At 40.8% G+C, this 50,804-nt stretch overlaps 1 protein-coding gene and 2 pseudogenes across 1 annotated transcript; 1 reads left to right on the forward strand and 2 right to left on the reverse strand.

The window, feature by feature from the left end:
• Positions 1 to 25,206: 25,206 nt before the first annotated feature.
• On the reverse strand, positions 25,207 to 26,589 carry LOC136146904 (small ribosomal subunit protein eS25 pseudogene; annotated as a pseudogene).
• Positions 26,374 to 50,031, reverse strand: EAPP (E2F associated phosphoprotein). The gene is made up of 6 exons (XM_065905982.1): positions 49,882 to 50,031; positions 42,566 to 42,747; positions 41,384 to 41,476; positions 39,968 to 40,085; positions 36,743 to 36,856; positions 26,374 to 31,632 (listed from the first exon to the last, which is right to left on the reverse strand). Exons 1-6 carry the CDS (start codon positions 49,953 to 49,955, stop codon positions 31,356 to 31,358), a joined length of 858 nt encoding a protein of 285 aa, XP_065762054.1. The 5' UTR covers positions 49,956 to 50,031; the 3' UTR covers positions 26,374 to 31,355.
• Positions 37,715 to 37,797, forward strand: LOC136147720 (U4 spliceosomal RNA; annotated as a pseudogene).
• Positions 50,032 to 50,804: the final 773 nt, after the last annotated feature.

Consider the following 50,804-nt stretch of genomic DNA (forward strand, 5'->3'; position numbering starts at 1 on the left):
AGTGGGTATAGAAAGCCAGATAGACTGAAATCTGCCTTCATAAAGTACTCCATAACTACCAGGGAAGAGAAACACGTTAATTGATTACAGTGAGATGTGGTAAAGGGTATTTTTATGTTTTGTGTAGGATGCTATTATCATCCAGGAAAAATCACATTGGGATTGTAAAAGCCTTCGAGGAAATGGTGCTTGAGCTGAGTATTAAAGGAAAAGTAGAAATGGGAGGATGAATGGGGTGGAGTGGATATTACAAACACTGAACTATGGATCCCCTATATGAATGGCTGGTGTTTTTAAAGAGCTGGAAGAACTTCCCTGTGACTGAAAAGAAAAGAAAAATAGTGTAGATAGTAGCAAGAGGTAGATAGTTAACAGGGACTATAACCTAAAAGACCTTGTTTGAGGAGCTGAAGAATTTTTAACTTGCTGTCCAAAAGTTAAAAGAACCAATAGCTTGTTAAGATTTGCTTTTGGGACAAGACATGGGTATTAGCAGTAGACTGGAGGAAAAGAAGATCCAGTTGGAGACCTTAAGAGGTAGAAACTGTAAAAGCATACTATAAACCACACTCACTTGGGGCCTCCTTATCCTTGATAGATCTGAGTACTCTTGTCTCTCCCACTTCTGAATCTTCTGTGTTGGGCTTCTCTCTCTCTCTGATCCTGAGCTATCTCTTCAGACCTGTTTGGGCAGGCAAACTCTGTTCCTTTCTGAGAACTCCAAATATCTCAGCCCTTGGTGATGCTTGGTTAAGTTTACACAAAGTCTCTAAGTGCCATTCCTACCATGTGGTCCTCCCCACTCTATGTAGCTCCCCAGCCCCCTGCATCTCTTAGGAGAGCAGCCCCAGCAAGTTAATTTCCATCCCTCAGCTTCCCCAGGATTCCGGAGAACATAACCCCGACCTCCACCCCATCTCTGTACAGTTGATGACTGACTAGAAGTGGTGAAAAGAGGCTGGGATGTTGGACAATGACAATATTCACAAAGAGTCCAAGAGGAGAAGTCTGGCTGAGAAGATATGAATGCTGTCAGGAAGAGGCTGAATCTGAGGTACCTGAGTGACATTTAAATGGAGGTATACAGGGGGTAATTGGGCACATGGGTCTGGAACTCAGTAGAGAAGCCTGAACAGAAGCTAGAGGCACGTGGATTTTCAGTACCTGCTGGTAATTGAAGCCATGATTGCAGACGGGGCAGCCAGGGAAAGCAATCAGAGTGGGGAGAGCAGACTGCAGCAACTCTGCATTTAGGAGATGAAAGTCCAAAGGGAGCCAATAAAGGGAACTCAGAAGGAGCTAACAGATTTGACAGCAAAGAGGACTAGACAAATAGGCAAAGCCAAAGGAGGAAGGGACAGCCAGCAGGTCAAATACCTCAGGGAGGACAAGAAAAGGAGGAAGGGACTTGCCAATTTGTTTTGCCCACATGGGGCTCAACTGAGGACTCCTTCATTGTGGAGTGACAAGGGCAGAAACCAGACTTGAGAGGGAGTGAGAGGTGACAAAAGAGATCTGGTCAGACTCATCTTTGCAGGAAGGAGAGGGAGGATGCTGAGGGTTTTTTGTTTACTCTGATTTTCAGATGGGAAAGTGTGAGTAAGCTTATGAGCTTAGAGTAAAGATACAAGTGAAAATGGTGGAATGGTGGGGGCGGGGAGGGAGTGCAAGTCTAAAGTCTTAATAAACAGGAATTGATAGCTCTTTTCCTAGGGGGGGAAGAGGGAGCCAGATGGACATGAACATGGAAGAGTAAGTTAAGGAACTCTCTACTTGACAGCCTTAGTCTCAATCAGGCAGAAAGGACTTTAAAGTAAGGCTTCTGTAGAAAATGAGCAAGATGTTGAGGTAAGCAGTTGGAAAAGGAAAAGGGGTAATGGGAGAAATTTCCTAAACCTGCGGAGGGATCATTGGACAGAAAAAGCACATCAGTTTCAGCAGCAAGCCATGGGACCCATGGATGGAACCAGAGAGGATGAATTAGGAGTCCTGCTCCAGGGTGGAGTCTGGCTGACTGAGTACCCAGAAGGAAGAAGGTTGGTGGGAAGAGAATCATTGGCGTAAGGGCTGTTAGAATTGGATCACAGATGGAAGTAAATGCAGAATAGTAAAGATGTGATTCTCAAAAGCTGTGCAAGGTTGGGAACTGTAGGAGTATACAGTGGGAGAGTTTCTGTCCCAAAGGAGATATCCTGCCGAATATCCTGCCGAAGCTTGAAATCATAGAGACGGGCCAGATGAGGCAAGGACAGGCACGAGCTGTAACCGTGGGACGGGCAGCCAGAGTAGGGTGGAGGGGAAGGAAGGGACTGCCATTGCCAATGGTGTCAGCAGGACTGGGCACGTGAAAGCTGAAGTTGTCTAGCATGGTGGCAGGACTAACGGCAGAGAGGAAAAAACTGGAGACCAAACATCAAAGACTTCAGGGAGTGAAAGCTCCAGAGAGAAGTGGAAAGGAGGGGGCAAAGCCCAGTGGCATATGGTCTCTCTCAGGAAGCAGTAAGAAGGCCAACCCCCTCTGCCTCCAGCAGAGGGGAGATGGGCTCTTCGACAGAGGGCAGAGGAGAGGTGGAGTGCTCACGGTGAGGTCAACAGTAGAGACTTCGTTTATATGGGAAAGGAGAACCTGCCCAAGGGAGGGTTGGCAAGGAGGGCTTGGTGCAGGAATGAGTCTGAAAGAAAGAAATGTCAGAGCAGAATGGGAAGATGGGAATTGGCACCCTAGGGAGGTAGTGCTAACAGCAACATGGGCCAGGCTAACCTCCAGATCTGGCTTCCAGAAACATCAGTGTGGACACAGCAGGACTGAAGTGGTGTTGAGGTACTTTGATCTCCAGGCCAGAAACTATATACCAGTTTTAATACCCTTGTCTTCTCCCCACCCCACCCCCGACTTCTCTCCCTAAGAGTAATATGGAGTCATTCTACCAAGCATCTTTTTCTTTTTTTTTTTTTTTTTGGGGGGGGGGGAATGGAGCTGCACAGCATGGGGGATCTTAGTTCCCCAATCAAGTAGTGATTTCCTGCCCTCTGCAGTGGAAGCTTGGAGGACTCACCGCTGGACCACCAGCAAAGTCCCTGTCTCAGTCCCAAGTATCTTAGATTTGCCTCCTTTGGTAGGATCTGCACACAGTCTCACTCTTATAGTGATGATGACCTGGCCCTTGTCATCCAAACTTTCCTTATCAACTACTGTTGCCTACTTCTGCTTGAAAACTTTTCATTCTGAAAATACCTGCAGCCTATGAGAAGAGAATGGCAAGAGAAGAGAATTTTCAAGAAACTTGTTTGCATCCTGAAAGTTTTCACTTAAACCATCTTTTGAGTTAAAATGACTCAGTAGTTCACCAATCCATTCACTGACCGCCCATAATATGGCAGCTGTGCCAATGCTGGGTTACAGAAAGACCAATGCAATGTGACCTCTGCCCTCAAAGTTTATCATCTAGTGAGAAACATGTCCCTGTGTCCCAAGGAAAGAATGTTACAATTTTGTTTAAAACTGGGGTGGGTGCTTTCTTCCCCAGGGGCTGTAGGAGTGGTAAGGCAGGTCACCTAGAGCCACACATGGCAAGGAAATGTGGGGTTCATCCTGCCTGCTAGGTTTTCACAATATTTCTGGACCAGTAGCCACAGTAACCTCCATGTTCTGGACCCAAGCCCCTCCTGCAGGGGCTGAGCAGAGCCTCTGGTGACTGAGCTGAGTCAGGAGCAATGAGGTTATCATCTGTGCGTGAAGGAAAAAGAAAATGAGAGGATGAGAAGCAGAGGCTCTGGGGTCAGCAATGGTGAGAGCTGGTTCTGAGCGTAGAGAAAGTGCTGGTCTGGTGGCTTGGTGCGGAGAGGAAAGGGGTCGAGCAAGGCTAGTCATTGAGTATAAACTAAGGAAAACCCGCCAAACATGTTGCACAATGTCTCAAAACACAGTAAGGGCTTGGTACCATTCTTGTGCATTTTTACTACAGCAAATACAAAGCGGCACAAAGCAGAAAGTTCACATTCATAATAGGATGACTATCAACACTTCCTCCATACACAATTTGTTCAAATGGATTGTATCTATGGAATACGAACAGAGTTCAGCAAATGCATGTGCTTCCAAATGGGGTAGGATCCACTTTGGGGTTTCCCTCAGGACCTGGTGGCTCAGAGGTAAAGAATCTGCCTGCAGTTCAGTACACCTGGGTTCAATCCCTGGGTTGGAAAGATCCCCTGGAGAAGGGAACGGCTACCCACTCCAGCAGTCTGCCCAGGGAGAATTCCATGGACTGTACAGTCCATGGGGTTGCAAAGAGTCTGACACAACTGAGCAACTTTCACTTTCAGCAAAGTTATATGTAAAAGCAAATACGCTTTACCAATTGGTTTAAATATGGCAAGTAATTTGATTCAACAGAAAGAAGCTACAAGAAAGTTGATTTCACCATGACATTTTTTCATTCATGCATACATTTAGCAAATCCTTATGGAATTCTTACTATGCACTAGGCATCAAAGACTGATTTCTAATACTCCCATCTTTTTTGGCACTATGAATGCCAAAGAGAGGATGCAGTGGCCCTAGTAGATCAGGAACCCTGGCATCAGCCGACAGGAAGTCCAGATGCCAGCGCTCTCTGTTGTTTCCTAGGAAATGAGCAGCAGGAAGCGAGGGGTTTATTCCATAAACATAAAGGCTACACCATCAGCCCCATTCATCCCCACTGTGACCTCAAGTCCTCAAGGAAACAAAAACCTGCTCTCTTTCAAAGGGCACATCTCTTGATGCTGTTGCAGGAAAATGGGGTGCAAGAAGATGACCAGGTCCCAGGTGTTGGATGAGTCCTGGGATGGGCCATCAAGTGAGGGCCCTTGATGAATTTAAGAGGGAGCCAATGTAAAAGAAAAGCAAGTTGATTTAGACAGAAACACACTCCATAGGCAGAGTCTGGGCAATCTGAGAAGCCCCAAGGTGTGGAGATGGTTAGTTTTTACGGGCTGGTTAATTTCATACTCTAATGAGTGGGAGGATTATTCCAGCTTTCAACATTTTGGGGAAGGAGTGGGATTTCCAGGATTTGAGCCACTGTGCACTTTTTGGTCTTTTGTGGCTGGCCTAGGAACTGTCTTGGCACCGGTGTGTATGTATTTAGCTTATGCTAATGTATTACAATGAGTGTACAATGAAGCTCAAGGTTTACTGGAAGGTGAATCTTCCACCATCTCGGTCTTAACCAGTTCTAACCAGTTTATGTTGTATTCTGTTCTTAATGATTGTGTCATCCTTTTAATGGTTGTGCCCTGCTCCCTTCCTTCCTGTCCCAATGCTGTCCACAGGTTTGTGGGACTAGAAGGATTATACAATCTTACCTTCCTCCAGCCAGAGGTCAAAGAGTTCATCCAAATACCCAGACCAACCAACCAATTGTGTGTCAGTGGGTAGAGGGGGCCTGAGGGAAGGAGACCCAGACGGTGGAAGGAAATGACCTCAAAGGAGACTGCAGCTTGAGAAGTTTGAGGCTGAGGAAGCAAGGAGGCTGGGGAGGTGGAGAAAGCTGAGGAGACAGAGGTGCATAGGTTGCTGAAAAAAGAGAAAGGCGGGGAGCAGTGTCAAGCTGAAGGGAGGGGTCCTAAAGGTAGATCCGAAAACAAGAGCCAAAAGTACTCTCTCAGCTGCCCACTGTTGCAAACCTGCAAGTCTCTTGAGTAAATGAATGTAAACCAGAGGTTTAAGTCTCACATTAACAGCTTAAGTCTCACATTAACAGCCCCTCAGTTCAGTTCAGTCGCTTAGTCGTGTCCGACTCTGCAACCCCATGGACTGCAGCATGCCAGGCTTCCCTGTCCATCACCAACCTCAGAACTTGCTCAAACTCATGTCCATCAAGTCGGTGATGCCATCCAACCATCTCATTCTCTGTCGTCCCCTTCTCCTGCCCTCAATCTTCCCCAGCATCTGGGTCTTTTCCAATGAGTCAGTTCTTTGCATCAGGAGGCCAAATTATTGGAGTTTCAGCTTCAGCATCAGTCCTTCCAATGAATATTCAGCACTGATTTCCTTTAGGATTGACTGGTTTGATCTCCTTGCAGTCCAAGGGACTCTCAAGAGTCTTCTCCAATACCACAGTTCAAAAGCATCAATTCAGCACTCGACTTTCTTTATGGTCCAACTCTCACATCCATACATGACTACTGGAAAAAACATAGCTTTGACTAGATGGACCTTTGCGGGCAAAGTAATGTCTCTGCTTTTTAATATGCTGTCTAGATTGCTCATAGCTTTTCTTCCAAGGAACAAGTGTCTTTTAATTTTATGGCTGCAGTCACCATCTGCAGTGATTTTGAGCCCAAGAAAGTAAAGTCTTTCACTGTTTCCACTGTTTCCGCATCTATTTGCCATGAAGTGATGGGACCAGATGCTATGATCTTAGTTTTCTGAATGTTGAGTTTTAAGCCAGCTTTTTCCCTCTCCTCTTTCACTTTCATCAAGAGGCACTTTAGTTCCTCTTCACTTTCTGGTATCATCTGCATATCTGAGGTTATTGATATTTCTCCCAGCAATCTTGATTCCAGCTTGTGCTTCATCCAGTCCAGCATTTTTCATGATGTACTCTGCATATAAGCTAAATAAGCAGGGTGACAATATACAGCCTTGATGTTCTCCTTTCCCAATTTGGAACCAGTCTGTTGTTCCATGTCCAGTTCTAACTGTTGCTTCTTGACCTGCATACAGATTTCTCAGGAGGCAGGTCAAGTGGTCTGGTATTCCCATCTCTTTAAGAATTTTCCACACTTTGTTGAGATCTACACAGTCAAAGGCTTTGGCATAATCAATAAGCAGAAGTAAATGTTTTTCTGGAATTTTCCTGCTTTTCTGATGATCCAAAGGAGGTTGGCAATTTGATCTCTGGTTCCTCTGCCTTCTCTAAACCCAGCTTGGACATCTGGAAGTTCATGGTTCAAGTACTGTTGAAGCCTGGCTTGGAGAATTTTGAGCATTACTTTGCTAGCATGTGAGATGAGTGCAATTGTGCAGTAGTTTGAACATTCTTTGGCATTGCCCTTCTTTGGGATTGGGATGAAAACTGACATTTTCCAGTCCTGTGGCCACTACTGAGTTTTCCAAATCTGCTGGCATATTGAGTGCAGCACTTCCACAGCATCATCTTTTAGGATTTGAAATAGCTCAACTGGAATTCCATCACCTTCACTGGCTTTGTTCATAGTGACGCTTTCTAAGCTCCTACTTTCTCTAATTCAATCTACTTTCCAAGTATAAATAGAATAATGATTTCACACTTAGTTTCCTTATATTGCAAATAAATATCTGTCATTGTCAGTGGTGTCATTCTATGTAGTCTTTATAATAACTCCCTATATAAATATATAAATACAATTTTAAGACCCTGCTGTATATATATGCATGCATGCTAAGTGACTTCAGTTGTGTCTGACTCTTTGTGACCCTATGGACTGTAGCCCACCAGGCTCCTCTGTCTATGGGATTCTCCAGGCAAGAATATTGGAGTGGGTTGCCATGTCATCCTCCAGGGGATCTTCCTGACCCAGGGATCACACCCTTGTCTCTTACATCTCTTGCACTGGCAGGAGGGTTCTTTACCACTAGGGCCACCTGGGAAGCCTGAGAGAGAGAGAGAGAGAGAGAGAGAGAGAGAGAGAGAGTGTGTGTGTGTGTGTGTGTGTGTGTGTGTTCTTTCAAACTCCAATCCAAGGGGATCTGTCAAATCTCTTCCTGCTAGATGTGAGGTCACTTAATGATATCTTGGCCACATTCCAAGGTTTTCTTGTCATTTTTGTCTGTAGAAGAATCTAAAAGTGAGTTATTTTGACAGGTGATCATCAATTTTAGGGCCTGAAATTTTCAAGTCTAAAATTCACAGGCAGGGACTTCCCTGCTTGTCCAGTGATTAAGACTGCATGCTTCCAATGCAGGAGGTGCAGGTTTGATCCCTGGTCAGAAAACTAAGAGCCCATATGCCACATGGCATGGCCAGAAAATAAAACTTTAAAAAAAATTGAAATTCACAGGCAAGAGATTTGGCTACTTAGGGAGATATTTAAACTGACCAGCAGTTCACCTGTGAGGCAGAATTCTACAAAATAATCATTTTGTAAATCCCCTTTATATGACTCTGAAATTGTCAAATAAGTTTTGAAATGTGCTATTTATTCTATACATAAAAAAGTCAACTTAAGGTCCTGGAAAAACTTGTCCAAAGCTTAAGGTGGATGAGGTTTCCAACTTTTGCTTAAATTGCACATCTGCTCATTAAAACTAATTAGTATTTTCTGTCATTAATGCTAGAACACCAAGCTTCCTACTGCTGAATTTCAATCCCATCTGGAACATATATCACCCAGGCCAGGGATTCAAAAGCAGTTGCCCTGTATCATTATGTCACATTACCTGTTATCTCATGACAATTTTATAAATTATATGTATAATAAAAGCTGGATTGATGATCTGACATTGCCCTAACAAGTTCTAGGAATCGGTATCTCTGGTATTCTCCTAAAATAAATCTGCTAGCCAACTACTAATACTGAAGTTCAACCAATGTCAACATACTCTGAAGACCTGTCAGAGTTCTCTCAGTCTTCAGATAAGCAGAGTAAGACAAGAAGAAAAAAAATCTTTCTCCCAGTATTCAAAAATAAGAAAGGCTTCAGAGAGTCATAAGAAATTTATTTTTAAAAATAATAAAATTTAATTTAGGATATTGATTTAGGGCTGTTGTATTTTTATGCAAGGGATGTGTTCCTAAAGATTTTATATAATTTAAAACATTAATTTAAGACAGAGCCTGACAAAGTGTCAGGCTTTATTTCTGCTTATATGATAAAGAAGAAATGCCATGTAGCAATGCTTAAATTAAGTTTACAGTTTACTAACTCCACTGAAACAGAGGGGAAGGGGGCAGGCACAGCCTTTAAAGAATGACATAGCTCTTGAGGATACAGCATATACTGGTTAGAAACAACGAAGCCCAGGGTGGTGGAAGGTTCAGCTTCCAGCAGATCTTGAGCCTCATTATATGCTCATTGTAAAAATTAGCATATGCTAAATACACACCTACAGGTACCAAGACAGTTCTGAGGCCAACCATAAAAAGCCAAAAAGTGGGCAGTTGCTCAAATCCTACAGATCCAGCCTGTTCCCCAAAATAGTTGGAATAATCCTCCTACTTGTTAGCCTACAAAATTACCCAGCCCATAAAACTAAGCACTCCGTATTTCGGGGCATCTCTCACCTTTTGAGCGGAACAGCATTCTGTCCTTCTCAAATTTAATGATTCCCTGTTCTTTCAAAATGTAGTAACAGTTGCAGTTTGCGCCAGCCGTAGGGCTCTTCACTTGATTTTTTTCTCACATTTTGGGTAACATCTTCACTCTTATCACTAAGCGTCCTCCCTAGCCCCTTTCCTTTCCCCACCATCACAAACTAATTCCAAGTCTTGCTCCCTGTCTACCTTGCCCCTCCAGGCCTTCCAGAGGCAACAATCCTGGCCCTGACCACCACCCTCACCTGGCTTTCATCTCAACTTCTCCCTGGGGCCCACCTGTTGCTACTGCCGGCTGCCAAGCAGTCCAGCCCCCTGGCTGGGCCCCCACAGCCTCCTTCCGGTGGGCTCTGGCTCCCAGCCTTCCCAGGCAGATGTAATATTCAGGACCACATTTCTCAATCCTCTATAAGTCAACCAAATGGATGAATTCTGCTCAATCCAGGTGTGTGAGTGATGGTGACTCGAAGGTGGGCAGGTGGGGCCTCCATTAAAAGAGTGCATGGTCTACTGGGGAAAACAGTCTGGAAGAGGCAGTGACTCTCCTGCTTGGGGTGGAGGGTGTCAAGAAGGCAGAAGGGATGACATTCCACCTGGGCCTCGAAGGATGTGTCTGACTCCCCAGCTAGAAATGGGGAGAAGGGTGACACGTGGAGACATTCCAGGCAGAACCCTGCCTGGGTGGGAGGCACGGAGGACATGGAAGGCTTTGGTCTCTTCAGAATGTCAAGCACACCAGTGCTGCTGGAGACAGTTCTCACTAAATGTCTCCAATTATGAAATGGTTTCCCCATTCTAGGTAAGGGAAGAAAAGATTTTACAGGACAGAACTTGAGTGTGTGCTCATGTAGATCCTTACCAAGGGTAAACCTTATCCTTGAAAGTACTGAACATATCCTTTTTGTAAATATCTCAAAGTCAATTTCAGTCAGAGGACAATCCACTCACTCATGTGGGTTATCAAACTGACTCGTGCTCTAGGGAATAAGTAAAAATAGATGACCCAGTGAGTCTCTTTCATGCTCTATGGAGTAAAAGAGTAATGAAACTGATCTTCTTGGCCTCATAAAGAGACCCAGAAGGCAATTTTAAAAGCTAGTGACCAAACTGGAAATAAAGCAATTATCCTAGACCACTCCTTCAGCCCCTACCTTCACCTGAAATTACTAACCAAGATCTGTAATCATTTGCCTAACCACTGAATGATTCCATTGTCCTGGCCACCTTCTCCCTTTCCTTCTCAACTCCTACCTCAGGTTAATTCTTACCTGATGGACCAAAGGTGCACCATGACTAACAGGTTATTTGACTGGACAGTGATGGGGAAACCAGGTTGTCATTTTCTTGATGAGAAATGTTCAATTGTTGTGTTCCTATAGAACATGTGGAACTGTGGGCTACATTTCAACATGTACACGTACAGTTCATGTACTGGACAGTTATTACATTGCTGAGAGTTATGTGTGTACAGGATACACACTACTATATATAAAATAGATCAATAATGAGGTCCTACTGTATAGTACAGGGAACTGTATTCAATACCTTGTAATAACTTACAATGGAAAAGAATCACATATATATAATTACATATATATATATATTTATGAACTGAATTACTATATTGTACACCTGAAACTAACACAACATTGTAAATCAAGTGTACTTCAATTAAAAAAAGAAAAAAGTGCCTCTAGTACCTCTAGGAACTCAGGGAGGAGGGTGCATATTCCCTTAAGCACCTTCCCCTCACTATCCAGTTTGTGCAGAGAAGTATATTAGCCTCACACCTCATCTTTCTGTTGAGTCCCTGAAGCCAGTCCTTCCTCACTACTGCCAGAATCAACTTTCCAAGAACCTTTCCACAACTTTCTTCACCTCAGCATGGTAGGCGAGGCTCCTCATGCTTCTGCCCTGCTGTCTCCTCCCCACCCCCTAGCCCACAGAGCTATCCCTGCTCTCTGTGGCACTCTCTTCTCACTCCCTCCCTCCATAGAAGCATTTTTATCCCCTCTGCCAGGAAGCATCTGAGCACTCACTCCTGCTCCTCCGGGCAAACTCCAGCTCACGGTTCAATGAGCAGCTCCACAGCTTCCTCCTGCAGCGCCCTCACGGTCTCCTTCAGGCCCGCAGCAGCCCTCCCTCCCCACACAAGGCGCCAGCACTGCACTCTCCACCAGAGCGCCTGCGGCCTGCGGGCCCCTGCTGTCCCACCAATCAGGAGCTCCCGGAGGACGGCCCTCGGCGTCTTCATCTCCATGTGCCCAGCAGTGTTTGGGACCAAACAGACTCTCAACAAATGTTGGAGAAGGAATAAACAGAAGGATGAAGAGCTCTGAAAATATTTTAGCAACAACAGCATCAGAAAAACAAGCATATACGCGCGCGCGCGCGCGCACACACACACACACACACACACACAGAGCAAAATAAGCACACAATTTCCCAAACTCAGTGCTATTAAGAATAAACTTATTTTAAAAGATAACAGCATGGCATACTTACATTGGATACTGCAAGCAGAAAGTCATGCTTTGACTTTTTTTAATATAAAAGTTTCAGTGATATCATCTCCTGATTTTAAAGATATTTAAAGTGTGTTATACTTAAATAACTAATGTGCTCAGTTGTGCATGCTCAGTAGCTCAGTCGTGTCTGACACTTTGCAACCTCATGGACTGTAGTCCACAAGGCTCCTCTGTCCATAGGATTTCCCAGTAAGAATACTGGAGTGGGTTGCCATTTCTTTCCCAGGGGATCTTCCCAACCCAGGGATCGAACCTGCGTCTCTTGCATCTCCTACATTGACAGGAAGATTCGTTGCCTGGGAAGCCCCCAAATACCTAGTAGTCATGACTGATTAAGCCAGAAATTATCACTTTCTTCTCCTTGTTCCAGCCTGAAGTAAAGATATGAATCAGAAGATATAAAAATTTGATGACTAGCAAATGCAAAAATCTGATGGACTGGTAGCATTCTAAGTACAAAGCATTTTTTGCCTTCTCTGCCAGCTTTTTCGCCTCCTTCTCAGGTCAGCCCAGCTAACAGTTCATGCAGTGAACTTCATCAATGTGCTGTGCAGGCACTGAGCTAGGTGATCCCTACCCCCACCCCTCCCCAAGTTTGAGGGACACTAGGTCTAGTCTGAGAGACTTCCCTGGATGTAACTACTGCCCAGATGAAGGGCCCTTCCCATCCCAACCAAGAGCATCTTGCAATTTTCCTGGGCATGATTTGCTCATTCCCAACTTAGAGCCTCCGTAAATGCCATCCTCTGGAACGCTTCTCTCCCAAGAAAGCCAATGTATCCTCCTCCTGTTAGTCAGTGGCTCCCATTCAGGGGTGATTTTGCCCTCCAAGGAATATTTGGCAATATCTGGAGACATTTTTGGTTGTTAAAAGGGTTGCTCCTGGTATCTAGTGGGTAGAGGCCAGAGATGCTGCAAAATATCCTACAATGCACAGGACACCCACATATACAAAGAATTATCTGGCCCCAAAATGTCAATAGTACCCAGACTAAGAATCTCTGCTCTAAGTTGAGCTTTAAATTCATCTGTTTGAATTAGGAAATATTACCAAATTAACCACACCCAACTCTGACCATGTGCTTGTTTTGCATAACCATCAAATGTACTGAGTGATCTACAGTAACTTGGATGTGAGGTTGAGAATCATAGAGTCTCTGGATAGAATAGGACTTCAAAAGTCATACAGTCTAACCACTTCCTTGTCAACACTGCTTTGTAAACTCCATTTCAGTTGCTGTCTTTCTTCAAAAAATGATAAGCAACTGCATTAAAAATTTCACGGCCGTGCACTCTGCACGTCTTGAGCATCTACTATGAACCAAGCACTATCCTAGGCACTGAGGACACAGCGATAATTAGACATTACCTATGCTCTTGTGGATATTAACTTTAGCGGGATAGATATATTTTTTAATTTTATAACTTCCATAGTGATAACTGCTCCAATGGGAAGAACATGGTTTACCTGATAACAGGAGCTCCTTAAACTGATCTGTGACACCCAAGGCTTCCCTGAGGATGGCACATTTAAGCACCTGGTAGGCATTCAGTCAGTATTTGCTGGAAAAAGAGAGGTGAAGCATGAAAGATGAATAGAAGTTATCCAGATAAAGTGTGCAGAGTTGGGAGGGAAGAGAAGGGGAGCTGAGCAGTCACAATGGGTTTAAGATGCCAACGAAACATCAAGATAGAGAAACCAGAGCCCAGATGGGAGGGGAGTCTGGGGGAGAATGGATGCATGTACATGGACGGCTGAGTCCCTTTGCTGCTCAGCTCAAACTATCACAGCCTTGTCAATCAGCTAAACCCCAACACAAAATAAAAAGTTCAAAAAGGATAGAGAGAGAAACTGCTTGGTCTGCTGAATGTAATTGTAGACAAGAGCCCAGAAAAAAAGGCTGGGACCACAGCCAGGGGACCTCCAATCCAACATGTAGGTCAGGAAGAGGAGGAAAGATCAATGAAAGACTAGTAATGAGAGGTCAGAGACACAGACAGAAAACCAGGAAAGTCCGTGTCACAGAAGGAAACTTCTCAAGAAGCCAGTCAGCTTCCAAGATGGACCAGGAGGCCCATCCTCTTGCCACCCACATCATCTCAATGCTGGGTATTGAGCAGTCTGTCCTGACTATAACAAGCATCCTATGGGATGAACTAACCACTGTTTTTTATTTTGAATTAGCATAAAATCTTTCTTCCTAATGAATGTTCTACTTCAAGTTTAACCATGTTGATCTGAGTAGCAATCAGAGTTCAATTTTGTGGGTGTTTTCATTTATGACACTCAAATTTTAAAAGATAAACTCTACCTAATCTAAGATTCCGTTTAGACCTTAGGGTTACAATGCCCTCCCAGCTAGAGTATCAGAGGGAAATAGTTTGGAGCCAGGATTTCAGTGGCTTAATAAACAAAAGATGTATCTAGCAACACACAATTAGACCTTGATTATCTGTGTCAGTGAGAGGTAGGAATATATGAATAAAATTAATGGAATCTAAAATCCCAAGTTCAAACTTTTTTGCAATTAAATACTTATTCTTTAAGTTACTAAATAGCAGAAAATTTTAGAGTAATTTCACTGTCAGTTTCCTTTTACCCTGATCTGGAAGAGATGAAACCACTGAAAAGCCATCTTGATGAGGGTAAATTATTGACATGCCAGATAAACCTAGAAATTGAAGAATCAACTTCTCAATAATGTTATCTCTCATTGTTTCAGGTTGGATCTCCAAAGAGTGCTTCTAATTTTTTAATAAGCTTTCATTGAATATTTACCTAATACAGTACACATGCTAGAATTATGAAATAAAAAAAGATATTGTCTTGCCCTGAGGGGTCTTAGATTCCACCAGTGAGACAAGCTGCAAGGCTGAACGTACTAAGTCTAACAGAAAATGGCAGAGCAGAGAGGGAGGGAATGACTTATATTGCAATGTGAGTAGCGCCTGGGGAAGGAAGTGGATCAGGGAGGCCCTCATGGAACGTGATAAGTAAGGGTAGAACACTCAGCGTGAAAGAAGAGCAGGGACAGGACTCTGTGGGCCTGAGGTAAAACTCATGATCAAGTTGGCTGAAAGGTGCAGGCGCATTAGGAAATGGTGGAAGAGTGGGTAGGAAGATCTGTTATGGCCAAAACAGGAGGATCTTGAGGATGGACTGTATTTTTTCTTGAAAAATAGGAAAGCTTTCTGAGAACTGAAATGCCAAGATGGGCTTTGTGAGTTAGAAAAGTGTGGCAACAATATAAATCACAGATTTAGGATAAAAGAGAATGGGGACAGGGAAAATCCCTTAGGCGGTTATTGAATGACCCAGTTCAGGGTTGCTCTACATGCTCCAAAGAACACTGGCATTCTTAAAAGAAAGGTGGGGGAGGACAGTCTTCTTGGCGAGTTATAATGCATAGTAGCTGTTCTTAGAAGTCCTGCTGCTGCTGCTGCCGCTGCTGCTGCTAAGTCGCTTCAGTCGTGTCCGACTCTGTGCGACCCCATAGACGGCAGCCTACCAGGCTCTGCCGTCCCTGGGATTCTCCAGGCAAGAACACTGGAGTGGGTTGCCATTTCCTTCTCCAATGCATGAAAGTGAAAAGTGAAAGTGAAGTCACTCAGTCGTGTCCGACTCTTCACGACCCCATGGACTGCAGCCTACCAGGCTCCTCCATCCATGGGATTTTCCAGGCAAGAGTACTGGAGTGGGTTGCCATTGCCTTCTCCTAGAAGTCCTGCAGTAAAAATCTAACTTTGCACAACCCAATGTGTCTCGAACTCATTTGACCAAAGCATCTCTGTTGTGATAGATGTGCTGGTGGCTATAGAACATTTATTAATTCTCGGCAAGATGCTAGGGTTAAATAGAATATAACTCGTGAAATGCAGTTCAGGTGGTAGGTGACATTACGAACTAGGATATAGCAGTATAAGATATAGTAAATTACTACTATATTCCCAGGTAGCTCAGTAGCAAAAAATCCGCCTAACAACACAGGAGACACGGCTTGATCCTTGGGTCGGGAAGATCCCTCTGGGGGAAATGGCAACCCACTCCAGCATTCTTGCCTGGAAAATCCATGGACAGAGGGGCCTGGTGGGTTACAATGCATGGGGTCACAAAGTCAGACACAGCTGAGTAACTAAGAATGCACGTACACACAAAATCTTGAAGTAGTTTCAACATGATGATATATGCTGTACATAAAAATGAAAGAAACTGTAAAAAAGTGTTAGTTCCTCAGTCGTGTCTGACTCTTTGTGACCCTATGGATTTTACCTCACCAGGCTCCTCTGTCCATGGAATTTTCCAGGCAGGAATACTAGAGTGGGTAACCGTTCCCTTCTCCAAGGGATCTTCCCAACCCAGGGATCAAACCCAGGTCTCTCACATTGCAGCCAGATTCCTTACTGTTTAGCCACCAGGGAAGTCCCATATCCTGTATATAGGAAAAGCCAAAGTTGAGAATTTGGGGCCATGTCAGGATCCTGACTTCTGCTGGAGGGCAGAGGGAGTGAGATGAGAGGCTGGGGACAAGAGAATTGGTTAAAAGGCTGCTTAGGAAGCTGTTTGGGACCAGGTCTCATCACCACCCTGAAAAGCCAAGTGACTTTCCCTTTCTCCCAACCCTGCAGGAAAGAGGAAGTAAAGGCAAAATTTAACTTCAGGAAAAATACAATGTAGAACTACAACCATCCTACACTGCTTACTTCAGCCATACTAATGTAATCATTTAGTACTGACATTAAAAAGAAAGCCTGCATTATGTTCATACTGAGAGGTGGCAGGGTATGAGAGTTCTAGGTCCTCGCTGGCCAGAGAAAGTAAACAACATGATCTAAGGTTGATAAGTCAAGAATTCATGGCATAACCGTATTATGTAGATAGAAGTGAATACCAGAAAAAAACAGTTATATTAGAAAGAGATGTCTTTGGGTAGCAGCAGCATGGCTGGGGGCAGGGAACACAGTTATTGCTGCATTTTAACACCATTTTATTCTTAAAATTAAAAAATGCTAACATTTGCTGTGATAAAGAGCAAAAGCTTTATGCATTACCTAAAGATTAAGTTCATTCTTTTATTCAAGGCACATTGGCAAAATGCACTTCAATGCTAGGCCAGACCATCTGTGAAGAACTCTCTTGAGATCCCCAGATAAAAGTTACTGAAGGTAGAAGCTATATTTTGTCAGTGATTCTCCCTATGAATTATTTATCATATTTTTATATAGTGGAAAACTACCTTGGCAACTGGTATATCATGATTACACTGTGGATACAGACAGTTAATAAGCAGGGACTGCTATATTTGATTCAACAAAATAGTTCTCAACCAGAAGTAGAAGTTACTTTAGAAAGCAGCTTACCACAATAAAAAAGAGAAAGGAAATCAGGGCAGCCTGGGTACCTAGACCTTGTAAAAGCTGCCCATTCCACGTGTGCACAGGAATCCCAGGTCAAGAGCCAGGCAACTGAAAACCCAAGAGAAAGTGATTTAACTTGAAAGCCTTTAAAGAGACTCAAATTAGCTACTCCTATGACAGCTCGGATGGATCACATACCAATGAAGTTAGTTTAGGAAGCTAAGAGTTCATTTAAACATGAGACTGCTCCCTTTAAACTCTGTGAGTTGAAGAATCCATGACTGTTGCGTACCTGTTGGCACTTTTTTTTTTATATATAAGGATCTTCCAGAAAAACATCAACTCAACAGCCTGTGCCTGAAGGGAATGGTACCACACCTAAAAAAGGTGTTTTTTACACACCTTGTCTGTAAAGGTGGGGCCAGAGATTCTGCAAGAAGTTCAGAACATGACTTAAGGCTTTGTGGAAGTCAGCTGATTTTTACATATATGCAAATGACTTCCCTGCCATTCTTCACTAATCCCTTTTACAGTCCTAGGGACTCCGGGACACACTGCTCAGGTGACAGACAGTGCTTGCTACCTCCACCTTGGCTGTGCAGAGTGGCAGAGCAGCAAAAACTTAGGGGTGAGCAACCCTGATGACTCATCTGTGAGTTCAGTCAGCATTGTGGGCCAGAACGGGGAGGACAAAGGGAATCTTTGAAACCCAGCACTCAAGATGCTCACAGCCCAGATTCATAAAGATGATTATATACCATTCTATTATAGAGGTACGCAGCTGATGCCAGGAGCAAGGAGGCCCACCAACCACCAGCTTCACAGAGGAGCACCCCTCTTCATCAGACCCCTTTCTGCCTTTTGTCTATAATAAAGACCCTGCTTTATTATAATGTGAGCACTGAAAAAGTCAAAATTTGGTAGGACTGAGAATACCTGAAACCTGTCTTGCCATTACCCAGGCGAGGATAACAGACATTGTCAGGGAATGTTTGACGGGAGGATTCCTACATGCTGTCTCTCAGGAGTCCTTCGTCCCTCTTCAAGCGGAACAGCACGCTGCTCCCAGGGACTGAGGTCACTGTGTGAGGCAGGCTTGGGTCTCCTTTAGTAAACATTCTCCTTAGGACAAAACTGCTTGGTCTTGTTCCCCTTTCTTGAGATACGGATTGTCTCCTGACCTTGGGACTAACATTACCCCTTGTTCCCTTGGTAACGGTTGCTGTACGTTTGGTTTTCTGATCTCTATCATTCCCGAAAGAAGTTTCTTGTACCACAGCCCATATATACTCAGAAAAATCATTAAAGCACCTTTGCTCCATCCGAGCTTAGGTCCCTGGGTCTTTTTTTGTCTCTCTCTCTTTTTCTCTTTTACTTTCTTATCGTCGACTCCATACCACCAGGTTCCGGTTCATTAAAGGACCCCAACAAGACACAGTAAAAGGAAGGTGCAAAATAACAAAAGCATCTCTCCGCATGATACATTATAGTTGTAGAGTATCAGATAACCCCCATCTTTGCATGACTCCTGCTTTCTTACTCACTGGAAGCTTTTGTTCTCTAAAATTATTAATCAGCAGAAACTTTGCTATTTGAAATTAACTCTATAAAAATGAAACATTCCATTATTGATTGAGCATCCAAGTCACTCTGACACAGAGAAGCAGCCTTTATTTACAACCCTGGTGTAAAGCTTCAGGAAAGGAGTTGTGGACATAGTATTCCGCACCTAAGCTTTTAGTTTCCAAGGAAACATCACTCCTGAGCTCACTCTAACACTTTAACCTGACACTGACCATGGGAGCCCTCTTTTGCTATCAGCCTGTCAAAATACTGTTTCATTCACATTTTATCTCCACGCTTCCCTCAAATCCCGTATTAACTCTATACTTTATCTGGTCCTCTAGGATACAGCCTCTCTTATTGTAATAGGTTAATAACCCTGTTTGTCAGATTACCGGTCTGTGGATGGGCTAAGACGGCATCATAATCCATCAGAGACTTGTTGATTTCCAGAATCCTACTGTAACAATCTAGATAGTATCAGGGATACAACTACACACCTGCGGCAAGGGGTTGTTCAGTCACAGTTGTGTCCAACTCTTTGCGACTCCCTGGACTGCAGCATACCAGGCTTCCCTGTCCTTCACCAACCCCCAGAGTTTGCTTAAACTCATGGCCATTGAGTCACTGATATTATCTAACCATCTCATCCTCTGGGGGAAAGATTAACAAATTTATACTTGAAGTTTGGGCTTTCTAGGTGACTCAGTGAGTAAAGAAACTGCCTGCAATGCAGGAGACACAGGTTTGAACCGCGGGTCAGGAAGATCTCCTGGAGGAGGGCAGGGCAACCCACTTCAGTGTTCCTGCCTGGAGAATCCCATGGACGGAGGAGCCTGGCAGCCTACAGTCCATGGGGTCACAGAGAGTCAGATATGACTGAAGATGAGCACGCACAAACCTGAAGTTTAGTTTCTTACTAAATCTAGCCATTTGTTACCTTGAAATTTGATTCCATGCTGAATTAAAATGACTGAAATGTGAAAACAGCCCTTAAAGAACCTTAAAGTCTCATACAAAAAAAATAAGATACATGGAAAGAATTTAGAGAAAAAAAACTTTCCTAAATAAGTGTTTGATCTAACAGAGTCAGCAACCCCAGAGGGCTAAATTCCTGGCCAGTTCATACCAATTCTGTAAGACCCAGCTCAAGCCTTACCCCCTCTCCAGAGTTGTCCTGAGTCCTTCCTTTTCCATACTCTGGTGTTACATCTGTGCCATGGCACACACCACATAATACTGTGATTGCTTGGTTACCTGTTTTCCCTGTTCATCTCAACTCGTTGAGAGCAGGTCCTTGTTCATAAATTCCTAGCACCTGACACAATCCCAGGCAGAGAGGAGCTCAGTTAATGTTGATGAACCAACAAACGAAGAGGAGACTGGGAGCAAGAGAACCGGGTGGCAAGTGGTAGTAATGGTTCAAAAGAGGTAGAAATGACCTGGACTCGGCGTGACTAGAAGGAAATGACAGATAAACGTGGGACGTTTGAAGGGAAAATTAAAAAAAAAAAAAAAATTTGTCAATTAAGTGGAAGTGGAAAACAAAGAAAAATTTTAAATCTCAAAACTACACAGGAAGTGGATATCACAACCGGAATAAAGGAATCCTAGACTATTTTGCTGAGCTTTTTTGGTTCTGATTTTTTTTCTTTTTTTGTCCTGTGCAGTATGTGGGATCTTAGTCTCCTAAGGATGGAACCCGTGCCCCCTGCAGTGGAAGCTCAGAGTCTTACCAGCTGGACCTCCAGGGAAGTCCCTATTCAGCTTTAGAAAAGCACATTTCTCAAGGTCCTAGGACAGTCCAGGGTGCTTTCAGACATTCAGAATTAGAGTCAAGGCTCAGAATACACTGGGAACCATTAACATTGAGGCAAACTTTAAAAAGTGGATGAACTCTCCCCTGAGGAAGAAACTATGCACTGACTGGTTGAAGGACTGAAACTTGGAGAATGAAGAGTTCTAGAGGAAAAGAAGCAAAAAAGACCACAGAAAGAACACATTCACAGTATGATGGACACCAGTGGAGAAGGGCTGCCTGCGGGTAACAGGAAGACAACCCAAGAAAGTCACCTGAAAAACCGTAACAACTTGAAGTTCAGCACGGTAGTGAGTTATAAAATACAACAGTTGCTTACATCACTGGTTTTCCTGCAGCTGTTACCTGTGAGAAAATATAATGGACAAAAGATCCAATTTTCAATGGCAAAAACCAAACAAAAATACCTGGCAGTAAACTTTGAAAATGTGTGGTAATTTTTACTAATTTACAAAGACCAAGAGATTTTAATAATGAAGAGATTCGGTAGATGGGAAACATGATAAAATGAAATGTTAGTGTCCTCCAAATGGACACATTAAAGAACAATTTAAAGTCAGAATAAATTGCAAGTGGACCAATGAGGTATTTGAAAAATAAAGAAAAAACAGATAAAAGCAGCATAAATGGGGAGAAATGGAGAACATTTTCTAGGCATAATCCCAAAAAGGACTTAAAAACAAAGGATTGACAGTTAAGACTGTGAACAAACCTGATCCTAAAGTCCAAGCCACACAGCTCAGGCCTTTAAAATGTCCTTTTCAGTGCACTGAATAGTCACCTGCTCAAGATACAGAGCTTGTTCTGTATCAGCTTACATAGTGTGACCCTCTGAAAAAGAAGTTAATCATGATAGCTATAGGGTAGGAATTGGAAGAATCAGATGGAAATGCACTGACAATTCCCATATTATTCATCTCCAAGAGATTTTCATAAAGATGTTCAACAACATCTGAAAAGATAGATAACCATGGAGATACACCTATAAATGTGTTTACCACAACTTGATACATTTAACATGGCATATTTTTAGAAGCCCACACATGTAACAGTTCGTAAAGTTTCGAAGTAAAAATTTCCATGCTTTTAAATAGCTCTTCATAATTGTGGATTTATAATAGTTTGAATTTTATGTGCAGCTTTGTTTATGAGAAGCAATACTTTGTAATTTGATAATATTTCAAATTATTTTTAGCCTTTTCGTTTGAACTATTGCTTGATTACTGTAACTCAACATGACTTTCCTATTGAGAATCAAAAATCAGGATTCAATAGTAGGGATGCAGATCTTAAATCCTTCTAACACAGACCGTTTAAGTTTTTATTTTTATGTTCCACAGTGGGAGAAAAACATGCTCTACAAATGTGCAGAAAGTAGACAGGCAGAAAAGGTTCTTTGACTGGCGTTTCACTCTTCACATGCTTTGAGTTGAATTTTGGGAGACAGCCTTTGTTATTGTCAATAAATTTTTAAACATAAAAAAAAATAAAAAATAAAATAAAATGTCCTTTTCAGTCCTTGGATCTGTGATCATTACAATCCCCCCTCCCCCACCCACCACAAACATGCACCACACCATCCCCACCGCCAACCCTGGCCTGAGCAGATGAATCATCTGTAAGGACTCACCAAGGATCTTCACAGTCCCATTCTAGACAGATCAACACTGCAGATTTTCAACTTCCAAAATGACTCTCAAAGTCTTGTGATACAGCTAGTCCTCAGCTCTGGCTGAGAAATAGGATCAAGAGAAAAAAACCAGGCCATGGCTGCTGCTGCTAAGCCAAAAGCCAAGATTTGACACCACTAGTGTTTGGGCTGAGGTTGTTTTGGCCCTAGAAGTAACAGCAACACACCCCACCTGACCAAAAGTAGAGACCAAAAGCAGGAGAAAGACAGTAGCAAGTACAAAACCTATTAGGGTTTATGTTCAAATGTTCTCTGGCTTGTTTTTTCCTTGGCCATAAAAAAAAAAAAAAGTCTATCATAGTGGTTCTCAACCTTCAGAGTGCATCAGAATCACCGGAAGGCTTTTGTAAAAAGATAACTGGGTACCACCCCCACCCCCACACCCCCCCGCCAAGTTTCTGACTTAGTTGATTTGGAGTGGAACCTGAAGGTTTCCATGTCTACAGGTGAATTAAATCAAATTCTAAAACATGTTAAACCAGTGACTTCCCTAATGGTCTAGTAGCTAAGACTCCATGCTCTCATTGCAGGAGGCCAGGGTTCAATCCCTGGTCAGGGAACTAGAGCCCACATGCCACAACTAAAAAAGATCCAGAATGCTAAAACTAAGAGATGGCACAGCCAAATAAATAAATACTAAAAAAAGAAAAAAAAGACAGACATGGAGGAAAGCTATGTGCACATGTGTCTATATGTTTAAATAATCACTTTATATTAAATCAATTATACCAGAAGTGTTTTTCAGGTACTTAGCCCTATGGTAGGTAATATCTTTTCCAGGTAGATCTAAATTTATTATGACTAAATAGAGGAATTCCTTGGTGGCCGAGAGGTTAGGACTCTGCTTTCACTGCCGAGGGCCTGGGTTCAATCCGTGGTTGGGAAACTAAGATCACAAAAGCCCCACAGGGTGGTCAAAATGAAGAAATAAATGGAGTTACAAATATTTCATATAAATGTGTGAATTTTAATTGTCTAGTTATGACTATCGGAGAAGGCAATGGCAGCCCACTCCAGTATTCTTGCCTGGAAAATCCCATGGATGGAGGAGCCTGGTAGACTGCATGCAGTCCATGGGGTCGCAAAGAGTCAGACACAACTGAGCAACTTCACTTTCACTTTTCACTTTCATGCACTGGAGAAGGACATGGCAACCCACTCCAGTGTTCTTGCCTGGAGAATCCCAGGGATGGGGGAGTTTGGTGGGCTGCTGTCTATTGGGTCGCACAGAGTCGGACATGACTGAAGCGACTTAGCAGCAGCAGCAGTAGCAGTTACAACTATAATGTATATCATAGAGATATCATTTATATATGTCTCAAATCTTACTAACCAATAAAAATTAATAATACAGGGACTTCCCTGGCAGTCCAGTGGTTAAGACTCCACATTTCCACCACAGAGGGCATGAGTTCGATCCCTGGTCAGAGAACATGGCCACATGCCATGTGCTATGGCCAAAATCCAAAATAATAATACCTAGCTTAGTTTACTATGCTTTATAAAACCATAGATGTTAAAAAAAAAAAAAAAAACCATAGATGTTAACACAAAAAAAGCAATTCAGAATTATGATTAAAGTGGGCATTTGGTTTTTTATTAAAAAAGCAATTGCTCCTTCAATAGCTGAATGACTAAAACTGTAATACATCCAGAAAATGAAATATAAAAGGAATGACCTACTGACACATGCAATGATTTGGATGGATCTCAGGGCATTTATATTGAGTGAAAAAAAAAAAATTCTCAAAAAAGACTATGTATTGTATGAGTCTATTTAGATAAGTTCCTCAAAATGGTAAAATTACAGATATGGAGAATAGATTATTAACTACCAGGGTCTAAAAATAATACTCGAATGCCAGGTAGATAGATCCATAAACAGGCAGCATGAGGGAGAGCTTTGTGGTAATGGAATAGGTCTGTTTCTTGATAGCACTGATGGTTACAGGAATCTATACACTTGATAAAATGACACAGAACTATACATATATGTTGCACCAATGTCCATTTCTTGTCTTTGATACTGTACTATATCCATATAAGATAGAAGCATTGGGAAACTGGGTAAAGAATACATGGAACTCTCTATACTATTTTTGCAACTTCCTATGAATCTACAATTGTATAAAAATTAAAGTTAAGAAAAAAAAAGAAATCGGGAATTCCCTGACAGTCCCATGGTTAGGACTTGGTGCTTTAACTGCCATGGTCCAGGGTTCAATCCTTGGTAGGGAACTAAGATCCTGCAAGCCACATGGTACAGTGAAAAAACAAAAAAAAAAAAGAAAAAAGTTAAAAAGCAGTTGCATATCTATATAACAAATTTAGAAAGCAATTTTTTTTAAAGAGACAATTTAGGGGCTTCCCTGGTGGCTCAGTGGTGAAGAATCATCTGCCAATGCAGGAGACACGGGTTTGATCCCTGGTCCAGGAGAATCCCACACGCGCTGGAGCAACTAAGTCTGTGCGACACAACTATTGAGCCTGTGCTCTAGAGCCCGGGAACTGCAAATACTGAACCCATGTACCCCAGAGCCCAGGCCTCGCAAGAGAAGCCACCGCACTGCAACAGAGTAGCCCTTGCTCCCCACAAGTAGAGAAAAGCCAGCGCAACAAGAAGACCCAGCACAGCCAAAAATAGACCATTTAAATAAATAATAAAAATCACCAGTGACCTAGGATTTGTTCAGTCACTAAACCATGCCTGACTCTTGCAACCCCATGGACTCCCTGTCCTCCCAGTTTGGTCAGATTCATGTCTATTGAATCAGTGACGCTATCTAACCATCTCATCCTCTGCTGCCCCCTTCTCCTTTTACCTTCAATCTTTCCCAGCATCCGGGTCTTTTCCAAAGAGTACATGGAGCTGACTGTGGCTCAGATCATGAGCTCCTTATAACCTACAAAATAAATCTTTTTAAAAGGTATTCAAGAGTGGCATGCAAAAAAAAAAAAAAGAGTGGCATGTAAAAAATTAGAAAACTTCATTGAAACATAAGTGGAGCGATATCATGCTCATTGTTAGGAAGATTCAATATTGTAAAGATGTCAATTTCTTTAACATGACCTAAAGATTAAATGAATTTCCAATTAAGATCTCAAACAGGTTTACAGAACTTTTACTAGTTGCTTCTAAAATGTAATAGCATGACTTACCATAAATCCACAGAAATGAACACGGTACACTGCATTGGTAAAAAACCACCAACCAATAAAACCAAATGGAGAGTCCAGAAGTAGATCCATGCCCACTTGGAAATTTGATAAGACAGATGCCATTTAGGTCACTGGAGAAAGAATGGACTTTTCAATAAAGAGTGCCAAGTATCCACAAGGAAAAAAGGAACCAGTGATAGATAAAATAGTTAGATATGAGTAGATATTTTGGAAACATTTCAAAGAAAATAGAGAATATCTGTGACCTCAGGGTTAGGAGAAAGCTATTAAACAAGACACAAAAAGTGTTAACCATAAAATGACAAATTCGATCATCTTAAAAGACCCTTTTTTTCATTAAAAGAAACTATGAGGAAGGTGAAATGAGAGCCACAAGATGAGAGAAAGTATTTGCAATATATCACTCACAAAAGTCTGCTACCCACAATGTATTTTTAAATTTATTTTTAAAAGTAAAATAAAAAACAGATAATCAGGAAAATAAAATTAAAATTGCAATGAAAAATTGGTAAAAATAAATATTTAGATTGGTAAAAATTAAATTTGTGAAGTACTGACAAGAATGAAGATTCTTATGGGAAGTTTGGGAGATTCTCAAATGGAATTTCTCTTTTTTTTTTTTTTTTTTGGTTGTGTCGGGTGGGTCTTCATTGCTGTATAGGCTTTTGTCTCAGTTTGGTGAACAGTGGAGCTACTCTTCAGTTGCAGGCTTCTCATTGCAGTGGCTTCTCTTGTTTTGTTTTTTTTTCTTTAATAAAGTTTTATTTTTCAAAATGTACAGTTGGTGGGACCTGTTCATGCATCTTCACCAGCAGCTAGGGCATTTCCACCCTTGGTGTGTCTGCTGTAAATCACTTGAGCTCTGTGCTTTGAAACCAGTTTAATAAGTCCTTTACTAAGGAGTTCCCGAAGGGCTGCCCTGGCCAGGGAACCACGAATCTGCAGTATCTTGGAGACGACAGCTGGAGTTACAAGCTTAGAGCTGGGAACTCCTTTACAGAGTTTGTCACATGCTGCTTTGTCAAACAAGACTAGGTTATTGAGCTTGTCCCGAACTTTGCCTTTGGACCACTTCTTTTCGGCCTTGCCCCCAGATTTGTTCACTGGATCTGTTTTTCTTGGTCAACTTTCCGGCATCTTTCTTCTTCTTGTCGTCCTTGGGCGGCATAGCGAAGCCAGGAGAGCAGCTGTGACAACCGCCGCCTCGTTAAGATGTTGGACAGAAAGGCTGCAGCGGCTTCTCTGCACAGGCTCGGGGCACGTGGGCTCAGTAGTTGATGCTCCCAGGCTCTAGAGCACAGACAGGCTCAACAGTTGTGGCACATGGGCTTAGTCGCTCCTCGCCAGGTGGGATCTTTCCAGATCAGGGATTGAACCCATGTCTCCTGCACTGGCAGGCGGATTCTTCACCACTGAGCCACCAGGGAAGCCTATTAAATGGAATTTCTTTTGTTTCCCTCGTGGATGTAAATTGGTATAACTATTGTGGAAAATGATTTGGCACCATCCTGAAAACTAAACATTCACATACAGTATAACATACAATTAACACTCCTAGATTTAACCTTAAAATTCTTGGAAATATTCATGAAGAAATGTGTATAAGAATGTTCAAAGCGTCAATGTTTTTAACAGCAAAATAGGAAGAAAAAACAAACCAAATATCCATCTGCAGTAAAGTAACTCTCCTTCTCAATGGGGAGGTTTCAGCTCGAATACCACTTAATTAGGCCTTCTCCAAGCTCTATTTAAATTTAACACACACACTCTCTTATAGTAGCTACCCCCTTAGTCTCACATCAAATCACAACTCCCAGTTACCATCTAAAGTCAGTGCATTTTCTTTTAAAGGTCATCTTCTCTCAGTGGACAGTAAACTTCATGAAAAGAACATGCGTCCTTTCTTACTCTGTATGTCTAGGCCTTAGCACAGAGTAACACTGAAAATAAAAAGGAAGGTGAAAGATAAATCAAAAAAAGAGGGGGGATAGTGAGGTGGAAAAAGAAGAATTCATTGAAAACTTACCTACCAAAACAGAAACAGACTCACAGACATAAAGAGCTGACTTGTAGTGTTAAGGAGAAGGGGAAAGGGGGAAGGATGGGTTGGGAGGCTGGGGTTAGCAAATGCAACTATTATATATAGAATAAACAAGGTCCTACTGTACAACACAGGGAAATATATCCAATATTCTATAAGAAACCATAATGGATAAGAATACCTATCTATGTATCTGAATCACACTGCTATAGAGCAGAGTACAATATTGTACATCAACTCTACTTCCATAAAATTAGGTGGTTTTTTTTTTCTAAACAGTTCATTGAGATCTCAGACAAAAAGGGAAAGGGAAGCCAAGTTATAGAATCTTCCACATGAAATGGAGCAACTCTGTATCTGGAAGGTATGCTCATCATTTGAAGAAGGATGGAAGAAAGACAAGACTTCATAAAACAGGAAGAAAAAATCAAAATTGCGGGAGGAGGATCTGGAGGGTACAGAGTAATTCAAAACTGTTTCCGCTTTTGAGTTTAAGGTCTTACTCTTACTATCGATATGTTTCACTGAGGGGTGGGAGGGCAGCATATTCCCATTGAAAGACAGTAGGAAAAAAGATTTACCTTAATTGAAGTGTGATTTATCATCAAGTTTGCTATTGCATAAAATAAAGGATGACAATTGTTATGGGCTTAATTGTATCTTCTCAAAATGTGTATGTTGAAATCCGAACCCCTGGTGCATCATAACGTGACTGTGCTTGTAGACAGGATCTGTAGTGAGGTTATTACAATAAAATGAGGTCACATAGGTAGGCCCTAATCCATTATAACTGCTTTCCCTATTAAGAAGAGATGAGGACAGACTTGCATATACACAGAGAAAAATCATGTGAAAACACAGTAAGAAGGTGGCCTTCTGCTAGTCAGGGAAAGAAGACTCAAAACAAAAACAAAAAACCAAACCTGCTGACCTTGATCTTGAGCTTTCCACCTCCTAAACTGTCAGAAAATACATTTGTTGTTTAAGCCACCTAGTTTGTGGTATTTTGTTGTGGCAGCCCTGGCAATACATCACTCTGAATAAATACTAATCTGCCTAGAACTGCTTTAATGCAAAAGAAATTTTCCTATGCTTCCCTAGGTCCCATTAGCCAACAACTATTAAAAGATAATAAAAATCTGTCATGCTATTAAGAATTATTGAAATTGCTTAATTACCTGAGTATGGGATGTTGATAAACTACTGCCAACTTTTTATTCCCTTACTGATTTATAGGAAGACTCAATCAAATCCAATTTATCCATTTCACACTGCAGGCAGGAAGCCCAAGGCCTGCAAGCTTTTCCAGAAATGAAAATATACAAGAAAATGCCTGAGATCTAGGCATGAAAAGGGCAGACACCAATTTAAGAAAATTAAACTACAAAATTAAAAAATGTTCCATTAAATTCATATATAAACTTAATTTTTCATTTTAAAACATACAAATTTCCTTATATTTGAAAATAATTAGTACATTAGATTTTTACATTTCTCAAGAATTCTCACATATGCATGACTGCTTAAAACGCGTATCAAATCATTAATGAGTCAACACAGTCAATTAATTTCCAAAACAAGGGTAATCCATGCAGAAAGTTTTTTGAGAAGATATTCAACATTGGATATGCGTACATCTTAATATTTGATGACACGGGGTAGGGTCTCCCTTTTCTCCTTCCATTCCCTAACTGCCTGCCTCCTTCATTTCCAAATTACGTAACAGTTCAGAGGAGGGGGCAGTGACTCCTGCAAGGGAGGGCTAGGCGATTGTGAGGACGAGACATTTACGGGTAAGGAGGATACGGGGCTCAGAAAAGAAGCAGTCACAGGAACTTCCCTGGTGATCCAGTGGTTAAGAAACTGCAATGCTTCCATTGCAGGGGACAAAGGGTTCATGAATGATACACGTGGAAACACAAAACAGAAGCATAGATACATCCTGGCAGGAGGCTTCTAGAGAGCAGCACCTGGCCTACATCCAGCAAGAAAACAGCAACCTCAGTCCCACAACCTCACAACTTGCAGTAGCTTGGAAGCTCAGCAGTTAGTGAAATCTTCCCTGGGCAAGTCTTCAGATGAGAATACAATCTGGCCAACAATGAATTACAACCTTCTTGGACCCTCAGTAGAAGATACTGCTAAGCCATGCCCAGACTCCTGACACAATGATAGTACACAGAAAGAGATCTTACAAAGTTACAGTAAGACAAATACAAGGTTAAAATAAGTAGACTAGTAGTGTTATTCTCTAATGTATTATCTGGCAATATGTTGAAACATTTAAAAGTATATACACTGAAACACTTAAAAGCATATATATTGAAATATTTAGAAGTATACATATTGCTTTCAACTGGATTTTTGTTGCTCAGTCATGTCCACTCCTTGCAACCTCACAGACTGCAATACGCCAGGCTTCCTGTCCTTCACTATCTCCTGGAGTTTGCTCAAACTCATGTCCACTGAGCCGATGATGCCATCCAACCATTTCATCCTCTGTCACCCCTTCTCCTCCTGCCCTCAATCTTTCCCAGCATCAGGGTCTTTTCAAATGAGTCAGCTCTTTGCATCAGGTGGTCAAAGTATTGGAGTTTCAGCTTCAACATCAGTCCTTCCAATGAATAGTCAGAGTTGATGTCCTTTAGGGTTGACTGGTTTGATCTCTGTGCAGTCCAAGGGACTCTCAAGAGTCTTCTCCAGCACAATTCAACTGGATAGATATCAGCATATCACAAAAATGATCAACTATGATATTAAGACACTGGAAATTTCCTAGAAGCAAATTCTTTATCATTCTTCTGCCTCCATCCAATTCCTACAAACACCACACTATCACCGGTTTCAGTTCGCCTTATGTGTAGCCTTTTAGAAAGTGCAAAAGGCAGGGAGGTGGAAAGGATGTTTTCCCTCCTGGAGACATATCGTTCTCTGAGGAAGAAAGCAGAAGTCCCCCTCAAGCTCTGTTGAGCCCTGACCTCTGTGGAAAAATCACTGCTCTTCTCTAATCTTATCCTGATTTTTTTTCACTCTATCACATCTCTATTAAAATAACAAGAGGACCCTGAGCTTCCTAATGTTGTTTTTGGAAAGAGTCCAATCATATATTTTTTAAAAAGCTAAAATGTACAGATGCCTACACTGCAATTTCCTCCAAGCTGCCACTAGTGGTTTTCCTATTATTAAAAGCAAAAACAAAATATATCTTGGTTGCTTGCAACAGTAATTCTGAAATAAATGGTAGCACAAGAGACAGCAACAGAATTTTTAAGTCTAAAGCTAGAGGGTGAGTATGCTCTTCCTTACCACAAATTTCTATTTTACTATGTTAATTCATTAAGTTTAGAATACTGGTAAGTACCATCCTTCTAAGGAAAGACCTATCTATGTTAATTACCCAAGGCACCCCCATACTAACTCTACCTAATTTTAACAGTTACTAAATATTGTTCACTCTATCCTATGGGATAGAAGAGAAATAAACATACTTCTAAGCAAAAACAATATAAATAGAAGTGAGGAAACAGTTTCCAGTTTAAGTACACCAAGGGTATATCCAAAATAGAAAATAAAAGTAGCACTCTGAAACAAAAGTTACCTGTAACTCTAGAACATTTTAATTCTATAGAACTTTAATAAATAAAAGGCCCCAGTTTCCAAGTATCTATCAAAAAAAGGAATGAATAATGAATCCCATCAGAACTGGGGAAATTTTCTTTTTCTTTAAAGGAAGTGGAGGGATGAAAGCAGATAACCATTTTCTTTCAAAAAGATAAAGATAAAACACTGCTTCCTCAAATAACCACTCAGAATGTCACTTGAGATGAGTATGCAGGAAGAATATAACTGTATTTTGCCTTGTATACAGCATTGGGCAATTAAATGCCAACTTGGCTATTTAGGAATGGCTTGCTAAAACGTTGAAAAAATGGAAGACTTCATCCTTGTCATAGACTGCCACTTCAGTGGAACATTCGGTGCACATGACTGGGTGATAGATTTCTTCCACATCTGTCTCTGCCTCCTCCGCAGCACCTTCTTGGTTAGACCTCATCTTCTTATGGCCTCGCCTTTTCTTCCTGTTCTCTGGGGGTTTGTATCTCAGAATCTCTTCCTTGTTGACAGAACAATTCATTACAAACATTGCTCTATATTGAGTTTTATATGATTCATGCCTAAGAGGAAAATGAAACGGAGAATTTGGATTTATGGTCTATTTTAATAGTTACACATTTAGATAAAACTTTAAGACTATCAAAAACTTACTGAAATACCAACCAAAGTTAAAACATGAGAACAAAACAAGAAATTCAAAAACTTTTAAGAGTTATTTTAAAAATAGGAAGGGACCTGTCACAAAAATAGATAATAAAGAATGAATATACTCTATTGCTCTAAAGCTAACTTTTACCTCAGTAAAAAAAGTTTTTGATTTGCTCTTCTAACACAGAAAGAGAAGAAAAGTTGTTGGAAACTTGAGAGGTAATGTTTAAAAAATCTTTGACTGCATCTTTTCCTGTTGTGGCCTGAGACTCTGCCCTCTTCTCATTACAGGTGGTGCCATTCTGGTCACTATTTTAGTAAAAGCTACAGTTTTAAAAGCTTAAAGAGCATCTGACTTTATAATGTCCATTCTTGGCTTCACTCCAATAGCCTAAAGAATAAATAATGCTTTCTGTGTTCTCCTCAAATAACTTAATGTTTTCCTACTTTCCTTGACTTAGTTAGTTACTTTCCTTTTCTCCTCCTTAAACCTCATACAACAGAAATATCTATTCGGCTAAAAACAGAAAGTCAAGTTATGCCTCCAGTGGTTCTAAACGCTGATCTTATCCTCTTCCACCAACCACCAGGCTGGTGCTTCTTTAGGTGAGACCATAAAAATTACATTTATACTCCACCATATTGGAATCCTGTATTCATAGGGAACACAATTTTTACCAAGACCAATTTCTACTGTTAGATCATGAAGCAACTTCTTTTGGGTACAGGAACCCTGTAACATAGCAGCATGGTTTAATTTAAAAGAGAAGCAACAAGTACAAAGGTACTTTACTTTTTCTTTATTTCCTATTCTAGGAGTCAATTTATATACAAAAAGCTTAAGAGTTCAAATGGAGAGTACAAAAATTCATTGTTGCAGATGATCAGAAACCTCAAGTTAGCTAGTAAGAGTAAAACTACATCTGGCTACTCAGTGACTAGAACAAATCTACCACCTGCATCATCATTTAGTTTCTGTTAACTTGATTTAGAACACGGACTAAGACATTTATAAGGCTACTGGAAAAAAAAGGAGAGGAAAAGGGCAAGAGTATATTTGGATTAATAGAATGAAGGGGATACAAAAATACATGAGCTTCTCAATTGATGCATCAAAAGCATTTGAAAAATTCAACACTTTCATAATAAAAACACCCAAAAACTAATAGAAGGAAACCTCCTCAATATAATAAAGGCCATATATGAAAAATTCATAGCTAACATCATACTCAATGATGAAAGACAAAACTTTTCCTCTAAGACAAGGAACAAGACAAAAAATACCTGATTTCATCACTTCTATCCAACTTGAAAGTTACAATAAGTGCAATTAGGTAAGAAAAAGAAATAAAAGGCATCCAAACTGGAAAGGAAGAAATAAAATCTTCTCTTTTCACAGATGACATGATATTATATGTTTAAAGTTCTATAAAGATTACACAAAAAACTAGCAGAGTTAATAAATAAATGCAGCAAAGTTGCAGAGTGCAAAATGAAGACATAAAAATCTGCTGTTTTTATACACTAGCAAAGAACAATCCAAAAGGAAAGTAGAATAGAGATTACCAGAGGTTGGGATAGGTAGGGATGGAGAATGGTGACTTACCCTAATGGGGAAACAGTTTCTGTCTGGAGTGATGAAAAAATTCAGGAAAGGGAGAGTCATGATGGCTGTACAATTGCAACTGTAGTTCATGTCACTAAATTGTATACTGGAAGTCAGGTACACACTGCTATGTTTAACATGGATAACCAACAAGGACCTACCGTATATAGCACAGGGAACTCTGTTCAACCTTATGTGCAAGCCTGAATGGGAAGGGGTTTGGGGAAGACTGGATGAATATATGTATATGGCTGAGTCCCTTCGCTATTCATCTGAAACTACCACAATATCATCAATCAGCTTTACCCCAAAACAAAATAAAAAGTTTAAAGTTAAAAAAAAAAGGTTAAAACAGGCAACAAGATAAAGGTGTCCATTCTCACCACTCCTATTCAATATATTTCTAGAAATCTTAGTCCGAGCAATCAGGTTTAAAAAAGAAAAGGTAACCAAACAGAAAAGAAGGAAGTAAAATTGTCCCCGTTTCCAGATGACATGATTTTATGTATACAAAACTCTAAAGATTCCAACAAGAAAATGTTAGGACTAATAAATTTAGTAAAGATTCAGGATACAAAGGCAAACAACAAAAATCTGTTGCATTTTCACTAACAACAAACTGAGAAATTAAGAAAACAATGCTATTCACAATAAAAATAATAAAATACTTAGGAAAAAAAAATAATAAAATACTTAGGAATAAATTTAACCAAGGAGGTGAAGGATTTATACACTGAAAACTATGACAGTGATGAAAGAAAGTGAAGAAAACACAAATAAATGTAAAGACATCCCATGCTCATATTCTGGAAGAATTAGTACTGCTACAATGTCTATGCCACCCAAAGCCATTTTATAGATTCAATGCAAACTCTATCAAAATTCCAATGGCATTTTTCATAAAAACATAAAAAAATCTAAAATTTGTACGGAACCATAAAAGACCTCAAATAGCCAAAACAATCTTGAGAAAGAAGAACAAAGCTAGAGGCATCTCACTTCCTGATTTCTAACTATGCTACAAAGGTATAGTAATCAAAACAGTATGGGACTGGCATAAAAAAAAAAAAAAGACTCATTGATCAACAGAACAGAACCAAGAGCCCAGAAATAAACCCATGGATATACCATAAACTAATATTTGGCAAGGAAGTCAAGAATATTCAATGGGGAAAAGACAATCTCTTCAATAAATGGTATTGGGAAAACTGAATATTCATAGGCAAAAAAATGAAACTGGATCCTTAACTTACACCACACACAAAAATTAATTTGAAATAAAGACTAAAATTTAAAATTGAAAAACTCCTAAAAGAAAACATAAAAAATAGCTCCTTAACACTGGTCTTGGCAATGTTTTGGAGCTGACACCCAAGGCACAAGCCACAAAAGCAAAAATAAACAAACGGAACTACATCAACCTAAAAAACTCCTGCACAGCAAAGAAACAATCAACAAAATAAAAAGGCAACCTATGGAATGGGAAAAAATATTAGGAAATCATGTATCTGATAAGGGGTTAATTTCCAAAATATATAAGGAGCTCAATATAAAAAATCCAATTAATAAGTGGGCAAAGAACTTGAATAGACATTGTTCCAAAAAAGACATACAAATGGCTAATGGGTACACAAAAAGGTACTCACTATCACAAACCATCAGGGAACTACATATCAAAACTACTGTAAGATTATCACCTCAAAACTACAGTAAGATATCACCTCATAGAATAGATATGATCAAAAAGACAAGAGATAACAAAAGTGAACCCTTGTGTACTACTGGTAGGAATGTAAATTGATACAGCCACCATGAAAAACAGTACAGAGGCGCTTCAAAAAGTTTAAAGTAGAACTGTCATATGATCTAGCAATTCCACTGTTGGGAATGTACACAAAGGAATGAAAACACTGTCTCAAAGAGATACCTGACCCCTCGCCTCAGCCAGGTGATCAAGGTCAGCATTAACAGCCACAAATCATGTTGATAGCCTGTTGCCTATGATATAGTGTGATGAACATGGCACTTTACTTCAGTGGTCTTCCTCCCAAAAACCCATCACAGCATTATTTACAACAGCCAAGATGTGGAAACAACATACATGTCCATCAACCGATGAATGAATAAAGAAAAAAAGGTATATACACACAATAGAATATTAATCAGCCATGAAAAAGAAAAAATCCTGCCATTTGTAACAACATGGATGAAGCTTGAAGGAATTATACCAAGTGAAATAAGGCAGAAAGAGAAAGACAAATAGTGTATGATCTCACTTATATGTGGAAACTGAAAAAAACAAACAACTGAACTCATAAAGTTGGTGGGGGAGGATAGGTAGATGAAGGTGGTCAAAAGATACAAACTTCCAGTTAAAATGATTTAATCTGGAGATGCATGCACAGCATGATGACTATAGTTAACAACGTGCTGCGTTTATTGGGGGTGGGTGGGTGGGTGTGTGTGTGTGTGTGTGTGTGTGTGTGTGTGTGTGTGTGTGCGTGCGTGCGTGTGTGTGTGTGCGCGCGCGCACGCGCTTAGTTGCTCAGTCGTGTCTGACTCTTTGCAATCACATGGACTGTAACCCACCAGGCTCCTTTGGGATTCTCCAGGTAAGAACACATAGTTGCTCAGTCGTGTCTGACTCTTTGCAATCACATGGACTGTAACCCACCAGGCTCCTTTGGGATTCTCCAGGTAAGAACACTGAGTGGGTTACCATGACCTCCTCCTGGGGATCTTCCTAACCCAGGGATCGAACCCAAGTCTCCCACTGTATTACATACTTAAAAAATGCTGAGAGTAGATCTTAAGTTTTCACCACCAAAAAAAGGGAACTATGTGAGGTGATGCCTGTTAACTAACCTTATTGTGGTAATCATCCTGCAATATATTTGAATATCTAATAATTACACTGTATACTGTATGTCTAAAGCTTATATAATGGTATATGTCAATTACATCTCAATAAAGCTGGGAAAACATTTTTTTTTAATTCTTAAATGGTCTAGCTGACAATAAATTGAACATTCAAATGAAATACTCTTACAGCAACATTTTTAAATGCTTAAAAATAGTAAATTTTATATTATCACAATAGAAAAAAATGAGTCTATTTGAGAGATTTCATCATCATACAACATATATGCAGTTTTACTGAATCCTTATCAGCACTGGCAAGTACTTTATTAAAAAAGCAAGTCAAAAAAAAAAAAAAAAAAAAGCTAGCCAGACTACATATAACCAAAATTATTTGTATAAAGATTAGTCAAGCAGCACAAGGGATATATGAGGACAGGACTTTATCAGAATTCCTAAGTACCTCAAAAGTCTATTTCGGATTTAAACAAGGACCACCAAGTGGTTTTATTTTCATGCATGTGTTTATGTGTGTGTCGTTACCCTTTATCAGTTACCTCTGGCAATCAAGACACAGTGTAGTCATGCAGGCAGGACAATTCAAGACAGCATCACTGTTCGGAACAGGCTGCTGCTGTTGACGTGGTCGCTGCATTCCAAAACCATGGTACCTAGAACAGAAAAAGAAAGAGGAAGGGGGAAGCACATTAAAGCCAGATCTTCCTTTCTAATGGCACTTTTCAATAGAAGAAATCAGTACCCTTTAGAGAAATGGTTAATTCTAGGAATGAAGCACATAAGGTATACCTGGAACATTCTGTAGTGCCAGAAAGTAAAGCAGTGCTCAAAAAGAAAAAACAAAACCAAAAATCCACGAGACGAGTATGTTAAAGGGGCACAGGAGCCAACTCAAAGAGCCCCTGATGACTGAAATCAAAACAATTAGTGCACTGAAATAAAATAGTGTTAAATTATAAGCAAAGTATAAATAAATACCCATGACTCCATGCTGACATAAATGACTTAATATGTAAATAAATGGGGGAGAACAGACACATCTCCCATATGTAAGAACTACAAATAATTTATGAAGATACTCTCCCCTCAAGGAGGTGGAACATAACTCCAGACTCCTTAAGTCTAGGCTAAACATAATGACATCCTTCCAAACAGAAGGTACAGAAAGGTGTGGAAAGAGTAACTTTACAGCTAAGGAACTAAATCATGTTTGATAGTATGTACCCTCGATACGAAGTGATGAAAATGGCACTTCACCTCTGTGGTCTTTCTCCCCAAAATCTCTAATTCCAGTCTGATCATGAGAAAAGCATTAGATAAATTCCAATAGGGGAGCCTCCCACAATATTCCTGATCCATGCTCCTCAAAACTTAGTCATCAAAACCAAGGAAAGTCTGAGAAACTCATAGCCAAGAAAAGCCTCAGTAGACATAACAACTAAATGTAACATGGTATCCCAGATGGGCTCTTGGAAGAGAAAATGAATATTAGAATAAAAACTAAGGAAATCAGCTTTGCGCAGTGGCAGTATCGTAGCCAATGAGGTTTATCCGAGGCGCAATTATTGCTAATTGAAAAAAAAAAAAAAAAACTAAGGAAATCTGGGAATTCCCCGACAGTTCAGTGGTCAGGACAGTCAGGTCATCTTGCTGTTGGTGGGGGGAAGTAATAAGGAAATTCTCTGTATTACCAGCTGCATTTTTGTGTAAATCTAGAATTATTCTAAAAAAGTTTACTAATTAAACACACACACATCAATAAAGCTACTTTTAAAAAGCGAGCACTGTAAGCTCTAAGTGCCTAAGAATCTTACTCTGTTTTGTCCCCTTCTGTATTTCAAGAGTCTGAAACAGTGTCTGGGATATAGTAAGTGCTCAACAAATATGTGCTGATTGAAAAAATAAAGTATGAATCTACTCACGAAGACACTAAAGTATAAAAGGATATATTCTTAAAAGGGGCTTATGGAAAGAAAAAAAAGGGGGGCTTATGGGAAACTTCAAAAAACTGAACTGCAAAAACAAAAACACTTGGCATTACTTTCTAAACTCTTTTACGTGGGGAAAAATACTGAGAACATGTGGTATATATTTCATAATTGTTGTTAAATACCTCCAAATGCTTGAAAATTTTCAAACCCCAAGAAAATAACTAAATTATTCATTCAACAGATAGTGAGTATCCATATGACAATGTGCAAGATGCTTGGGATACAGCACTGAACAAGACAGGTATGATCACTGTCCCTGTGGTGCTTAAAATGTACTGAATTCATTACCTGAAGAGGGTTTCTGTGGTCCTAAAAGACAGCTACTGCTTGACACAGGAATGTGAGTAAGATACTAAAATGTTACTTCTCAAGATTATGTAACAATGAAAATACATTCCATCTTAAGTCACTGACAACCAGAATCAGGAGCCAGATCATAAGCTCCTTAATTATTTCAACCGGACTCGTAGCACTTAAAATGTTCATTTCACACTGTAGGTATGAAAACTACTCTTCACATAAATGCAAGAGGCAGTTTTAAGTGGTGCATGGGTGAAACTGGGAGAGGAAAAAAAGACAAAGTAGGAGAGTGGAAGCTAAAAGGTGGTGCACAAAGACCCACACAGCATCACATTCCCTCTGGACTGGACAACAACATCCTGGGCCCCACCCTTGATGAATCAAAACCTCCTAGAGCAGGACTCAAGGGTTTGCATTTCACTCTCACCAGGAGATTCTGAAGTTTAGGCAGGCTAGGGTAACATTAGGTAATAGTGATAAGCTTTCAGCTTTCATTTTTATGATAAATCGATCTTTATGAAATCAAATTTGAAAGAGAGTATGGTTTTCTCTTGGAATGATGGAAATGGTTTGAAATAAACATAGGCAGTGGTTGCACACCTAATGTTCACACACTGTGAACACACTAAATGCCACTGAACTGTTAACTTCAAAATGGTTAACATTATGTCTTGTGTTTTACCTCAACTTTAAAAAGTCAAATTTGTAAACATGATTCAAGTATTCAAATAGAAAACATAACATCCACTCTTAATCCACATAAACTCTTTTACTTTTGGCCATGCTGTGGCATGCAGGATCTCAGTTCTCCAACCAGGAATCGAACCTGAGCACCCTGCAGTGGAAACATGGAGTCCTGACCACCGGACTTCCAGGGAATTTCCTACATGAACTTTTAATCTCTAAGTAATTTTATATTGCTTATTTGAAAAAAGTCAGGTTTGTTTCTTGAAGGCAGAGACTTGATTAGCTACAGCAGTTTGAATTCAACAACAGTTTTTAAAAAATAAATGGTCTAAAGAATGTATACATGTATATAACTGAGTCACTTTGCTGCAGCAGAGATTGGCATAACATTGTAAATCAACTATGTTGTTGCTGTTCAGTGGCTGAGTCGTGTTCAGCTCTTTGTGACCCCATGGCAGGCTTCCCTGTCTTTCACTATCACCCAGAGTTTGCTCAGATTCAAGTCCATTGAGTCTGTGATGCTATATTTCAAATAAAAATAAATAACCAACGGCCTGACTGAAATTTGCTTTTCATTTTCAAAACATTCAGTAGTTTTTTTCTCAAACTTTCTTTATGCAAGTCTGCATATCGAACCCGGGTCTCCTGCATTCCAGGCAGATCCTTTACCATCTTTGCCACCAGTAAAGTCTCTATGAACATACACACACACACTCAAAATGTGAGTACAGTGAAAATCACTTTTTGATCATTTTCCCTAAAGATTTGAAATGTTAAATTTCTTACCCTCTTCTCTGTGCATCAACCCAGGCCTGATCTCTGTTATCTTTTTCAGGATCATATAGTAATTCATCATTTGTTGGAATTCTGTGTTGTTTCTTCTTTTTTTTCTTGGTCACTTGTGCTAATTTTGAAAATGTTAAGAATATGGCTAAGTAGCATGTCTAAAATTCACACCTCTTTTACACAAAATGAAGAATCCTATTTCCTAAGGTACGCATTTTTTCTACTTTCCTAAAAAAAATTTTTTTAAACTATTCCTCCAAATAAAGTTCAGGACCGAGTTCAAATAATGAGAAGTCAGAGTCTCAAAAAAGCCACTCAAATCAAGTCAAGAATAGACACTAATTTTTTTTTTTTTTTTTTTTTGCTGCACTGCTTGGCTTGCAGAATCTTAGCTCCCAGACCAGGGATCAAACCCAGACTTCCAGAAGTGGAAGCATGGAATCTCAACCACTGGACCACCAGCGAATTCCTTAGAAACTATTTTTGATGTCTTAAATTTTCCATAAGTTCTCATATATAAAATGCTACTGAAATGAGAACAAAAATGAGGTGGGGGGGGAATCACTAAGATCATCTACATACACTAGACCTACCTGAGCAGGTCAGTATTTATGTAACAACATATAAAAATATAAAATCATTTCTTTACCTTATAAATTATGTATGTATTCCATCATAACTACTGATATAATTTAGTTTTAGCTCTTGTCATTAAACTTTGCTCAAAATTTACACAAAATCAGGGGCTTCCCTGGTGGTCCAGTGGTTAAGAATCTGCCTTGCAACGTAAGAGACACCGCTTCCATCCCTCGTCTGGGAAGATCCCACATGCTGCAGAGCAACTAAAGCCTCAGCCCGCTGCCTAGAGCCTATGCTCCACAAGAGAAGCCACTGCAATAAGAAGCCCACTACCACAACCAAGAGGAGCCCCTGCTCGCCACAACTAGAGAAAGCCTGCATGCAGCAACGAAGACACACTACAGCCCCCCCAAAATAAATTTTAATTTATATAAAATCAATTTCAAAGAACAGAGAGGTTGATTTTTTTTTTTAAAGCAACAACTTAGGGAAAATTCTACAAGAGAGTAAAACCTAGAAACTATCTGCAGTTGTGAAAGCAAAAGCTACTGTGCTAAAGGACCCTGAAGGAAAAGGAGGCCGAGAGCCTTGAGGAGAGAGATACTGAGTCAGGACTCTCTTCCTCTCCCCAGATGTGCCTCTGCACGCCGCCCTAGTCCCAGGTCCTCAAGTGTGTGTGTTTCCACCTGTTCTATGTACAGTCCTGCTTTTGTTTTCACATCAACTGCCTGCAATTTCTTAAAAGATAAAACTCAAAGGGAAAACCTAATATCAAATTGCTAGGTAAAACGTCTTTCATAAAATATAACTGCTAAACCTGGTAAACATGTTCCTTACCTGCTTTGTCTTCATCTTCAGAATCAGAATCAAAATATATATTGTCATAGTACTTTGTCGGAGCTGTTCCAACTATTCCATCTCCTGAAGTCCCTAGTCAAACCATAAAAGAAGTTTAAAGACTGAAACATGCAGAATTGACAAGATAGAAAAGTCCATACATTCTTCCATCACTTCAAACTGCTATCGGCTCATTCCCAATTTCATTTCAGTGGAAAAATACTTTCATGTCAATGACTTACTGGAGTCAGTGACTTACTGGATTTCTGTGCCCTATGCAATTACAGAGAACTTCTCATCCTTGAATAAGTGTTCCAAATCATGAGAAAATTATTCTCCTTCCCTTGCCATAAAGAGACTGAAAGCACATGTGATAATGATAAAAGCACATCTAATTAAACAAAACAGCCATATTTTCAAGTTACCAGTATAGATATCTCTACCTTTCAGCCATGCAGTCTACTGTAGAGAACAGGAAATAAACATCTTGTTTTAAGGGACTTTAGAAAAAAGCAAATAAGAGCTCTACAAAGAGTCAGGAGGAATGAGTCAAGGATATGTTCCTCCTCTCCTCAGTCATGCCTAGTGCCATGACATTACCTATACTTATGTCATCATATGTCTGCATCCCTAATTCTTCCTCTTAATTAATATCTACCTTTGCTTTTATCATTATCATATATGCTTTCAATTCTTAACAGTTAATATATAGAATAACAACATGGAAACCAATGCAGAGGAGTCCTACTTTCACAAACAGTTTTCAAGTCAGGTACATTTTACATAACAGACTATGCATCAAAATCAAGTGTATTTCATTACTTACTAAGACAGGAATTTGTGGTGACACATTACTCAATCTGCTCTATCAGTGCTATATAACCTAAAAAGTACTTCTATAAGCTAATGTGTCTTTCTTTCTTTATCCTAGGGTAAAAAGTACAAAAGGAAATCATATAAGTAAACAGCGCTTAACAGTCTCTTTCCAGCACCACAGGAAAATTCTGCACTAGCAATGAAAGAAAACTACGCTCAGGCTGCCAAGTGCATGTATCCATTCACTCAAGACGTGTTTACTGGGCTCTGACTGAAAGTGCTGGGGACACAGCAGAACGCAAAAAGGCTCTCGGCCGTGACGGAGCTTAGAAAAATATCTATGTGAAAATCTAACTCAAAGTTTACCTGTTTCTAGAGAAGATAACTTGTCCTCCATTGTTTTTATGGTAGAATTTAACTCAGCTTCCATTTCTTTTTCAAATTCATCTTCACTAGAGGACTCACTTTCCCCAGTAAGGCATTCTCTGATAAGTTTTCGTTTTTGGTCAGGAGTTCCATGTAAAAGCACATCCACCTCATCTTCAGAACTAGAACACATTTAAATCACAAAGAACATGAATATTAAAGTATTAAAATAACTTAAAACACCTATCGTTCCCACTGCCCAACAATTTTAAGTTTTATAAGGTTGCACTGGATTCAGCTGTCATTACATCCAGCTCTTCTCACTTCAACCATTTCTGCATATTTCCAAACATATTTTTTAATATCTGCATACCGTTTCCTCTTACATATGCGGTATAGTTATTTGTCCTTGCTATTAAACACATACAATGAATAGCTCTGTATATATAATTCTGCTTCTGTTGATTTCCTTAGGTTAAATGTCTAAAATTAGACACAAACATATTTCTGACTTCTGGAATTATCACATTACTTTCCAAGTGTACTGCACCAATTCGTAATTCCATCAGCAATGAAAATTTTACTGGGCATTTGTTTTAAACTCTGGACACTTAAATAAAACTTAATATATGTAAACAGACAGCTAATATATCCACACAAAATGTTAACAGACAGTAAGCAAATATCACAGTTTAAAAGGCACAGTGCTACAGAGAACTATAAAAAGAGAGAGAGAGACCTAAATTATATTGCAAATTCTCCTGAGCAATTTATGCCAATTTGGCCTTTTGTGCCTGGGTCTCCCCATCAATAGCAGTATGGAATTAAACCAGGTATCAGAGGAAATGAAATGTTATCAAGATAAAATGCCTAAGACATTTCTAATACAGTCAATAGTACATATATAATGTTCAATTATTCATGGTCTGATGAACAGTTACAGACTATTCATGGGTTTTGCTTCACTATTTTTCTCGTCTATTAACACACCAGAAGGAGGTATGAATAATACAACTCATGCCAATCAATTTTGCTAATGACAGAGGCCTTATTCAGATTTTACTCCCAAGAAAATTCCCCATCTTGACTAGCATACTCCCTTTCTCCATCACCTCTATATTCACTCAGGTTCTCTGCCTGGACCACCATGGCCTAAGGATCTCTAGGTCTCAAAACTCTTCTGCTTCCTTCCACCCTGAACCCTGAGGTTATTCAGGGCCAGCATGTTATTCCTAAAGAACTCTTACCACATCACTCAGTCAGTCAGTTCAGTTGCTCAGTCGTGTCCAACTCTTTGCGACCCCATGAATCACAGCACGCTAGGCCTCCCTGTCCATCACCAACTCCCAGAGTTTACTCAAACTCATATCCATCGAGTCGGTGATGCCATCCAGCCATCTCTGTCATCCTCTTCTCCTCCTGCCCCCAATCCCTCCCAGCATCAGGATCTTTTCCAATGAGTCAACTCTTCACATGAAGTGGCCAAAGTATTGGAGTTTCAGCTTCAGCATCAGTCCTTCCAATGAACACCCAGGACTTATCTCCTTTAGGATGGACTGGTTGGATCTCCTTGAAGTCCAAGGGACTCTCAAGAGTCTTCTCCAATACCACAGTTCAAAAGCATCAATTTTTCGGCGCTCAGCTTTCTTCACAGTCCAATCTCACACCCATACATTACCACTGGAAAAACCATAGCCTTGACTAGATGGACCTTTGTTGGCAAAGTAATGTCTCTGCTTTTTAATATGCTATCTAGGTTGGTCATAACTTTCCTTCCAAGGAGTATGCGTCTTTTAATTTCATGGCTGCAGTCACCATTCGCAGTGATTCTGGAGCCCAAAAAAATAAAGTCTGACACTGTTTCCACTGTCTCCCCATCTATTTCCCATGAAGTGATGGGACCAGATGCCATGATCTTAGTTTTCTGAATGTTAAGCTTTAAGCCAACTTTTTCACTCTCCTCTTTCACTTTCATCAAGAGGCTTTTTAGTTTCTCTTCACTTTCTGCCATAAGGGTGGTGTAATCTGCATATCTGAGGTTACTGATATTTCTCCCAGAAATCTTGATTCCAGCTTGTGCTTCTTCCAGGCCAGCATTTCTCATGATGTAGTCTGCATATAAGTTAAATAAGCAGGGTGACAATATACAGCTGTGACGTACTCCTTTTCTGATTTGGAACCAGTCTGTTGTTCCATGTCCAGTTCTAACTGTTGTTTCCTGACCTGCATACAGGTTTCTCAAGAGGCAGGTCAGGTGGTCTGGTATTCCTATCTCTTTCACAATTTTCCACAGTTTATTGTGATCCACACAGTCGAAGGCTTTGACGTAGTTAATAAAGCAGAAATAGATGTTTTTCTGGAACTCTCTTGGTTTTTTGATGATCCAGCAGATGTTGGCAATTTGATCTCTGGTTCCTCTGCCTTTTCTAAAACCAGCTTGAACATCTGGAAGTTCCTGGTTCACGTATTGCTGAAGCCTGGCTTGGAGAATTTTGAGCATTGCTTTACTAGCATGTGAGATGAGTGCAACTGTGCGGCAGTTTGAGTATTCTTTGACTTTGCCTTTCTTTGGGATTGGAATGAAAACGGACCTTTTCCAGTCCTGTGGCCACTGCTGAGTTTTCCAAATTTGCTGGCATATTGAGTGCAGCACTTTCACAGCATCATCTTTCAGGATTTGAAAGAGCTCAACTGGAATTCCATCACATCCACTAGCTTTTGTGTGTGTGTGTGTGTGTGTGTAATAAAGTTTTATTAAAGTATAAAGGAGATAGAGAAAGCTTCTGACATAGGCATCAGAAGGGGGCAAAAGAGTACCCCTTTGCTAGTATTAGCAATGGAGTTATATACTCTCCAATGAATCCAAAGAATGTCTGGAGGTTGCAAAGACCTCACCAGACCCACTCCCATAATTTACATTTTAAGATAACAGAATTAGCCAGAGGGTTTAATCCAAAGACTGTCCTCAGGCAGGATACATTGTTATATAATCCTAAGGATGGTAGAAGAGAAAAAAAGTTTGTCCTTTCTTCCTCCTTGAATATCCCAGACCTCTCTTTCCTTGGGGACCCCTAGACTTCTTATCAACCTGCCTAGGAAATGACTCTCTCATTCCCCCCCCTTTCTTTTAGGAGAATTATGTTGCCTAGGGAAAAGGGGCGTCGTTCTCATTCCATAACTGCTTCCGAGCTGACAAGGGGCGTTGTCCCTAAATTGGTGAGGCAACATATTCTCCTAATCCTCATAGTGAGGATGTCTGATCCAGGGGCTCCAAGTAATAGTTGGAGGAGGCTGTGGCACTCATAGGAGCTCGGACAACTAATTGTAAATTAAAAGCTTTTATATGGTTAGAAAGCCCCATTATACAGTTACAGATGTAAGGCAAAATAGTCATTAAACCAAGTTAAAATCAAAATGAAAAGCCACATTATCTCCATAGTTACATCAGTCCATCTTAAGGTTGTTAGATGTCATCAGTTTAAGAAGAGGTATCACATGTGATTGTTGTCGAAGGTATTCGCAGACTTGGAGAAAGTCTTTTCCTTGAAGTGGAGATTTCCACCACGGGAAGCCTTCCACTAATGAAGTGGGGAGTGCTCCGCAGACCCAGCAGTTAGACCGATTGTTGAATGCAGCATAGGAGTGAGCCCAGGACAGGAAGGCATTGTCTTGAGGATCAAACGGCAGACACAGGATTTCTGGAGTCAGCAGAAGTAGGCTCACATAGATTATCAGGCCCATCTTGTCCAGAAGTATCCCGGACAAGCCCCCAAGATGAAAGGTTGTTGCTGAACGATAAGACGCGGGATTCTTGGCCTCCGGAGAAGATGAATTCAATCCGGGGCCAAAGACGAGGCTGGATCGCTCAGAGCTTTTGTGTAATAAACTTTTATTAAAGTATAAAGGAGATAGAGAAAGCTTCTGACATAGGCATCAGAAGGGGGCAAAAGAGTACCCTCCACTAGCTTTGTTTGTAGTGATGTTTTCTAAGGCCCACTTGACTTCACATTCCAGGATGTCTGGCTCTAGGTCAGTGATCACACCATTGTGATTATCTGGGTCGTGAAGATCTTTTTTGTACAGTTCTTCTGTGTATTCTTGCCACCTCTTCTTAATATCTTCTGCTTCTGTTAGGTCCATACCATTTCTGTCCTTTATCGAACTCATCTTTGCCTGAAATGTTTCCTTGATACCTCTAATTTTCTTGAAGAGATCTCTAGTCTTTCCCATTCTGTTGTTTTCCTCTATTTCTTTGCACTGATCACTGAGGAAGGCTTTCTTATCTCTCCTGGCTATTCTCTGGAATAGCCATATTTGGAATTTGCCATGAATCAAGACAAATTGGAAGTGGTCAAACAGGAGATGGCAAGAGTGAATGCTGACATTCTAGGAATCAGCGAACTAAAATGGACTGGAATGGGTGAATTTAACTCAGATGACCATTATATCTACTACTGTGGGCAGGAATCCCTTAGAAGAAATGGAGTAGCCATCATAGTCAACAAGAGTCCAAAATGCAGTACTTGGATGCAATCTCAAAAATGACAGAATGATCTCTGTTTGTTTCCAACGCAAACCATTCAATATCACCGTAATCCAAGTCTATGCCCCAACTAGTAATGTTGAAGAAGCTGAAGTTGAACGGTTCTATGAAGACCTACAAGACCTTTTAGAACTAACACCCAAAAAAGATGTCTTTTTCATTATAGGGGACTGGAATACAAAAGTAGGAAGTCAAGAAACACCTGGAGTAACAGGCAAATTTGTCCTTGGAGTACGGAATGAAGCAGGGCAAAGGCTAATAAAAGTTTTGCCAAGAGAACACACTGGTCATAGCAAACACCCTCTTCCAACAGCACAAGAGAAGACTCTACACATGGACATCACCAGATGGTCAACACCGAAATCAGATTGATTACATTCTTCGCAGCCAAAGATGGAGAAGCTCTATACAGTCAGCAAAAACAAGACCAGGAGCTGACTGTGGCTCAGGTCATGAACTCCTTATTGCCAAATTCAGACTTAAACTGAAGAAAGTAGGGAAAACCACTAGACCATTCAGGTATGACCTAAATCAAATCCCTCATGACTATACAGTGGAAATGAGAAATAGATTTAAGGGACTAGATCTGATAGACAGATCTGAGAGCCTGATGAACTAAGGACGGAGGTTCGTGACATTGTACAGGAGACAGGTATCAAGACCATCCCTATGGAAACGAAATGCAAAAAGGCAAAATGGTTGTCTGAGGAGGCCTTACAAATAGCTGTGAAAAAAAGAGAAGCAAAAAGCAAAGGAGAAAAGGAAAGATATCCCCATTTGAATGCAGAGTTCCAAAGAATAGCCAGGAGAGATAAGAAAGCCTTCCTCAGCGATCACATCACTACCCAAATCCAAAAGAAAATCATTCATGACCAAAACTTTGAGTACAGCATTCAAAAGAATCTTCCACAATCTGGTTTCAACTTATCATTTCAGCCTTAGCTTTCACTATTACCCCTGAACTACCACAGTACTCTTCAACTGGGGGCAATTTTGCCTCCTAGGGAACATCTGGCATAGCTAGAGATATTTTTGATGGTCACAACCAGGACGTGGAGAAGGGGTTACCGGCATCTAGTGACATATTTACTGCCTGCTGTAAAAGGTGCATTCTCCAGGCCCAAGTGGTCCTCGGCTATGACACCAACCCACCGAACATGCAGCAGCCATCTGGACCTCTCCATGTAACTCCTATAGACAGGAGTTGCAAGCAAAAGCAGCCAACACAAGCATGCTGCTCAGATTGCTTGCTCTCCTATGAGGTGCCTCTTACTCGGGAGACTCATGTGTTCTGCCAGCTTCCATGAAACAGTAACAGGCGATAAAGGATTCACTTCTAGATAGAGTAAAATCAAATCCTGACAGACATCTCTTAAACACCTAACATAAACTCCCTTTCGAAAACAAGCATTGTTTTCAGCTAATAACATTGTTTCATTTTCAAAGTATTTATAGTTACAGTTACCTTATCAGTTGCAACTATCACAGGAATATAAAGTCTCCTTATAAATATTTAACTACATGGGAATTCCCTGGTGATCCAGTGGTTAGGACTCTGTGCTTCCACGGCTGGGGGCCCAGGTTCAATCCCCGGTTAGGGAACTAAGATCCCACAAACTGTGAGCCAAAGAAAAAGAAGGCATTTAACTACAAAAATGTAAATTGACTTAAAGAAAAATATTAAATAAGTAATAACAAGGGTGAATATGGGAATGATAATGGAAGAATAACTCAAGTTCAGGAAACACTGAAACCAATCAAACTGAATTACTAATTGAGGCCTACTTTCACAGACTGGGCCCATAAATGAAACTCTTTATAAGGGAATCCTGGAATCCATCCTCACTTCCCACAACAGAAATCTTTACAGCAGTCTGATTTCCCATGCCTATAAACCCTCCCCAGGATAGTATGAAGAAGCACTGTGATTAAAGGAAAAACAGTTTCACAGAAAACTAGTCGGACAGAATATTTTAAAGTTTATGAACAGGATCTGCTGACAGCTTTAAAAATGGCTAAACCTGCCTGGAAATCTCTAGTCAACATAACTGCAAGTTTCCCTCAGGTAGGATTAATCCATCCGTTCTGGAAATTCCCGTGGAACTTCATCTGTAACTATCCCAGATCATCTTTTTCTACAGCGCTCTTCTGCAATACAAGTTTATTTCCCAGACATATATCTCGCAAGATACGTATCTATCTTATGTTACCTTATTTTACTATTAAACCTGTCAAAGACAAAAATCTTATGTCTGATCTCTGTAGCCCACAGCAAGCATTCAATAGATGCTCAACAAAAAAAGAAGAAAAAAAAAGGTTAATTATCCCCTAATTTCTGTCTACGGCAGTTTAACCTTCATGATGTTCAATTCACAGTAAGTCCCAAGTGCCTCACAACTAACTCGCGATATGCTTGTTATACCTCCTTTTTAGAAACGAGAAACCGACGACAAGGGACTCGCCCTCAGTCACAGTGCTGGTAAGCTGCATTCGACTTCACGGCTTTTGAATCTTATGCGTAATTCCAGAATACAGACTATAGCCCTTCCCTGCGCCAATTTCGATCCTGCCTCCCCCGTGACTGCAAGACCTCACCAGAACCCCCGGCGGAGTCCCACAGACGACAGCGGGGTGCAACAGGGTCCCGAACAACTGGACGGAGTATCCGCACGGGCCCGACAAGCGCAGCGAGTCGGAAGGCTGAGGTCTGACCTTGGTCCGAAGCCTCGGGGGCCGGGGAGAGGCAGGGGGACGCGGCGGGACAGGGGCCCACCTGCTCAAAGCCGGCTCCTCGTCGCTAGGCTCCTCAACTGCGTACGGGTCATAGTCGTCTTGGAGGCGGTTCATGGTGGCGGGCCCCTCCGAAATCACCCACAAGCGTCTGCACAGTAACTGTTTACTCCGCAGGTCCCTTCCCTAAAGTGCTCCGACACAACTTCCGCCCCAACTTCCGCCCGCACTTCCGAGTCCTTTATGCGCGCCTGCGCGGATATTCCAGCGAAGGGCTGGTACGGCTGGCGGGTTCCGAAGTCCTGCTGCTGCCCTTCGCAACAGGAATATGTTCCTATTTGGAACATAGGAAACCGCTGCCTTATTACTGGAAGTTGCAGTTAGCACCCTCATAAATGGCAGTGTGTGAGATGAACACTCTACGTGCCGTGTTTCACGTAGTGACGTGAAAAAGCAGAAATCTATATGCTGAGGGACTTGTATCCTTAGATCAGAACCAGTAGATCTCCAAACACTAGCATTCGGCGTCCCTCGAATCTCGTCGTCTGAAACCCTTCTGCCTTTTTTTCTTCTGCCTTTTTTTCACGCGCAACTGCCTTGCTTTCACTGTTCTCCCTTCTCAGTCTGAAATTCCGCCCTCGTCTGTCTTCCAAAAAGTTGCTAAGCTGTCATTACTTACTTCCTAATTTGCCTTTCTTGACCTCTTCTTAGTCCCGACCTTTTCTCAGCCCTTACCTTACACATCCGCTGGATGTGTGAGATGAGACAGATGACAGCGTCTTGATTGGGAGACCGTTTCTTCTGTTTCTCTACCAGCCTATACTCAAGTTTCTGCCCCCTTAGGGACAAGTGTCCCTTCTTAATGATCCAATTCAGATGACTACTCTGTCTAATTTAATCATTGCCCTTTCCTCTGATACTTCGCCGGATTTCCACTTCTTTGGCTAGATACCTCCGCCTGCTGCA

This window comes from Muntiacus reevesi, chromosome 15 (assembly GCF_963930625.1).
Source record: "Muntiacus reevesi chromosome 15, mMunRee1.1, whole genome shotgun sequence".
In the NCBI taxonomy this organism is placed as follows: Eukaryota; Metazoa; Chordata; class Mammalia; order Artiodactyla; family Cervidae; genus Muntiacus; species Muntiacus reevesi.

What these genes read in the sequence shown, in the direction of transcription:
- EAPP (XM_065905982.1), bottom strand. Translation starts at nt 49,955, where the DNA reads ATGAACCGCCTCCAAGACGACTATGACCCGTACGCAGTTGAGGAGCCT. An exon ending in GAGGAGCCGGCTTTGAGCAG is followed by an intron (nt 42,748 to 49,881) that starts GTGGGCCCCTGT and finishes AATGTGTTCTAG; the next exon opens with TTCTGAAGATGAGGTGGATG. An exon ending in GTTGATGCACAGAGAAGAGG is followed by an intron (nt 36,857 to 39,967) that starts GTAAGAAATTTA and finishes TTTCTGTTCTAG; the next exon opens with GTACCATGGTTTTGGAATGC.